Here is a 72,089-nt window from a genome sequence, read left to right as displayed (position 1 = left end):
TATGCAATTGGTCCCGCCGAGTTTGCTTGATCAAATCTCAGTTTCACTTATTACCCAAATCGGTCCCACCGAGTTTGAGTAATCGGTCAAACCGAGTTTTGGATTTACCCTAACCCTAGCACATCGGTCCCACCGAGTTGATCCAGTCGGTCCCACCGAAATCACTAACGGTCACTAGGTTTACATTTTTGGTCCGACCGAGCTTATTGATTCGGTCCCACCGAGATTGGAAAACTGTGTAACGGTTGGATTTTGTGTGGAGGCTATATATACCCCTCCACCTTCTTCTCATTCGATGAGAGAGCCATCAGAACACATACACCATTCCAACTCATATGTTCTGAGAGAGAACCACCTACTCATGTGTTGAGACCAAGACATTCCATTCTTACCATATGAATCTTGATCTCTAGCCTTCCCAAGTTGCTTTCCACTCAAACCTTCTTTCCACCAAATCCAAATCCTATGAGAGAGAGTTGAGTGTTGGGGAGACTATCATTTGAAGCACAAGAGCAAGGAGTTCATTACCTACACACCATTTGTTACTTCTTGGAGAGTGGTCTCTCCTAGATTGGCTAGGTGTCACTTGGGAGCCTCCGACAAGCTTGTGGAGTTGAACCAAGGAGTTTGTAAGGGAAAGGAGATCGCCTACTTCATGAAGATCTACCGCTAGTGAGGCAAGTCCTGTGTGGGCGATGGCCATGGTGGGATAGACAAGGTTGCTTCTCCGTGGACCCTTTGTGTGTGGTTGCTTCTTCGTGGACCCTTCGTGGGTGGAGCCTTGTGTGGACTCGCGCAACCGTTACCCTTGGGTGGAGCCCTATGTGGACTCGCGCAACCGTTACCCTTCGTGGGTTGAAGTCTCCATCAACGTGGATGTAGGATAGCACCACCTATCCGAACCACGGGAAAAACATCCGTGTCTCCAATAGCGTTTGAATTCTCCAAACCCTTCCCTTTACATTCTTGCAAGTTGCATGCTTTACATTCCACTGCTCATATACTCTTTGCATGCTTGCTTGATATGTATTGTGTGTGCTGAAATTGTGCCTAAACTCCACTTGAACCGAAGAAGTTTAAAAAATTGCAACTTTAGCACTAAGTGTCTAATCACCCCCCTCTAGACACATCTACTTCTAGATCCTACAAGTGGTATCAGAGCTTTGGTCTCCATTGCCTTGGTTTAATCACCATTGGAGGAAGATGGACGTGTCTACATTAGGGAGTCTTAGACATAGAGTGCCTATTCTTGAGGGAGAGTATTTTCATGAGTGAAAAAATGAGATGCTTGTAATCTTCAATCAATATCATTTGAACAAGTATATTGCTAGCCCTTGTGCACCCCATATTGATCCCTTGCATCCTACCCTAGATGAAGATATTGACATGATTCACAATCTTAGAACTATTGAGCTCATCATTAGAGGATTGCCCAAAAATTTGATTGCTAGTTTGCCTGCTCACAATTGTGCCTATACCATATGGAAATTTCTTGAGGAACGATTTCCCGATTATTCCTTGAAAACTTTGGATGAAATTCTCCATAAATCTATTGCCTTGAGTAAGATGAACTCTAGTGATCCTAGTTTTGGTAAATGTCTTTTTGAACTTGCCAATCTTAAGCATGCTAAAGGAGATGTTGGAATCATTAATGATATCATATTCAAAGCTATAAGAATTCATAAAAGTGACCACTTTGATGATCATTTATCTGATGAATTACCCTCTCTAGGAAATGATGAATCACAAGATCATGATGAACATGAATATTATGATGATGATGATAGTGAATTCGATCTTGATGATGCAATGAGACATTTTGGTCTTATGGCAAATCTTCGGGGATATGAATCAGGAGGAAAGGAATGGGTTCTTGATAGTGGATGTACTGATCATATGACCGGAGATGAAGAGATGTTTCGTGAGCTTGCTGAAAATGATGGCCCTCGAAAATATGTCACCTTTGGTGATAATTCAAAGGGTAAGGTGGACATCTCACATGATAGTTCCATTCAAAATGTCATGCTCGTTGAATCTCTTGGCTACAACTTACTTTCAGTATCTAGACTTGCTGATTTCGGTTTGAATGTCCTATTTACTGAGGTAGATTGCCAAGTATTTCGTCGAGACAATCATAAAATGGTCTTTATGGGTATGCGTAGAGGAGATCTTTACATTGTCGATTTCTCTAAAAAGGCACAACCTAAAACTTGCTTTGTTGCTAAATCCTCAAAAGGTTGGTTGTGGCATAGACGACTAGGTCACGTTGGCATGAGAAACCTTGACAAGCTTATTAAAGGAAATCGTATCCTCGGAGTTAACGATGTCATATTTGATAAGGATAGACTTTGCAGTGCTTGTCAAGCAGGTAAACAGGTTGGAGGAAGACATCCCGTGAAGAACATCATGACCACAAGGAGGCCACTCGAGCTACTTCACATGGATCTTTTTGGTCCCAACGCCTACAAGAGTCTCGGTGGAAATTCTTTTGGTCTAGTTATAGTTGATGACTTTTCAAGATTTACGTGGGTGTTCTTTCTTAATGACAAGTCGCAGGTCCAGAAGATCTTCAGAAACTTCGCTAGGAAAGCCCAAAATCAGTTTGATGTGAAGATCAAGAAGGTTCGGAGTGACAACGGAACGGAGTTCAAGAACGCAAATGTGGACACCTTTCTTGACGAAGAAGGGATTTCACACGAGTTCTCGGCTACGTACACACCTCAACAAAATGGAGTTGTTGAGAGGAAGAACCTGACGCTCATCGAAGTGGCAAGAACGATGCTTGATGAATACAAGACGCCAAAGCACTTTTGGGCAGAAGCGGTTGAGACAGCTTGTCACGCAACAAATCGCCTATATCTTCACAAGCTACTCGGCAAGACGGCATACGAGCTCCTCACCGGTAACAAGCCTCAAGTTGGATACTGTCGAGTGTTCGGCTCAAAGTGCTACATTCTTGATAAGCTTCGTCGTTCAAAGTTTGCTCCTAAATCTCATGAAGGTTTTCTACTTGGTTATGGCTCAAACTCTCACACTTACCGTGTCTACAACAATTTCACCCGAAAGGTTGAAGAGACGGTAGATGTGAAGTTTGATGAATCTAATGGCTCGCAAGTAGAGCAATTGCCAATTGATGTAGGAGACAAAGACCCTTCAGAAGCAATTCAAGACTTGTCCATTGGCAAAATTCGTCCAACGGAGGTGAAGGAGAGTACTTCATCCGTCCAAGTGGAAGCTTCTACTTCACGACAAGGTGAACCAAGAATCGACACGGAAGCATCCACAAGTGGGACACATCAAGATGAAGAAAACGAGGAAATACGTCAAGACGAACATCAACAACCTCCTTCTCCACCACGACAAGAGAACGACGACGTCAACAATGAAGAAGGACAAGAAGAAGAACAAGATGAAGAAGATGTTCAACGAAGACCCAAGCAAAAGCTCTCACGAGTTCGAGCAAGAATTTCCAAAGATCATCCCGTCGAGCAAATCCTCAATGATATAGAAACCGGGAGAATCACTCGCTCAAAAACTCGTTTAGCTAACTTTTGTGAAAACTATTCATTCATCTCTAGCATTGAACCTATGAAGGTTGAAGAAGCATTGGAAGATCCAGATTGGATAAACGCTATGCATGAAGAGCTACATAATTTTGAGAGAAACCAAGTTTGGACATTGGTCGAGAAGCCCGACAACAACCACAACATCATTGGTACCAAATGGGTGTTTCGCAACAAGCAAGATGAAGATGGACAAGTGGTTCGCAACAAAGCACGTCTCGTCACCCAAGGGTACACACAAGTCGAAGGTATGGACTATGGTGAGACGTATGCTCCCGTTGCTAGACTTGAGTCCATTCGCATCTTACTTGCCTATGCTAATCACCACAATATCACCTTGTACCAAATGGACATTAAAATGCTTTTCTAAATGGTGAAATAGAGGAGGAAGTGTATGTCAAACAACCTCCCGGCTTTGTCAATCCTAAGAAACCAAATCATGTTTACAAACTTCACAAAGCTCTTTATGGTCTTAAACAAGCTCCTAGAGCATGGTATAAATGCTTGACCAAGTTCCTTACTACAAGTGGTTTTGAAATTGGTAAAATTTATTCTACTCTTTTTACTAAAAGAGTTAATGGAGAACTATTTGTATGCCAAATTTATGTTGATGATATCATATTTGGTTCAACTAACCCTCTCTTTAGTGAAAAGTTTGGAAAGCTAATGTCAGAGAAGTTTGAGATGTCTATGATGAGTGAACTCAAATTCTTTCTTGGGTTGCAAATCGAGCAAACTAAGGAAGGTACATTTTTCTCTCAAACAAAGTACACCAAGGACTTATTCAAGAAGTTCAATATGCAAGAATGCAAAGGTATGTCTACACCCATGCCTACTAGTGGACATAATGATTTAACCAAAGATGGTGAACCGGTTGATCAAAAGGTTTATCGCTCTATGATTGGTTCATTTTTATACCTATGTGCTTCACGTCCCGATATTATGCTAAGTGTGTGCATGTGTGCACGATATCAAGCTGCTCCTAAAGATTGTCATCTTAAGGCTGTGAAAAGGATAGTGAGATATTTAATCCATACACCAAATTTTGGCATTTGGTATCCTAAGAGGTCTTCTGTTGATCTTGTTGGCTATTCCGACTCGGATTATGCCAGAGACAAGGTTGAAAGAAAGTCCACTTCGGGTACTTGTCAATTTCTTGGTAGATCTCTTGTGTCTTGGTCTTCCAAGAAACAAAACTCGGTATCCTTATCCACCGCCGAAGCGGAATACATTGCCGCTGGTTCATGTTGTGCTCAATTACTTTGGATGACCCAAACTCTTAAAGATTACGGGATTTATGTGAAACATGTTCCACTGCTTTGTGACAATGAAAGTGCTATCAAAATTGGTCATAATCCTGTACAACATTCTTGAACTAAGCATATTGAAGTTCGTCATCATTTCATTCGAGATCATGTTGCTAAGGGTGACATCAATCTTAAGCATGTTCGCACCGACAAGCAATTAGCGGATATATTCACTAAACCACTTGATGAAAAAGTGTTTTGCAGGTTGAGAGGAGAATTGAACCTCATTGATGCCTCGAACTTGGAGTAGAAACTCCATTCTATACATGCAAGACATGAGCTTATAACTAATCCATGATATATCTCTTATGATAACTATCTTATGTCTTGGATATATTTGCACCTTGCATGTTGCCTAACCCATGTAGGTGCTTGGTTGAATCCAATTCCATGAGATTGCGACTCACTCATATCTTGAGCAATCTCTACATCACCAAGACTCTACACAATAGTGGTTAAAGACAAGGAAGCACAAAACCACTCAAACATATCATTTGACAAATTCTATGTTAAGCTTCATGATTGTCATTTTTGGATACACAAGTGCTCTTCCTTGCAAGAACTAACCCATGTAGGTAGATGAACTCAAACTCCAAGTGGTGCTCCCAACTCCTGATGAACTACATCGACCTTGAGCACCCATACAAGTTCAACTACATGAGCAAGAACCACATCACCACCCAAGGTATGTTATTCCATCTTAGAGAAGCTTTACTCCAAGACGTGAGTCAAAGCAACTCAACAAGATGTGAATACATCAAGATGCTTGAACAAAAAATGGTAACCCCATTTTGAGCTTAAACGATGAGTATGACCTATGATCAAGTGTTCTCACTTGACTCCTAAGTCAATATACTCTAACATAGGTGACCATGTCACCCCCCAATTCTAGATGAAGTTCTCTTGTGTTCTTTTCTGAGTTATTGCATTTGTCCCTTGCATATTTGTTTCCTTCTCTTTCAAACAAAAAAAAACTTCATCTAGAAACTTTCACTCTTTTTCTTTTTGATTTTTGTTCTGCATATTTCTGCATCAAATTCCTTGCAAATCTTTCAGCTAATTCATTGCAAATCTTTGTGAGATCTTACTTGTCTAGTGAGCTCAAGTGACAAGTGTTTTTCTCTGTGTAAACTCGGTTTCACCGACTTGCAATTTTCGGTCCAACCGAATCTTTTCGGTACCACCGAAATATGCCACTCGGTGCCACCGACTTTGCAATCAGAAAAACAGTTTGCCACTTGTTCTACATTTCTTCTGATCCAGCTCCACTCAATGAATCTTGTCCTCCACAAGCATCACAATTTTATCCTCTACTTTGTGCTGAATCTCAAGGACCAAACCTATTCGACGGATTCCAGGAAAAACCTTCTTGGAAATTGATGTCAAAGGGGGAGAGAGAGATCACATCAAAGCTTCTAAGAGAGAGATCACATCAAGGGAGAGAAACAGTCTCAAGGACCAAACCTACAAGAGAGAAAGTATTAAGGGGGAGAGAGAGACCTCAAGGGGGAGAGAAAGTCTCAAGGATCCCAGATGTTGTTAAGGGGGAGAGAGAGATTTCCAAGGAGAGAAAATACTCAAGGATCCCAGATGCTTGATGTTCAAGAGGAGAGATGCCACATGTCTTTTTTGGGGGAAAGACATGTTCATATGAACTCAATTTAATTTAGTTCTATTCATATCCTACAGCTCTGATTTTCTGTTTCCTATCTTCTCCCAATATCCCATGTAAGATTCAGGGGGAGCAAGACACCTAAGGGAAAGAAATCAGTCAAATTCATTGCATATCTTTATTCTTGGGGACATGTTGAATTCTATTTGGTACCTTGTACTCACTCTCTACATGTCATCCCAGTCTTGGTATTCTTGTGGTTTCTTTTGTTTGCTCTGGCTAGTGGATGTACCTGTGTTATCTAACTTTGTTTGTGCAGGTTCATTCCATCCTAAGCCAACTCAAGACCACAAGGTAAGTATATGCATCAAAATCATGAGTATGAGGAGTTCTTGCTTATGTACATACTGTTTGCAAGAAGGACTCATGAGCATGAAGGTATTTTCCTTGATAATCTTTTACTTTGATGCATATGGCCAAGATGCATGTAACACATTGCCTACTCTGTCATGACTATGCTCTCACAGGTCTCTATATTTCATATTTACATGAGTGCATACATGTAGGGGGAGCCTATGCTTGTTACATGTCCTTCCAAAGCTTTACTTGCTGTTCTTTATATGTTTATCTAAAGCTTTGATGTATGTTGCCATCAATTACCAAAAAGGGGGAGATTGAAAGCACAAGTGCTCCCTAGGTGGTTTTGGTAATTGATGACAACATATCTCTTGTTGGACTAACACTTCTATCTAGCATGTTTCAGATAAGTTCAACAATGAAGTGGCATGGACTAAAGGTTGTGGGAACTCCTTCAAGATGCTAAGGACAAAGGATTGGCTAAAGCTTCAAGCTCAAGACTCTTCATTTTACATTTTAGTGATCCAAGATCACATTGAGTCCATAGGAAAAGCCAATACTATCAAGGAGGGATGAGGTGTTGCTTAATGAGCCTCTTGCTTCATGTGCTTAATGATATGCTCCAAAATCCTCAGCTACTTTCCCACTTCCACATATGACCTAAACCCTAAGCCAAACTCGGTCCTACCGATTCTTCCTATCCGGCGCCACCGAGTTTCACTTGTCATAAGCCACTGCCAAACCCTAATCAGTTCGGTCTCACCGATGGGATCTCGGTCTCACCGAGATGGGCTTGCAAACTCTCTGTTACCCATTGCAATATTCTCGGTCTCACCGAGATATGCAATCGGTCCCACCGAGTTTGCTTGATCAAATCTCAGTTTCACTTATTACCCAAATCGGTCCCACCGAGTTTGAGTAATCGGTCAAACCGAGTTTTGGATTTACCCTAACCCTAGCACATCGGTCCCACCGAGTTGATCCAGTCGGTCCCACCGAAATCACTAACGGTCACTAGGTTTACATTTTTGGTCCGACCGAGCTTATTGATTCGGTCCCACCGAGATTGGAAAACTGTGTAACGGTTGGATTTTGTGTGGAGGCTATATATACCCCTCCACCTTCTTCTCATTCGATGAGAGAGCCATCAGAACACATACACCATTCCAACTCGTATGTTCTGAGAGAGAACCACCTACTCATGTGTTGAGACCAAGACATTCCATTCTTACCATATGAATCTTGATCTCTAGCCTTCCCAAGTTGCTTTCCACTCAAACCTTCTTTCCACCAAATCCAAATCCTATGAGAGAGAGTTGAGTGTTGGGGAGACTATCATTTGAAGCACAAGAGCAAGGAGTTCATTACCTACACACCATTTGTTACTTCTTGGAGAGTGGTGTCTCCTAGATTGGCTAGGTGTCACTTGGGAGCCTCTGACAAGATTGTGGAGTTGAACCAAGGAGTTTGTAAGGGCAAGGAGATCGCCTACTTCGTGAAGATCTACCGCTAGTGAGGCAAGTCCTTCGTGGGCGATGGCCATGGTGGGATAGACAAGGTTGCTACTTCATGGACCCTTTGTGGGTGGTTGCTTCTTCGTGGACCCTTCGTGGGTGGAGCCCTGTGTGGACTTGCGCAACCGTTACCCTTGGGTGGAGCCCTATGTGGACTCGCGCAACCGTTACCCTTCGTGGGTTGAAGTCTCCATCAACGTGGATGTAGGATAGCACCACCTATCCGAACCACAGGAAAAACATCCGTGTCTCCAATTGCGTTTGATCTCTCCAAACCCTTCCCTTTACATTCTTGCAAGTTGCATGCTTTACATTCCGCTGCTCATATACTCTTTGCATGCTTGCTTGATATGTATTGTGTGTGTTGAAATTGTGCCTAAACTCCACTTAAACCGAAAAAGCTTAAAAAATTGCAACTTTAGCACTAAGTGTCTAATCACCCCCCTCTAGACACATCTACTTCTAGATCCTACAGTCAGAAACGACGGATGGCAGACACACCAACATCACCAACTTAGTCTTGTGTAGGAGTACTAGCAAGATCCGTGCATTGCACGGAACATCAAGATGCATTTTTTTATAAAACACTTGTTGTAATTGACCCTTGCGAGAGTAATCCCATGTGTAAAAACTAATGATATCTCGAGAAATATGAGATAAGGTGAAGAGGAGTGGGGTGTGGTGGTGGTTGGTGGTCGAACTAAGCGGAGGCATGGGGATTGACGACGCCGGCAGCGGCCACCAGGCCAGTTTGTTCCAGAGGCTTCCTTTCTTAGTTGCTCAACAATGAGGTTTGTTGGAGATAAGGATGAACGAGGGAAGGCCTTGTCTGCAAATGTGGAGAGGGGTGCGAGTATCTTTTAGTTTAATTTCCATCCGTTAGATATAGGTCAGACGGTCTATATTGCAAGATGGCACACGTACCATCATCACCAACTCGGTTTTTTATAAGAGAAGAAATATAAGTATGGAGATACAAACGTATTATCGATACTTGCTTCCGTAAACTAGCATCTACATTCTATTCAACACCTCGACATGTGGGGCCTTAGCACAATGACTTCTCGACTGTGTAAAACGAAGATTTTCCCGTCGCCGACAAGGAGGGGGTGACGGCAGCGCGCTTTTTTGCTTGCTCTAGTCCTAGTAGTCATACTAGGTGGTCTAAGCACGTGTATATTTATTCTTTTTCACGTCTCGTGTTTGCTGTACTGCCACGACTGTTCATGAATAGACGGTAAGTTATTCACGGGGAAACCCTTGTTGAGCGTGTTTGCGAGAGAGAGAGGGAGTGTGTGCGTGTGTGATATGTTAGAGAATGAGGCAATGATAACAGATTCTTTGTGTCTATGTGTGTGGAGGATAGAGAGAGACATGTACATGGGTCTTTGTGTTGTGTAACGTGGAGACACATATACATAATTAGAGAGTGAGTGTGTGAGATACACATGCAGACATGAGGAGAGATGAGGATCCAGGTAAATGGGTGTTTGTGCGTATCTGTGTGTGTTTGTCCACGCGTTTGTGTGTGACAGGGAGAGAGTGTATGTGGAGTAGAGAGACCACTGATGATGTAAACCTAGTATAAGGGAAGGGGGAATGGTGTGACATGTGTAGTAGCGAGATAGCACGGGTGCGGGCGGGGGGAGCAGACTATTTGGAAGAGACATCGAGTGTGTGTGTGGGAGAGGGGTGTGAGAGCGAGAGAAAGAGAGAGCTAGCGACGGAGAGAGAGAGAGAGAGGGAGGAAGATAGGGGGCGAGAGGGGTCGTTTGTGTCCATAAATGGCGTATAGATAGGGAGATAATGTTGATGTTGTCCGAAATTGGCCTATGAACGGAGACACAAGGGAAGCGAGTCATCGTGTGTGTGATAGGGACTTCATGAGAGAGCTAGATTAGATGGTGTAGAGAACAATGTGCGAAATCAAGAACGATTATATATTAGGGAGCTATGCAAAGAGTCACGACATATATGTATACAGGGAAGGAGTTGGGGCGGGTCCGCATGTGGGAGAGATAGAAAGAGGAGAGTGGTGCACAAGGAGACAAAGTGTGCTTGTTTGCAGTGGGGGTGGTGTGTGAGGTGAGTGTGCGAGAACCACATAACTAGGGAGATAGACGTTTGGGGGCGACGTTTTGTGTGTATGGGAAATATACACTCTACATAGTGCGTGTGCTTGGGTAAGAGAGCTAGCGGGAGACCTAGAGAGTGAGGGAAGAGATGTGTGCATGCCCGAGAGACAAAGTGATAGAGACCTATGTTGGGGTCCGGACTTTACAAGAGAGAGGGGTGTTAATGTGCTCGTGTGTTGGTGTTTGGGGGAGAGAACGACTTCTCTCTCTCTCTGTGTGTGTGTGTGTGTGTGTGTGTGTGTGTGGTGGGGGGGGGGTTGACTTCAGATAAAGAGTGAGGTGTCCATATTTGAGGGACTTTGGCGTAATTGAGATATTGTGCACTCATGGTTGATCAATTTGTTTCACAGTTTGTACTATGAGATAACGATACTTTTGAACATGCGTGATATACCTTTATGTACCAGAATTACAAACCTAAAATTGGAATTTTGGAATTCGACTCCATCATTAGCTTTTGTAATTCATTTAAACGGAGGTACATTTTTGAAGCCGGGATTTTGTGATTTCAAATTCATATATCAAACCTAGAGATATACACATACGGGCATGTTCAAACTTTATAATCATCCACTTTATTCATATACATACACATTTTTGATTTTGTCATCATATTTAGGATAAACACATTTGAAATTTCATTTGAATTGGATCGTATGATGGTATTTGCTTGTAGTAGCTCAATGATCCATATTTGAATTGAATGGACAATCTAAGTTTCGAGTTGGAGACATTGATTTTCAAAACTTGCACATTTTTTTGCGTGCAAAACAAACAAATTGTCGGCCATGATATCATAGTCGGCCATACGAGAGCAGAATACTTATAATTTTAGGCGCCAAAAGCTTTCAAACTTCCCGCTCACATCGAAATATCACGTGCCCGAAAGTTTAGCCCTGCGATATTCCTGTTTTACCCCTGCCACATGAACGGAAAAGGGCTGCTTTGGTAACTCCATTGTTTTCCCCTCTTTTCCCCCAACATTCTTCCACAGAGCCCCTCCCCTTCCCCTCCCCGACCCCCCCCAACCACGGCAAGCCGCCGAATCTAGTCCTCCGCCGCAGCGGTGGACCTCACACCCCGCCGGATCTACCTTCCGCACCTTGGAACCCCCAACTACCAACTCACCACTTCACCGGAGCCGCTTCAGCGACTGGCTTGTCCACCATTCTAGATCTCCTTGACCGCCATCATGGCCCACCACACCGGATCTGCTTAACCAGTGCCCTCGTCCACCACAGCGTAGGCCCTTCATTGACTCCCTCATCTGCCCCTTCGCTGGCCCTTCATACAAGCCCTCGTCCGCCGCAATAGATCTGCCTCACCGAAAGCACTGTACAACGCGCCCGCCGAAGCCTTCGTCCACTGCACCGGACCCGCTCCACGGACGCCATATTCAACTCCACCGGCCCTGCTTTACCGATGCCGCAGCCTCATCAGGTTATTTCCATTTGTACTCCTTCGGTTTTTCTCTTTATCGTGCAACTGTTCACTTACCACAGATGAGCTTTCTTGTATGTTGACAGGCGCCGCAACCGTAGCACCGGAGCCGCTTCAGTGACGGCGACAGCCAGCCCAAACTCAACCGCAACGCGAGCACCATCGACGATCCTTAGCTATCAAGTATGACAACGATACCCATACGCCATCGAGAATCAGGTACTATTATCCAACGGCCGGCGCCTATGTTCACTTTCCTAGCATAAGCACCGCACCTTTGAATTTCTTCAGGGCATCATTCAGTTTTTCATGAGACGCGTTATTCTGCTTGCACCTGTAGGGCCATACTTCTGGCAGTGAACATGTTACATGTGCTAAATTACATACAAGTGCACATATAGTTAATATGCTTTAGTTTTGTTCTGATGCCACCTGTTGGTTCCATCAGACCGCTTAATGTTCTCTATGCTTAATTACACATCAGCAAACTAGCATGTGGTTCCGCTGCTTTTTGTTCGTTTTACCCTACATTTTCTGATGCTAGCTATTACATCACTGCTCCGAGCCTCTGTTCATTACTTGTTTGTGTGTTCTTGATCTTCCCAAGTTGCATGACTAATTTGATGCTTCTATTAATTATGGAGCTAGCAACCCCGTCAAGCAAAATATTTGTTCTTTCGGGGCTGGCACCTCGAACAAGCATAAAAATGGAGGGAAATAGATATACTCCCTCCGATTCTAGTTACTCTGCGCATAACTCTTGACCCGCATACCAAGGAGGGCACTGGTTTAATTTTTCTGGACTAATTTGCCTATTAATTAGGGCAGAGGTGGATGGGGTGGGGCACAAAAGGAAACCAGCGCTAGGAATCGGCAACGCGCAGACTAATATGAGAAAACTGAGAAAAAGTTATACGCAAAGTAAAAAAGAATCATAGGGAGTATTGTCGTGTATGCACACACCCTTATTTAATTAGTTTAGATGAACCATTGATGATCAATTCGGACCAGTGCATGCGATTAAAATTAATTTTACCTAAATAGATGGTGCATAATAAACTACAACAACTAGATTTGCAACCACGGGATGCTGACGATATCTTCAAAGAACATTGCAACAGCATCTAGGCTTCACAGCAACATATGGTAAGCCAATGTGTTTTAGTACATGTGAAATGTAATGCGAGTGGGCTGCTTTATTGGCTTGTGCCCTCAACGTGTAATCCTACCGAATTACAAATAGTTCAGTTGTCTGCTTTGCTGTATTGCTTGATTTGAATGCTTATTTGTTGTTACGTTATACCTGAGTTGGCCAATATGTCAGCAGTGCCTGTTGTACTATCGTAAATAAATGCATGCCTATTTCATTTGAGTCCTTAACTTTTCCTCTCAACTTCATCACAAGACTGTCTTCGTAGTTTATATGAGGCCACACTGTTAAGTGCTTTCTCAGATTATTTCAACTGCTTAGATGCCTTGGCAACTTAAATATAGCGGTTGTACACTCTCTTTCAACTAGGGATGTAAACTAGGTCCGGTCTAATCCCGATTAAAGTCCACTAGTGGTATGATAGTTCAAAAGAGTTTTTGTTTTTTTGAGGAAAATGAACTAGGGAGGTAGCAAAAACTAACTAGATGGGACTGGCGGATTTCGTTTATTTGCCACTTACATCCCTAGTTTCATCTTACCATTTTAATTTCTTTTCGGCTGATGCTGCTTCGAACCATTTAAATATAGTTTGCCATGCTCGGCAATAATTCATTCGTCGTTTACCATGTAAGCTTACTGCCTATATCATACGATAACTATCTCTTACTGATGTCCAGCGGAAACCTTTCAAGATGCCGTTCACACTAGGACACAATGTACAACCCCAGAATCTATTTGTGGAAGCAGTGCGCCATCCATGTTACCAGATGGTAGCAGTTCAGAGGCAACACCGCTGGAGAGCAGTCTGAGCACAGATATTATAGTGCTTGAGGCTCTATTAGAGGCAGAAAGAGATGGTGTGGCTGCCATGAATGAGGTAATATTTATCTTGAGGCTGAAAATTACGGAATTAGCAGCACGCATTATGCAAGCAACCCAAGAGTTGGAGGAAGTAAGAATGTTGCATTTGAAGATGGAGGAGGTCCTGCTGTTTCTGCTATCTGAAGCCCAAGATAATCCCGGTTCTTCTTTAGATACCAGTTGATTCATTAGATTATTGTACTTGCATGTTGTGTCATGTCTCTGAATGGATTATGTTGCAAGACCCCCTATGTTGTCCATGTGTTGTAATGATCCAAATTTTTTAGGCGAGGTAATCCTCAGAATTTGTATGATTGACATAAGGTGAACTGTTTGTCATGTGAGCATATTGTATTGGATGAAATAACTGTTTGACTCAGAGTGTATCCAACCTACTGAATTCAAAGATCACGACATTTCTAAATCATAATCATATATAAAGGTGGAATAAATCTTTGTTGTGGTTTTGAAGAAATAAATAACAAAACGTATAATTATCTGTGGATATTCGTAATCGAATACAAATTGGATTTGAATTTAGTTTGCCAGGTCCCAGGGCAAATGTGAATGCTAATTCTCCCAAGTTTTGAACGAAGCAGCTAAACACCCACTATAATTTGTGGGCTGCTCGAAGCAAGTGTTTGCAAGATGGAAATTACTGTCTACCCCTGACACTTGACATCCTTATCAACAGGATTTACACTGTTGTCGATAGGGGTAGACTAGTAACTTCAATCAGATGTGACATGACGGCCTCTGAGCCCATTCAGACACGGTGGGCGCCAAACGTGGGCGGCAAAACACATTTGATTCAAGCTCATCCGAAAGACATCTGTCTCTTCCTCCATTTCCCCATTCATACACGGTGGGCGGCAAAACAAACTCTCCTCGTCCGAAATCGATGTAGGCTTATATTTTAAATAGGGGCAGATGTGTAACTTCCATCAGACTTGACACGACCGCCCTACCTGTCAGCCCCGTTCATACACCATGGGCGCCAACCATGGGCGGCAAAACACCCTCTCCTCGCTCGAAATCGATGTAGGCTAATATTTTAAATAGGGGCGGATGTGTAACTTCCATCAGACGTGACACAACCGCCCTACCTATCAGCCTCGTTCATACACCATGGGCGCCAACCGTGGGTGGCAAAACACCCTCTCCTCGCCTGAAATAGTTACCGGCAAAAATTTGGGAGATGCGAGATTACCGTCCTATCCCCAACTGACGCGATGTCCGAAATTTTAAACGGGGGATAAGTTCGTAACTTTCCCCCATTTCAGAGAAGCATGTCCCAAAGTTTGAGTTCCCTCCTCCCCTCCATTTCCCCATTCATACACCGTCGGTGGCACGACAACCTCCGCACTGTGGCCAGCCTCCTCCGTCCGCCACCCCATCCTCCACCTTGCCGAAGCCGCTACCCCTACCCCGTCGTCCACTACAAGAGATGGACGTCTCTCATCCACGGCGTAGGACCAGGATCCTTTCATCACCTCCTCTCTCTTCATCGGCACCGTCGTCGACCTTGCCGTTGCAGCTCCTACGACCGCCTCGTCCACGGCAACAGGATATATCCCCCGACCCAGCCGTCTGCCGTCTAAAGTCTTCTTCCCCGCCGCCGACAGCCATCGCACCTGCAGCACCCTCAACATATCAGCATAGGCCTACACGGCGTTGCAAGAGAGGTGGTACTCTTCCATATGTGCTTAAGTTATTGATCTCGCCCGGAAAATAGATCATAATTTGTTTACTGTACTTTTCTTGTCCGTACCAAATCGTAGTGGCTAGTTGAAAGCAAACATTGGTTGTGAAGTAGCTTTGTCCGGTTTGCACCTTCAGATCCGCCATGGCACGGGCACTATACTCATAAAGCTTATGGTTTCCCCCCTTTATATTCACTACCATCATCGTAGGTGCTTCGTGTCGTGCTAGCACTGCTCCTCAAGACCTCAACGCAAAGTTTACGTGTTGAAATACGAATCTGATATGATGCTCATATCACTAAAACAAAGAACTTTTAATTGGTCACCTAATGTTCCTATATTCGTTTCGAAAAGCATGTGCGCCACCCACTAGTCCAGCTAGTTCCACTTTCCTGATTTTTCTCTTGATGCTTAGGGTTTTCCCCTTTTATCTACTCTACTATGATATGCATAGGTGCTTTCTGTTATACTAGCATTACTCCACCCTTCAAGCTAAACAACACAACACTCAGAATTCGGAAGCTTAGTTGTTCAAATATGATTGTGATATGATACTGATATTAGTTAACTGACACATTTAATTGGTTAGCTAAAGGTCCCACTTGAGTTTCCAAATGCATGTCGCGACATATAGAGAGATAGCATAATTGCATTTCTTTGTCACTTGTTGACCGTACTTTCTTGTCCATACCAAATCTTAGTTGTTATTTCAAAGCAAACATCAGTTGCTAACTACCCTTTGCACGGTTTGCAGCTTCAGATCTGCCATCCCACTGCCACGGTCAAGACTGTACTCATCATGCTTATGTTTTCCCCATTTTATGATGACCACAATCAGCCTACGTGGTTCGTGTCGTAATAGCACTGCTCCACCCATCGAGCTAAACAAGCTTAGTTGTACAAATTCATATATGATATTATTGCTGATATTAGTAAAACCGAGAGATGTTTAATTGGTTAGCTAAATGTTCCTACTTTAGTTTCGAAATGCATGTGAGCCACATATGGAGAGACCGGAAAGAATAGTATTTCTCTGTGCGCTCTGGTTCATCATGGGTGGCCAACCGACATTGTATTAAAAGACTTGTAATATCTTCAATCTGCTTGCTCTTCTGCTCTTCTTTAAGATGATACTCTTCTCTTGCGGTCGACTGGTCAGGTCGAGTTGTTCTCCCTTAGTATATTTTGAATCTGTCAGGTCAGGTCGACTTGTTCTTCTTTACTATATGCTAAAGCTATCATCTGCGAAGTGTCATCACTTCTGGAGCTCTCATATTTTGAGTAGTAGGCCACATTATATTAATGCACACAACAAATTACAGCATGCATGGCATCTTTTAAAAGAATTGCAGAGATAGCACAAAGGGGTTTACAGGGAGGCAGTATTGGATTAGAATCACTTCTGCATTACAAAGAAAATCTCACTTGTTTTTATGTTTTCATGCATGTCAGATATTGAACATTATCAAAATGAATATGAGAATGGGCGCACGAGAGGAATATTGTGGAATGATCCACTGCCTAACAAACTTGGCATGGTGGAGGATGGCCTATCTTATTCACCCATCAAGGTGCTTGCTCTAACTTTGCAAAGCTGTATTGGTCGCACATATTTTGCTTCTGACCTCTTGCATTACTTCTACTTTGTTACACCATCTGCTTAGTTTAAGCATCATATATGAGTATATGCCATACCTATCCATTTTTTGTACCTATTCCATGTGTCGTCACACTATGTTTTTCCAATCAAATGTTGTTCTTTCATAATAGGTGTCCAAAAGGAAGAGGGTGAGTGCAGGTCGTCAAGCAGTACAAACTAGGTATTTGGAAAAGGTAGTGATACCTATTAAATCAGATAGATCAGCAGCCACAGAAAACACAGGCCCAACTGTACCACACTTTACCCCTACTCCAGTGGCCAAACCCATATTAGAACTGCTGGGAGCCCAGCGTCAGGTACTGTCTACGATATCAATTCAAATTTTGAACTCCTAAATTTCTGCTTGTGCCTTACCTTCTCTCTTGTATGAAAACTAATTTCAGATGAATCTCCTTACTCAAAGGATCATACAATCTCAAAAAAATAATGGGCTCTGCATTGCTCTTGTCAGTACCTCTCTCCCTTTTGCCTTGTAATGCTGTACTTAATTAATTGCTATTTGATTATGTATCATCAGTCTGCACCTGAGCTTCATTATCCTCTGTTTCTTCCAATATTATTTGATCTATATTGTGGAATAATGGCAATTCTTATAAAGAATTTTCTTTGGGGAATTTATTGAATTATCCTTCCATCAACATGGAGAAGGGCTTTATCCAGCCCGTGTTAACATGTAATGTAAGTTCATCCTTCTGAAGCCTTCAAACTTTGTTCTAGTATAGATTTGGATAGGCATCATTTCCTCCACTGTTGTTTGCTTTGCTGTTTACATCTGATTGGATGTTTGCAACAACTACCAGTTTCAAATTGTAGTTGTAAAAACATGTTCCTTATGCAGAACAGATCCATTTATTTGCTTATATAATTGTGAAACCTGTTACGTGTCTCCTTGTTTCTCTTTCAGACTCGTATCTCTTACTCCAGGCAGAACTTTAGGGAAGATAGTGAGCCAAACCATCTTGAGGACAGCGAGATGACCCCAAGGTCCTATCTTGATGAAGACAGTGAGTTGAAGCTACTCACCAGCAGGTGTGATACAACCTCTGTGCAGTCACTGCCTCAATCAGTTCGACTTCTTCAGTCTCAACTTAAAGCAGAAAGGCTTGCTTCAGCTCAGCTCCGACTTGAAGTCAAAGATACAATGAAGATGTCAGAGGACTGTCGTGCGCACCATCATGCCTTAAATCTAGTGCTGATGCATCTATTGTTGACACAACTGAGGTCTACTCAGCTTCTTCAGCTGTTTGGGGGGGGGGCGACCTGGCCAGGCCTAGTGCCTTCTGAAGTGCTCTCAGTTTTGTATATTATTTTGTCGGCGCGTTTATTTGCACTCGTGGCGAACTTTGATGGCCAGTGGATGTAATATGTGTGATAGCCGTGATAGCCTAGCATAAGTTGCTTGCTTATTTATTTCCTTGTTGTCTTGTTTATTTGTTTGCTTCTAGTCATTGCAGTTCTTTGTCCGCGGTTTGCTAGTGGCTGCAATAACCTATTTTTTAAAACTAGGCCACAATAACCATGGGCTAATATTTACTGTAGTGACACTGGGCCTCCTACGAGCCGTAGAAACAATGGGCCTTCTACGGGCCGTAGAAACAATGGGCCTTCTACGGGCCGTAGAAACAATGGGCCTTCTACGGGCCGTATCATCAATGGGCCTTATACGGGCAGTATGATCGATGGCCAAACATGGGCCAATAACAGGCCGCATTATGGCCGTAAACGGGCTAGAGTTGGAATCGTCCATTCATGGGCCGACCATAATTAATGGGCCATCGTTAATAGGCCGTATTTGATGACACTATGAAAATGGCCCAACGTATTAACGGACCACAAATGGGCTGACTGTAACCACGGGCTGAATTTGGCCCACAAGCAGAAAATGACAGTAACGGGCCGTAAGTAAATGAATGCTGGAAATGAGCCCAAGAATAAATGGGCTCTGAGAAGGCCGAAAGATAACATGGGCTGGAAATGGCCCAACGGAATAACGGGCCATTAATGGGTATAAAGTGATACACTGTTCATTACGGGCCAGTTTCACCACGGGCCGTTAATGGGTGTAAAGTGATACACTGTTCATTACGGGACAGTTTCACCACGGGCCGTTAATAGGCCAAGAGTTAATAGGGTCTCATATGGTCCGAAAGACGTCAAATGCCATACATGGGCCAGAAGTGAAAACGGGCTGGAATCATATTGGGTGGCCCAGATGACGCTACTGGGCCTAATTCGGATAGGGCGTAACGGGCCTTGGGTTAGCGGGCTATAAATGGGCTATATGCGAACATGCCGTCAATAGGCTTTACATGGGCCGGCCCGCCACCTTTTCACCAAGTCAAACGGGCTGGCCTTTTCATAGGAATGGGCCTCTGTTGGGCCGTGCCACGTGTCTACGTATCATAGGCACCTATCTGACCCACTGACGAGCTGACACGTGTTTCGTCCAGCCAATAAGAATTTTACACGTGGAAATTTCCCATTGGTCGGGGTTGTTAACGGGTTATCGGATCCAAAACCCGACCTGATAGCTTAACGGCGTTCCATTACGGTGGATGCCACATGTCGGTCACCCTTGACGAAAGCACTTCTGTGATGCGCGATTTATCATCATGGAAGTGGACACTTCCGTGATGATAATTTTGGTAATGTCGTGGAACACTTCTACGACAGCACAGGTATGACTATCTTGATTCTGTCATAAATTTGTCATGGATGTACATGCATGACAAAAAACGCGACCTACTGTGACAAACACGTATCATCACAGAAGTGTATTTTTTTGTAGTGAAGGTGTGAAGTTGAGTAAGACTCAAAAACCCGACCACAACATAATATATAGAGAGAATGAAATTCATTCCCTATGCCTCATCCATAGGTTCTATAAATTATGCTATGTTGTGTACCGGACCTATTGTGTACCTTACCATGAGTTTGGCAAGGCGGTACGATAGTGATCCAGGAGAGGATCACTGGACAACGGTCAAAGTTATCCTTAGTTACCTAAGAGGACTAAGGAAACATTTCTCGGTAATGGAGATGATAAAGAGTTCATCGTAAAGAGTTACGTCAATGCAAGCTTTAACACTAATCCAGATGACTCTAAGTCTCGATTTGGATACATATTGAAAGTGGGAGCAATTAGCTAGAGTAGCTCCGTCCAGAGCATTGTAGACATAGAGAATTTGCAAAATACATACGGATCTGAATGTGGCAGATCCGTTGACTAAACTTCTCTCACAAGCAAAACATGATCACACCTTAGTACTCTTTGGGTGTTAATCACATAGCGATGTGAACTAGATTATTGACTCTAGTAAACCCTTTGGGTATTGCTCACATGGCGATGTGAACTATGGATATTAATCACATAAAGATGTGAACTATTGGTGTTAAATCACATGGCGATGTGAACTAGATTATTGACTCTAGTGCAAGTGGGAGGCTGAAGGAAATATGCCCTAGAGGCAATAATAAAGTAGTTATTTATATTTCCTTATATCATGACAAGTGTTTATTATTCATGCTAGAATTGTATTAACCAGAAACTTGATACATGTGTGGATACATAGACAAAACTCAGTGTCCCTAGTAAGCCTCTACTAGACTAGCTTGTTAATCAAAGATGGTTAAGTTTCCTAACCATAGATATGTGTTGTTATTTGATAAATGGGATCACATCATTAGGAGAATGATATGATGGACAAGACCCATCCGTTAGCTTAGCATTATGATCGTTCGGTTTGATTGCTATTGCTTTCTTCATGACTTATACATATTCCTTTCACTATGAGATTATGAAACTCCCGGATATCGGAGGAATACCTTGTGTGCTATCAAACATCACAATGTAACTGGGTGATTATAAAGATTCTCTATAGGTATCTCCGAAGGTGTTTGTTGGGTTCGCATAGATCGAGATTAGGATTTGTCACTCCGAGTATCGGAGAGGTATCTCTGGGTCCGCTCGGTAATGCACAACATGATGAGCCTTGCAAGCAATGTGACTAATGAGTTAGTCGCGGGATGATGCATTACAGAACGAGTAAAGAGACTTGCCGGTAACGAGATTGAACTAGGTATGAAGATACCGACGATCAAATCTTGGGCAAGTAACATACTGATGACAAAGGGAATAACGTATGTTGTCATTACGGTTTGACCAATAAAGATCTTTGCAGAATACGTAGGAACCAATATGAGCATCCAGGTTCCGCTATTGGTTATTGACCAGAGAGGTGTCTTAGTAATGTCTACATAGTTCTCGAACCCATAGGGTCCACACGCTTAATGTTCGATGTCGATTTTGTATTATATGAGTTATGTGATTTGGTGACCGAATGTTGCTCGGAATCCCAGATGAGACCATGGACATGACGAGGAGTCTCTAAATGGCCGAGAGGTAAAGATTCATATATAGGAAGATAGTATTCGGACAACGGAAGTGTTCTGGGGGTACCGAGTACGTATCGGGTGACCGGAAGGGGTTCCAGGCAACCGCCGGCATGCTATATGGGCCTAATGGGCCAAGAGGGGAAACACACCAGCCACTAAGGGGCTGGTGCCCCCCATATGGGCTGGCCAAATTGGAGAAGGAAAGGGGAAGAAGGAAAGGAAAAAGTGAATAGGATTTCCCCTTCCCCCTCTTCCCTTCCTACTCCGAATATGAATAGGAAAGTGGGGAGGCCGCATTGGGAGAACCCCAAGTAGGATTCCTCCTACTTGGGGCGCCCCCGTGGCTGCCTATCCTCCCCTCCAACCTATATATATGTGGGGGGGCACCGCTAGAACACACTACAAACATTGTTAGCCATGTGCGGCGCCCCCCTCCACAGTTTATGGCTCCGGTCATATTCACGTAGTGCTTAGGCGAAGCCCTACGCGGATCACTTCACCATCACCGTCACCACGCCGTCGTGCTGACGGAACTCTCCCTCGAGACTTTGCTGGATAAAGAGTTCAAGGGACGTCATCGAGATGAACATGTGCAGAACTCGGAGGTGCCGTACGTTCGGTGCTTGATCGGTCGGAACGAGAAGAAGTTCGACTACATCAACCGCGTTGTCAAACGCTTCTGCTTTCGGTCTACGAGGGTACGTGGACACACTCTCCTCTTCTCGTGGCTATGCATCTCCTAGATAGATCTTGCATGAGCGTAGGTGATGACCCACAAGTATAGGGGATCTATCGTAGTCCTTTCGATAAGTAAGAGTGTCGAACCCAACGAGGAGCAGAAATAAATGATAAGCGGTTTCGGGCAAGGTATTCTCTGCAAGTACTGAAATAAGTGGTAACAAATAGTTTTGTGATAGGATAATTTGTAATGAGCAATAAGTAACAAAATTAAATAAGGTGCAGCAAGGTGGCCCAATCCTTTTATAGCAAAGGACAAGCCTGGACAAACTCTTATATGATGTAAAGCGCTCCCGAGGACACATGGGAATATCGTTAAGCTAGTTTTCATCACGTTCATATGATTCGCGTTCGGTACTTTGATAATTTGGTATGTGGGTGGACCGGTGCTTGGGTGCTGCCCTTACATGGACAAGCATCCCACTTATGATTAACCTCTATTGCAAGCAGCCGCAAATACAACAAAAGTATTAAGGTAAACCTAACCATAGCATGAAACATATGGATCCAAATCAGCCCCTTACGAAGCAACGCATAAACTAGGGTTTAAGCTTTTGTCACTATAGCAACCCATCATCTACTTATTACTCCCCAATGCCTTCCTCTAGGCCCAAACAATGGTGAAGTGTCATGTAGTCGCCGTTCACATAACACCACTAGAGGAGAGGCAACATACATCTCATCAAAATATCGAACGAATACCAAATTCACATGACTACTAATAGCAAGACTTCTCCCATGTCCCCAGGAACAAAAGTAACTACTCACAAAGCATAAACATGTTCATAATCAGAGGGGTATTAATGTGCATATAGGATCTAAACATATGATCTTCCACCAATTAAACCAACTAGCATCAACTACAAGGAGTAATTAACACTACTAGCACCCTACTAGCACCAATCCCGGACTTAGAGACAAGAATTGGATACAAGAGATGAACTAGGTTTTTGAGATGAGTGTGTGCTGATGAAGATGTTGATGGAGATTGCCCTCTCCCGATGAGACGAGCGTTGGTGATGACGATGGCGATGATTTCCCCCTCCGGGAGGGAAGTTTCCCTGGTAGAACAACCCCGCCAGAACCCTAGATTGGTTCCGCCAAGGTTCCGCCTCGTGGCGGCGCCGAGAAGATGGCTTATGATTATTTTCCGATCGAAAGAGTCCATATAGCAGACGATGGTCACCGGAGGGCCACCAAGGGGCCCACGAGGTAGGGGGGTGCGCCCTGGTGAAGTTCTTGCGCTCAATGTTCTTTATATATTTGGAAAACATCATCCGTGAAGTTTCAGGACTTTTGGAGCTGTGCAAAATAGGTCTCTAATATTTGTTCCTTTTCCAGCCAGAATCCCAGCTGCCGGCATTCTCCCTCTTTATGCAAACCTTGTAAAATAAGAGAGAATAGGCATAAGTATTGTGACATAATGTGTAATAACAACCCATAATGCAACAAATATTGATATAAAAGCATGATGCAAAATGGACGTATCAACTCCCCCAAGCTTAGACCTCGCTTGTCCTCAAGCGAAAAGCCGAAATCGAAAAATATGTCCGCATGTTTAGAGATGAAGGTGTCGATAAAAATAAAATATGGACATGAGGGAATCATGATCATTCTTAGAGCAGCAACTTATATAATTCTTGTCATATGATATCTTATGCTAGAGTAATAATTCAATCACAATATCAAGTATGAATCGTAAACTTCATTGAGAATTGACAAACTACAATCTCAGTCATTGAAGCAATCGCAATTTATCATAACATAGGAAAGAGTCAATATATAAGAGCTTTTCAGCAAGTCCACATACTCAACTATGATATAGTCTTTCACAATTGCTGACACTCATGCAATACTTATGGGTATGGAGTTTTAATCGGACACAGAGAAAGATAGGGGCTTATAGTTTTGCCTCCCAACGTTTTACCTCAAGGGTAATGTCAACAGTAATAGTTCATGAAAACCCACATCCAATTAGCCATATATACCAGGATCTTTCCAACATATTTTGCTTGCCAAAGGATAAAATGTAAAAAGGAAGGGTGAAGATCACCTTGACTCTTTTGCAGTATAGGAGATAAAAGTAAAAGATAGGTCCTTCGTAGAGGGAAGCAGAGGTTGTCATGCGCTTTTATGGTTGGATGCACAAAATCCTAATGCGAAAGAACGTCACTTTATATTGCCACTTGTGATATGGACCTTTATTATGCAGTCTGTCGCTTTTATTATTTCCATATCACACGATTGTATAAAGCTTATTTCTTCCACACCAATCAATCATACATATTTAGAGAGCAATTTTTATTGCTTGCACCGATGACAACTTACTTGATGGATCTTACTCAATCCATAGGTAGTTATGGTGGACTCTCATGGCAAAACTGGTTTAAGGGTATTTGGAAGCACAAGTAGTATCTCTACTTGGTGCAATGAATTTGGCTAGCATGAGGGAGAAAGGCAAGCTCAACATGTTGGAGGATCCAAGACAATATAATTTATCTCAGATGTAAGAAAGCATAACCCATTACGTTGTCTTGCTTGTCCAATGTCAACTCTTAGCATGTCATATTTTAATGAGTGCTCACAATCATAAAAGATGTCCAAGATAGTATATTTATATGTGAAGACCTCTCTTTCTTTATTACTTCCTATTAATTGCGACGATGACCAAAACTATGTTTGTCAACCCTCAATAACTTTTATTCATCGTACTCTTTCTATGTGAGCTCATTTCTCTCCATAAGAGTCACATGATGTCTTTGTTTCTTTTTATTTCTTTCTCTTTTCTTTTATTCACTTATGATCAAAATAATCAAGCCCTTAACTCAACACTAATCTTTATTATATAGCTCATAGACTCGATTACATAGAAGGATAATAAAGCAAAACTCACAGCTAGATCATACTAAGAACTTTTATTCTACAAATCAAGATATTACCAAAAGGATCGAACTAAGAAAAACGGTAAAGATAAAAGTGATGGTGATACGATACCAGGGCACTCCCCCAGGCTTGGCAGTTGCCAAGTGGAGTGCCCATACCTATGTGATTATGTCTCTTTTTTCGGGGATGGTGATGTGATGTTCTTGGCGATGATGCCCCTCAAGATACAATTCTCCTCCTCAAGCTTGTTGACTTGCTACTTGAGGTCCATTATTTCCTTTTGGAGTTTTCCTGTAACAGCCAAAGCTCCCTGCACCCAAGGGTGCTGCATAGCTGCGGGAGAACCAGTGGCACTCTTTTTCATATTCTCATAAGAAAGAAATCTAACATTGGAAGGGATAACCGAGTTTGGAATAGTTGAGCTTTGTAGTTCTCCCATTGTGAATCCAGCTTGGAGGCGGGAAGTGGCTTCTTGATCCTCTTCCATGGCATCTATCCTCTTCAAATCAGCCTCCATCTCTTCCTCTGTTGCTGGCCCAAAGGGGTCGACATGATCGTCTGTCGTTGATCTCGGTGCCGGATGAGACACCCGGCTCTCCCCGACTGAATCTTGCAAAGACATCCTGCTCTAATCTGCAACAGCAACAACTTGAAACACAAACAGGAGGTTTTTGTGTGATACGGGAGTCAAAACCCCCGGGAGGTTATATAATGAATTTTTACCGACCAAAATACGTGTCCAGTAAGAAAACGGAGTCCAGAGAGCACACGAGGTGCCCATGAGGTAGGGGGCGCGCCTAGGGGGGTAGGGCGCCCCCTACACCCTCGTGGAGCCCTCATGTCCTTTCCGGACTGCTGCTTATTTTTCTATTTTTCTAAATATTCCAAAATGGAGAAATATTGCCTTAAAAACTGGTTTGGAGTCGGTTTACTTAGCGTACCACATACCTATTCCTTTTTGGAGTCTGAAACGTTTCGAAAAGTGTCCCTTATGTATTCCTCCAGGGTTACGGTTTCAATAACATTGGTTTCAACATTTATGGGATTACCTGAGATATAGTGTTTGATTCTTTGACCGTTCACAACCTTCGGATTTGTGCCTTCGAAGTTGTTGATTTTTATGGCACCGAAACGGTAGACATCCTCGATAACGTAAGGGCCTTCCCATTTAGAGAGAAGTTTTCCTGCAAAAAATCTTAAACGAGAGTTGTATAGAAATACATAATCACCTACATTAAACTCACGCTTTTGTATCCTTTTATCATGCCACCTTTTAACTTTTTCTTTAAACAACTTGGCATTTTCGTAGGCTTGGGTTCTCCATTCATCAAGTGAGCTAATATCAAATAACCTCTTCTCACCGACAAGTTTAAAATCATAATTAAGTTCTTTAATAGCCCAATAAGCCTTGTATTCTAGTTCAAGAGGTAAATGACATGCTTTTCCATAGACCATTTTATACGGAGACATACCCATAGGATTTTTATATGTAGTTCTATAGGCCCATAATGCATCGTCAAGTTTCTTGGACCATTTCTTTCTGGACCTATTAACAGTCTTTTGCAAAATTAATTTGAGTTCTCTATTACTCCATTCTACTTGATCACTGGACTGAGGGTGATAAGGGGATGCAATTCTATGATTAACATCATATTTAGCAAGCATTTTACGGAAAGCACCATGAATACAATGTGAACCACCATCAGTGATTAATATCTAGGGACTCCAAACCTTGGAAAAAATAACTTCTTTAAGAATTTTAATAGAATTGTTATGATCAGCACTACTAGTTGGAATAGCTTCTACCCACTTAGTAACGTAATCAACAACAACTAAAATATGTGTATAACCATTAGAGGAAGGAAAAGGTCCCATATAGTCAAAGCCCCAAACATCAAATGGTTCAATAACAAGTGAATAATTCATAGTCATTTCTTGACGTCTACTAATATTACCAATTCTTTGACATTCATCACAAGATAAGACAAACTTACGGGCATCCTTGAAGAGAGTAGGCCAGTAAAAACCAGATTGCAGTACCTTATGTCCAGTCCTATCTCCAGCATGGTGTCCTCCATAAGCTTCGGAGTGACACTTGCATAGGATCTGTTCCTGTTCATGCTCAGGTACACAACGTCTAATAACACCATCTACTCCTTCTTTATAAAGATGTGGGTCATCCCAAAAGTAGTGCCTCAAATCATAGAAGAACTTTTTCTTTTGCTGGTATGTGAAACTAGGTGGTATAAACTTAGCAACAATGTAATTAGCATAGTCAGCATACCATGTAGCAGTATGAGAAGTATTTATGACATTTAGTTGCTCATCAGGAAAGCTATCATCAATAGGTAGTGGGTCATCAAGCACATTTTCTAACCTAGACAAGTTGTCTGCAACGGGGTTCTGAGCTCCTTTTCTATCAACAATATGTAAATCAAATTCTTGTAGCAAGAACCCATCTAATAAGTCTAGGTTTAGCATCTTTCTTTTCCATGAGATATTTAATAGTGGCATGATCAGTGTGAATAGTTACTTTAGAATCAACGATATAAGGTCTAAACTTATCACAAGCAAATAGAACTGCTAAGAATTCTTTTTCAGTAGTAGCATAATTTTTTTGAGCATTGTCTAGAGTTTTACTAGCATATTGAATAACATTTAGTTTCTTATCAACTCTTTGTCCTAGAACAGCACCTACAGCATAATCACTAGCATCACACATAATTTCAAAGGGTAAATTCCAATCAGGTGGCTGAACAATAGGTGCAGAGATCAATGCTTTCTTAAGTATTTCAAATGCTTCTACACAATCATCATCAAAGACAAATGGTATATCTTTTTGTAATAAATTAGTCAGAGGCCGATAGATTTTTGAGAAGTCCTTAATGAACCTCCTATAAAAACCGGCATGACTAAGGAAACTTCTTATACCTTTGATGTCCTTGGGACATGGCATCTTTTCAATAGCATCAACCTTGGCTTTATCAACTTCAATACCTCTTTCAGAAAATTTATGACCCAAGACAATACCTTCATTAACCATAAAGTGGCACTTTTCCCAATTCAAGACAAGATTAGTTTCTTCACATCTCTGCAAAACTCGATCAAGGTTGCTCAAGCAATCATCAAAAGAAGATCCATAGATGGAAAAGTCGTCCATGAAAACCTCACAAATCGTTTCACAAAAGTCAGGGAATATAGCCATCATGCATCTTTGAAAGGTAGCAGGTGCATTACATAAACCAAAAGGCATACGTCTATAAGCAAAAGTACCAAAAGGGCATGTAAAAGTAGTCTCTGATTGATCTTTGGCTGACACAGGTATTTGAGAAAAAACAGAATAACCATCTAGAAAGCAAAAATGTGTATGTTTGGATAATCTTTCTAGCATTTGATTGATAAAAGGTAAGGGATAATGATCCTTTTTAGTAGCCTTATTCAATTTGCGGAAATCAATTACCATCCTATAACCAGTAATAATTCTTTGAGGGATCAATTCATCTTTATCATTAGGAATAACAGTAATACCTCCCTTCTTAGGGACACAATGGACAGGACTTACCCACTTACTATCAGCAACGGGATAAATTATACCTGCCTCAAGGAGCTTTAATATCTCCTTTCTTACCACTTCTTTCATTTTAGGATTCAGACGGCGTTGATGATCATGAACTGGTTTAGCATCTTCTTCCAAATTAATTTTATGTTGACATAGAGTGGGACTAATGCGCTTAAGATCATCAAGAGTGTACCCAATAGCAGCATGGTGCTTCTTCAGAGTTTTTAATAATCTCTCTTCTTCATGTTCTGAAAGGTTAGCACTAATAATAACAGGGTATATCTTTTTCTCATCAAGATAAGCATATTTAAGAGTATCAGGTAGCGATTTAAGCTCAAACACGGGATCACCCTTGGGTGGAGGAGGATCCCCTAGGATTTCAACAGGTAATTTTTTTTAGAATAGGTTCCTGTTTAAAGAATACTTCATCTAATTCCCTTATTTCATTCATAAACATATCATTTTCATGGTCTAGCAAATATTGTTCTAAAGGATCACTAGGAGGTACGGCAATAGAAGCAAGACCAATAATTTCATCTTTACTAGATTATTCTTCTTCACGGTGTTGTCTACTAAATTTAGAAAAATTAAATTCATGAGTCATATCATCTAAACCGATAGTAACAACATCCCTTTTGCTAGCATTAATAGTATTTAAGAAGGGTCTACCAAATATAATGGGACAAAAACTATCTTGTGGGGAACCAAGAACAAGAAAATCAGTAGGATATTTAGTTTTCCCACACAAGACTTCAACATCTCTAACAATTCCCATTGGTGAAATAGTATCTCTATTAGCAAGTTTAGTTGTGACATCAATATCTTCTAATTCAGCGGGTGCAATGTCATGCATAATTTCTTTGTATAAGTCAATAGGTATTGCACTAGCACTAGCACCCATATCACATAAGCCATGATAACAATGATCTCCTATTTTAACAGAAATAACAGGCATGCCTACCACAGGTCTAGGCTTATCTGTATCACAGGGTTTAGCAATTCTAGCAATTTCATTATAGAAATAAATAACATACCCATCTATATTATCAGACAAGAGATCTTTAACAATAGCAATATTAGGTTCAACTTTAACTTGCTCATGAGGTGTATATGTTTTAATATTGCTTTTACGAAACACATTTGAAGCTTTAGCATGATCCTTTATCCTAACAGGGAAATGTGGTTTCTCAACACAAGAAGTAGGAACAATAGGATCATTATAAGTAATAGTCTTTTCTTTAACTTTAATACGTGCAGCTACTTTTACTTCTATGGGAGGATGATATTTAAACCACTTTTCCTTGGGGAGATCAACATAAGCATCAAACGATTCACAGAAAGAAGCTACTATCTCAGAGTCAAGTCCATATTTAGTGCTAAATTTACGAAAAATATCGGTATCCATAAAAGATTTAACACAATCAAAACTAGGTGTCATACCTGACTCCTTACCATTTTCGAGGTCCCAATCTTCGGAGTTGCGTTTAATTCTTTCCAATAAATCCCATTTGAATTCAATAGTCTTTGTCATAAAAGAGCCAGCACAAGAAGTATCAAGCATGGTGCGATTGTTACCATAAAGTCGAGCATAAATTTTTTGAATAATCATTTCTCTTGAGAGCTCATGATTGGGGCATGAATATAACATTGATTTAAGCCTCCCCCAAGCTTGAGCGATGCTTTCTCCTTCGCAGGGCCAAAAATTATATATATATATATATAATTGCGATCACGATGAACAAGATGCATAGGATAAACACTTTTGATGAAATTCCCATTTCAATCGTTTGTAGTTCCAAGACTCCATATCATGACATAGCCTATACCATGTCGATGCATCTCCCCTCAAAGATAAAGGGACGACCTTCTTCTTAACAACATCTCTGGGTACACCTGCAAGCTTAAATAATCCACAAACTTCATCCACATATATTAGATGATCATCAGGATGTTTTGTTCCATCTCCTAAAAAAGGATTATCTAGTAGTTTTTCTACCATACCCAAAGGAATTTCAAAGCAAGCATTTTCATTTTTAGTAGGTTCAGTAGGTTTAGGAGCAACTCTTTGCTCTACTGGTCGGGGTGAAGATACCCCGAACAAGCCCCTCAGAGGATTACTTTCCATAGTAACAAGTGACAGTAAATTTCAGCACACTATTTAAATTTTTCCTTACCAAATTCCACCTACCAAAGGCGCTTCACTCCCCGGCAAAGGCGCCAGAAAAGAGTCTTGGTGACCCACAAGTATAGGGGATCTATCGTAGTCCTTTCGATAAGTAAGAGTGTCGAACCCAACGAGGAGCAGAAAGAAATGATAAGCGGTTTCCAGCAAGGTATTCTCTACAAGTACTGAAATAAGTGGTAACACATAGTTTTGTGATAGGATAATTTGTAACGAGCAATAAGTAACAAAAGTAAATAAGGTGCAACAAGGTGGCCCAATCCTTTTGTAGCAAAAGACAAGCCTGGACAAACTCTTATATGATGTAAAGCGCTCCCGAGGACACATGGGAATATCGTCAAGCTAGTTTTCATCACGTTCATATGATTCGCGTTCGGTACTTTGATAATTTGGTATGTGGGTGGACCGGTGCTTGGGTGCTGCCCTTACTTGGACAAGCATCCCACTTATGATTAACCTCTATTGCAAGCAGCCGCAAATACAACAAAAGTATTAAGGTAAACCTAACCATAGCATGAAACATATGGATCCAAATCAGCCCCTTACGAAGCAACGCATAAACTAGGTTTAAGCTTCTGTCACTCTAGCAACCCATCATCTACTTATTAATCCCCAATGCCTTCCTCCAGGCCAAAACAATGGTGAAGTTTCATGTAGTCGACGTTCACATAACACCACAAGAGGAGAGGCAACTTACATCTCATCAAAATATCGAACGAATACCAAATTCACATGACTACTAATAGCAAGACTTCTCCCATGTCCTCAGTAACAAAAGTAACTACTCACAAAGCATAAACATGTTCATAATTAGAGGGGTATTAATGTGCATATAGGATCTGAACATATGATCTTCCACCAATTAAACCAACTAGCATCAACTACAAGGAGTAATTAACACTACTAGCACCCTACTAGCACCAATCTCGGACTTAGAAACAAGAATTGGATACAAGAGATGAACTAGGGTTTTGAGATGAGATGGTGCCGATGAAGATGTTGATGGAGATTGCCCTCTCCTGATGAGAGGAGCGTTGGTGATGACGATGGCGATGATTTCCCCCTCCGGGAGGGAAGTTTCCCCGACAGAACAACCCGCCAGAACGCAAGATTGGTTCCGCCAAGGTTCCGCCTCGTGGCGGCGGAGTTTCGTCCGAGAAGATGGCTTATGATTATTTTCCGATCGAAAGAGTCCATATAGAAGAAGATGGTCACCGGAGGGCCACCAGGGGGCCCACGAGGTAGGGGGCGCGCCCAGGGGGTAGGGCGCGCCCCCCACCCTCGTGGGCAGGGTGTGCCCCCCCTGGTGAAGTTCTTGCGCTCAATGTTTTTTATATATTTGGAAAACATCATCCATGAAGTTTCTGGACTTTTGGAGCTGTGCAGAATAGGTCTCTAATATTTGCTCCTTTTCCAGCCAGAATCCCAGCTGCCGGCATTCTCCCTCTTTATGTAAACCTTGTAAAATAAGAGAGAATAGGCATAAGTATTGTGACATAATGTGTAATAACAACCCATAATGCAATAAATATTGATATAAAAGCATGATGCAAAATTGACGTATCAGTAGGATTTTTTTTGAAATTGCATGCTACGTTTCCCAACATACGTTATTTCATCATTGCTAGTAAGCGCACCTTAGCTACCAGCCTACACCCCAATTGGTCTGCTGCCACCGTCACACCGCTCAGACTCTACACCATCACCGCTCTGCCGAGGATCGATAGCAACTAATACCAATTTTTTCAGATACCACTATGGAACGAACAAACAAGAACAAGAGGCACACAAATTTAAAACAATGATAAGCTCCCGACCTGGACACTCCTCTATTAATTGGGGAATTTTTGCTACAGTGGCTACTAGAAAATAGGAACATGGTGTCCTGCATCGGCTCACCACTAGGCATGTTGCGCCTGGTATCTCTCTCTTCACTGAAGACGTCATGGTTTTTTTTATCATATCGACGCGTCAGAGCTCCTCACCATTCACAAGCTTCTTAGCACCTTTGGCAAGGCCTCGGGTCTTCGCACCAATTTTGCTACATGCTCCGCGACTCCCATCCGCTGCTCAGCGTTGGAGAGCACCGATATTGGGGACACGCTTTCCTGCCCAATCAAGGACTTCCCCATTAAGTACCTTCGATTGCCGTTATCAGTTCGCAAAGCCTCCTCTATCAAGCTCATGCCACTTGCCAAAAAGCTCATCCTCAAGCTAGCCACCTAGAAGGCCTCTCTACTCAACCACGGTGAGCCTGTCGCCCTAGTGCGTCATGTCCTCACTACCATGCCAATGCACATCCTGCTGACCATAGCGACCCCCATCGCGAAGAATATCAGTAGGATCATTCGCGACTTCGTATGGCAAGGGTGCAAGGATGCACGCGTTGGTTGTTGCCTGATCAACTGGGCTAAAGTCTGTCGCCCGCTCGAGTACGAGGGCCTTGGGGTTCATGATCTTCAGTGTGTCAGCATCTCCCTACACACCCGATGGTTGTGGTTCCAGGCCACGGATCCTAGCCAGCCTTGGTAACATCTCCAGTTGCCCCACGAGCTCGAGGTTCAGCAACTCTTTAGGGCATCTACGATATGGACTCTAGGCGGCGGGTGCACTTGTCAGTTCTGGTTGGAACACTGGCTAGAGGGTAATTCCACCACTGAGATTGCGCCTACTCTAGCTACCCTTGTCTCGCGATGACGGCGCTGCACATGCCTTGTTTGCGATGCTTTGGTGCAGTGCACCTGGATCTTAGACATTGGTGGCAGCCTTGGCCCCTTAGCCACCATCGATTATATGGACCTGTGGTGGCACATCTAGAGAGTCTCCCCCTCCATGGCTCCAGACACTCTCACTTGGCGATGGTCTGCTAAAGGGGCATACTCTGCGAGCTCCTGTAACAGTCTGATGTTTCAAGGATCTATGACGGTGCCATTCTGGAAGATTATCTGGCAAAGCTACCCCCCCCCTAAATGTCAAGTTCTTCCTTTGGCTTGTGTCACAAAATCACTGCTTGACGGCGGATCGCTTGGCTCAGTGGTACCTGCAGACCAAACATGGTAGTGTAGCACTTTCGCAGAAGTATCCCAATGAGTATTCGTCCCAACAAAGAGCGAAGGATAGTATTTACGGAGGCATTTCTGTCACACACAAGGTGTCACAGTTCTTGTGTGAAGCACTGCTTGAGCTTCTAAAAATACTATTACTGTCCTGGGTAAACGATAAACTAAATATGCTAGTAAAAAGGAAAAGGTATCTATTAAATAACTAAATTAAGTAAATAACAAGAGCTTAAAATGTAAATGGTGTTTCCTGCAATGAAGAGATTAGGTACGGAGAGATTTGAGTTCATGGTAGCCAATGTGACGGTAATACCAGTTACCTTGTAGTGTACTCATAGTATTTGATATAAACATTCTGTAGGCAGTTTTCCCTAGAGTCATGAACCTCCTCCACTGGGGGTTACATTTCACTCTATGGTCCCGCTTCTCCATTCCCACAGAGTGGTCATTTCCACAATTAAAGTCATAAGACCGAAACCAAGCAATAAGTTCAATGGATAACTATTATCTCATATTGTCTTCAGTTCTCATAGATATCTCCACCTATCACTTCAGAGATCACAGAGTTCCTTAAAAATATGTGTCACCTATGTAGGTCTTGAGATCATGTTGCCTGGGCCTTAAACTGGAAAACATGCATAGAGTTCACCACAATATAACAACTTACTAAATAGATCATACTACTATGAATTCAAATGATGACACATAGGATAGGCACTTATCAATCTAACCACTAACCTACATCTCCCACACCTAGGGGAATTACTCACACATCATAAGAGGGGAATCAATCACAATAGAGAGAAAACCATGAAAACCATATCGATAATATTGAGGGGATCCACAATGGGATGAAATGGTGCTCAAATAGTCTTGATCTCAGATGACATGGAGTAGAGATTACAAGTTCCAATCCATATTACAATAGTGAATGAGGTAATGATGATGATGGATAATGAAAGGACCAAAAACTATGATGATCTTCTTGAGTCCTTCAGATCCTCTCTTCTCCTATTCTGGATGGTGTGGCGACGGCTAGGGTTCTCCTTTTTCTCGTGGTCCCTTCATGAAAGTAGCTTGTATAGATGAGGAGGGGCTATGGGCACTCCAAATGACTGCTCAAACAAGTGTGTGTGTGGTCGCATGGAACGCTGTCTTTCACTCTGGTGCGTCTGTTGACAATGCTCTCTTCAGGAAAGTTACTCTAATTGGCTTGATTTGCAGCAATCTCCTTTGGTTTCCTTCCAAATATGATATTTCCTACCATCTAAAGGACAAAGTAGATTTTCCTCTCTTGTGTTGGATTAGCATTAGAAGTATCTAAAGAATAACAAAAATCCAATGAAACCAAATGGAAATCACTATGAAAAACATCGCAAATTCTCGAGCCATCAACTCCCCCAAGCTTAAGATTTGCTCGTCCCTAGTTAAACATGAAATCAAGAGAGTGAAAACAAGCTTGGTTGAATTGAAAGAACTGTACCGACTCGAGAAAATACATCACATCCATCCTCTCTTATCCTGCAAGACCATTCAAGAAAGTATTTGCAATTGAATAGCTGCACCTAAACTTGTTTCCTAACCACGTATAGTTCCATACCCTTAGTTATAATTTCTCAAAACAAATTTTCTTCGTTAACCAAGTGTTTAGGAAAATGAAGGTGTTCATCTATTAGATGGATATTCAACTTAAGCTCAATCATCAAAATGCATTTAGAAGGTTTGGAGATCAAAGATAGCAAAGTACTCAAGTTTTTTATTAACACCCACTCATGCCTCTTAGGCATTGCTCTCAAACACTTCTCTTAGTTATTGTTCTTTGGGATTTCAACTCTAGGTGATGGGGTTATGCCAAAATTCACTATATGCAATTGGGTTCCAGTGTGGCTTAATTTCTTGCACTATGGATCAAGAATGGTTGTATCTTTCGAGCTCAGCGATCAGTGCTTTTATTTACCACTTACACACTCCCTCGAGGAAGGTCGATCGTTTACTACACAACCCCCAGGTTCATGACAGAGTTGCAGTTACGCAAATTATCTCAACATATAGCAACAAGACGTAAAGCCAGCCTAGGGCTGGAGCTCCACGATTTAAGTATTGCGAATAAATTTTGGCATAACCTCAACCACTTCAAATATTCATCCCTCTAATCAACTCCATCAGTAGGTGTCATCAAGTCAATCAAAATTAGCATGTGGGGTTTAATTGCTTAAGTATACTCGTTCTCTTCGGAAGTTCCTATCCTCTGAAATTTTCAGATTTTCATTAAAACAAAAACATGCTTTCCCACAAGGTTTGACTAGCAAAATCTGGAATTGGGAGTTATGACTAGATGATATTCAACTAATGTGGGGAACTAATTCAAGTGCAGCCAGTCGACTGAAAATTCTTCCTCGAATAATATTGCGAGACAAGGAATTATGTATATGTTATACCTTCTCACGCTGGCTCATTCTTCCCCTCTATCGGTGTCAAAACCGGCGGATCTCGGGTAGTGGGTCTCGGACTGTGCGTCTAGGCCGGATGGTAACAGGAGGCAGGGAACACGATGTTTTACCCAGGTTCGGGCCCTCTTGATGGAGGTAAAACCCTACGTCCTGCTTGATTAATATTAATGATATGGGTAGTACAAGAGTAGATCTACCACGAGATCAAGGAGACTAAACCCTAGAAGCTAGCCTATGGTATGATTGTTGTATATGGAGTTGATTGTCTACGGACTACAACCCTCCGGTTTATATAGACACCGGATAGGGTTAGGGTTACATAGAGTCGGTTACAATGGTAGGAGATCTTGAATATCCGCATCGCCAAGCTTGCCTTCCACGCCAAGGAAAGTCCCATCCGGACACGGGACGAAGTCTTCAATCTTGTATCTTCATAGTCCAAGAGTCCGGCTGAAGGTATAGTCCGGCTACCCGAACACCCCCTAATCCAGGACTCCCTCAGTAGCCCCTGAACCAGGCTTCAATGACGACGAGTCTGGCGTGCAAATTGTCTTCGGCATTGCAAGGCGGGTTCCTCCTCCAAGTCCTTCGTAGAAGATTGTAAACACCAAGAGTAGTGTCCGGCTCTGCAAAATAAGTTTCCACATATTGCCATAGAGAGAATAATATTGACACAAATCAAGTCTGCCGACGTATTCCGTAGTGCGTCATCACACTACGGCCAAGTCCTTTACTCGAATCGTTTTCACTTTTCCACCTCAGCGTGTTTTGCGAGGCGGTTTCCTTGGCACGTCTTGTCAAAGCAGAGATCGTGTGCCCCCCTTTTACGGGATTCTCATCAATACGGACATGGGTAACCCAATCGTGCCCGTTAGCATGTTTTCTCGATTAAAGGCGAGTCCCAAACGGTTACGGGGAGGGCTCCTGGTATTCAACCTCTTATAAAGAGACCAAGGCCTTACTCCTTTTTCCAATCTCAAACGAGTTCGCCCGTAGCCTCGAGTTCCAACACCCTAGGCTCCAAATTCCAGGCGCTTCGGACCTTTGACAATGTCCGGTTCCGACCTTCAAGGCCAATGGATGCCCTCCTCCGTCATGAGGAGGACGTGCTAAAGTTGAGAGAGGCTAAGTTCTTAACCGCCGAAATTTCGCATAGGTTGCCTGCTCAAAGGCAGGCTATTCCCAGTCCCCAGCCCGGTGAGAGCGTAGTGTTCATGTCTCACTTCCTTCGGGGGTTAGGCTTCCCGATGGATCCCTTCGTGAGGGGGCTGCTATTTTATTACGGGCTGGAATTTCATGACTTAGCTCCGGAGTCCATCCTCCACATTTCCTCATTCATCGTTGTGTGCGAAGCGTTCCTCCGTGTTACTCCTCACTTCGGATTATGGCTCAAGACTTTTGGAGTGGAGCCGAAGATGATCGAGGGACGACACGCAGAGTGCGGAGGCGCTGTCATAAGTAAGAATGCTGATGCTCCATGGCCCGAGGGCTCCTTTCAAGAGGAGCTCGGCTTGTGGCAACGAGAATGGTTCTATATCACCGCTCCCACGAGCGCCAAGTGGGCGGCGCCTCCTGCCTTTCGCTCGGGTCCCCCATCACGGCTAGCGTCATGGGTCAACAAAGGATTAGATTGGGGGTTATCCAAAGACGTGGCCTTGTTGCAGGGCCGCATCAGGGATCTCTTAGAAAGAGACCTCAACCTGGTCAAGGTGACGCAGGTCATGCTGATTCGCCGAACACTGCCCGACAGACGTCGCTCCCTTCGTCTGTGGGAGTTTAATCCGGAGGGACCACGAGCTCTCCATCATTTTATGGGCGCAACGCCCGTGGAGATGTATAAACTGTTCTTCGGATCACAAATGATGTGTCCGGATTTGACCGAGGACGCAGGCCTAAGCTGCAATCGCCCGGATACCCAAGCAAGTAACCTTGTGCCCGGACCTACTATCCATATAATCGTCATAAACTTGCCCCTAAAAGAGTTGTCCTTTTAAACAGGAGTGGATAGCGAAGGCAAAGCTGATCAGGTGTCCGGCTCCCCTTCCTGAAACTAGGCCGGATCCCGTGCTTGTTAGGATGTTGAAGATAATGCCTTTGGAGGGAACTAAGGGGAAGGACAAGGGAACTATGGCCTCCTCAAAGGAGGCTGCTCTGGAGGGAGGAACCGACAATTCCTCTCCCAAGGGGAAGAAGAGGGCCGCCTCTAACGACCCGGAGACCATGGCCCCAAAGCGGGGGAGAAAATCCTCGTCAGAGGGTCTGACGCCGGGGAGTTCCTTGGCCGAACTGTGCCCTCAAAGGGATCAGCCCTCCAGCGAGCCGTAAGTAGAGAGAGGTTTTCCTTTTGAGGGATGAGAGAAATCCTTGATTTATATCTGAGAAGATTAACCGAAATTTTACCTTGTAGCTCAGACCTCAGCCCTTCTCAGCAGAGCTCGTCTTCGGGGGATCTTCTTCCAGAGATGATGGAGAGCGGGACGCCTCCCCTTGCCGTACCGCCTAGCGAGGCGGGCGACCCTGAGGTGTCGTCGCGGAGGGTTTCTCTGAATCCGGCAGGGGCGGAAGATAGCTATGTGCCCCCCAAGGCTCTCCGCGTCCGGCCTTCGAAAGAGGCCATAGGACAAGTCCGGCACCGTCTGGTGCTCGGCCGGAGGAGCTAAAGATTCTGCTGGGGCGAGCTTCTATCTTAGAGGAGCACCGTGCATTGATGGGCACGGTGATTGAAAGGATTTCATCCGCAGAAAGCGGATTGCATGAGGCCGTCAAAAGTTTACTGACGGGTTTTGAGGTACGTTAGATAATGTACACTTTTGTCAGTTGCGCATAAGTAAGATGCGCCCTGTGTAGATAGTAGCCCCTGAGACTCTGCGCGTTGTCAAGAAATGACGGCACGCAGAGGATCATAATCCCAGGTCTAAGATGTCGCCTTTGAATGTAGGTGGCGAGGTGTCCGGAATCAAGCCGAACTGATGATGTGGCCGAACTAAAGCGGCAACTGGACGTGGTAGATGCCGACATCGTGCTTGTCAACAAGCGGCTTGATGAGGCTCAAGGTATGTAATACTTCGGGCGGCATCAGGTAAGAGGAGCTTCATGCCAGTGTCTTACAATGTGTGTGCTTGACGCAGATGGTACGGCCGCCGTGGAGAATCTTAGGGCAGAACTTGCCCGAGCTAAGGAACAAGCCAGAAAAAGCGATGCGGCTGCCGATGAGGCCCTTGAAGAGCTGAGAGCCAAACAGGCTGCTCACTGCCGAAGCAAATAAGAGATGGCCGAGGTGGCTGAGAAGTTAAAGAGCGTTGCAGACCGTCGCAAACTTCTTGAGAAAGAAGACCGGGCGAGACAGACGAACTTAGAGAAGGCCGTTGCCGATGCCAAGGACGCTCGCTCTGTGATGAGAGCTGCGAAGGAGGAGCTACGTCAGGCCGAACAGATTGCGGCTGGAAAGCCCTTTATGCTGCAGAGGAAGTTTTGTGATCCGAAGTTTGCTCCGTTGGACTGGATGTGGAGTGTGGAGGACACCTATCTGGATTTGGCAGCAAGTGCTGCTGATGCGACCGAACACTTTCGAGATCTAAAAGATCGCGAAGTGGAAAAGCTTTTCTGGTCACAGTTCCACAATCCAGAGCGTCCACTGGCAGTGGATGATCGTTTGGCTCAATGGGCCGAACTGAATAGGTTGTCTAGACTCGCCATGAAGTACGTCATGGGTCACTTGTGGCCGGGGAGATCGGAGCCGAAGAGTTATTTCAGCTTGGTGCAGCAGTTCCTTCACGCGGTGCCGCGTATAAATGCAATGAAGAGGTCAGCATGCATAGAGGGCGCTAGGATGGCTCTTGCCCGTGTTAAGACATACTGGGCAGAGATGGAGACCACCGTTGTTGCGTCCCGAGATTCGGACAAAAGCCGAGTACCCTCCGAGCACTATTTTCAGGAAGTTCTTGAAGGCACTCGTGTAATAGAGACGCAGTGCCCGAAAGATGCTATGTTATGATAGCATATGTAATTATAAAGTAATATTTTGATAAACTGTAGTGGCCTTTTTTATACTTGTGCCTCCAAGTATTCGGAACACCTCCTGTGCGGCCGTTTTAAGATATATATATATATATAATCTGAAAGATGGCAGTCGTTGGCTTCAGCCCCCACGCACATAGTGCGGGGGTGCTCGCAGAAGATGCATTTTCACACTTAACCCAACGTCTTGGTCCTACAAAGGAGGTGATAGCGCAGCGGGCCAGGCAACCAGACTATATTGCTTTAACACTTTCACTTAGCCAGAGGAGTTTGACAGTGAGACTATTTAGGTAGCTCCTTGGTGGCAACTGCGCTCGTCCGAGTTCGGGACGCATATGTGCCTGACCGGGAAGCGGCCCTTCGTTAAAGCGGAGGAATCCGATAGATTCCGGTAGGTCATCGAGTGGCTGACCAGTCTCACGCTACATCATGACAGTCAGTTTTTGGCTTTCTCTACTGAGGTGCTCGCCCGGCCGAACCGGGGCACAATCGCAGTAGTTCTCCTGGTGCTACCTTAGCCGATAGAGCGGAACGTAAGGTAGCCGAACTCAGGAGCCGGGCAACCCAACATTTGACCAAAGACATGATTCGGAGCTGATGCATATAATGCCAAAACTCACGACGCCGAACACTCCCTAAGGTGTTTGGTCTTTATGAGTGCGGGCGAAACAACACTCTTTATTAAAAAAAGCCCCTAGTGTCCAGGTACGTGCAAAAAGTCTGACGTGGCCACATGCCAAGACGCCAGCCTCCTCCTTGGTTATATCAGAAAGAAAAAACCAGGGGATGTGTAGCAACAAGAGACAGTAAAAAAGGTTTACGCAGGGTCTTAATCTAAAAAGAATCCTTTAGGACGGGTCCCTACTGCACGTCTGCGCCTGTGTCTCCGTTGTGCCGTATCCTGGACGGGCGCCGCACGATGTTCATCTGTAAAAGAGAGGAACTGAGTTGAAAACGGGTCGTGCCGAAAAATTTAAAATAAGCAAAGTATAAAGTAAGATATATAAGATTGAGCTTTATTGTCTCTTATTGTATATGCGTCGAGCCCCTAGTGCGGGGGTATATGGCTTCTAGGCTTGAATCAATGATGATTTTGCACCGAACTCATCTATCCGCATTCGTGGTCTTGAATGACCTATTTTGAAGTTTTTTGGCCGGTGAGGCCATTTTGCTGTGGGGCTGTCAAAGTGGCCACACAGTCCTCCGCTTGGGGAGGCGCACTTTAGTGCTTCCCCTTCAAAGAGATGATGCCTCGTGGACCGGGCATCTTAAGCGTAAGAGATGCATAATGCGGTATTGCATTAAAGCGAGCGAAAGCTTCGCGTCCCAGTAGTGCTTGATAGCGACTTGAGAACGGGACGATATGGAAGGTCAGCTTTTCGCGGCAGAGGTTATCGGCAGAGCCGAATATGACTTCGAGCCGGAGAAAACCCATAGAATGGGTGTCCGGACCAGGTATTACCCCTTGAAAGGAGGTTTTGCTGCGGCGGATTCTTGCTGGGTTTATCCCCATGTGCTGGATTGTATCCTGATATATCAGGTTTAGTCCACTGCCGCCGTCCATAAGGACATTTGAAAACTGGAGTCCGCCAATTATTGGATCGAGTATCAAGGCATTCCAGCCTACATTCTTGATATTCCTAGAATAATCTAGCTGATCGAAGATGATCGGTTTTGACAACCAGTGGCAGGACCCTTTGGGGATGGGCCGTGTGGTGCGTACCTTTACGGGCGCCGCACGTTTTGTTATGTGAAGTGAGTTCACTGTTTTTACTTCTTGCGGGAAGTTCTTTTGTTTCCTGGTGCTCTACTTTTGGGGTTCGTCCTCGTCTTCGCTTGGTGTGTCGAGCCCCTTGTGTTCGGCGTTGAGTCTGCCGGATTGTTTGAAAACCCAACAGTCTCTGTGGGTATGGTTAGCAGGCTTCCCAGGAGTACTGTGTATCTGACATATCCTGTCCAGGATTTTATTTAGGTTGGATGGATCGTCCCTGTTGTCCTGGGGGGGGGGCGATTTTTCCTGATTTTGTCGTGAGCCTTTGAATCCGGCATTGACTGCCGTGCTCTTCGGACTTTTGTCCTTAGTCCAGCGACGGTCCTTGTTGCGTCGCGGTTTTCCATTTCCATCCCTAGTTTCGGATGTACTTGGGTCGCTGGGGCTGCACCTTGCCAACCAGCTGTCCTCCCCTGCACAAAAGCGGGTCATGAGGCTTGTTAGTGCGGCCATTGTTCTTGGCTTTTCTTGGCCGAGGTGTCTGGCGAGCCATTCGTCTCGGACGTTATGCCTGAAAGCTGCTAAGGCTTCGGCGTTCGGACAGTCGACTATCTGATTCTTTTTAATGAGGAATCTATTCCAGAACTGCCGAGCTGATTCTCCGGGTTGTTGAGTTATGTGACTAAGATCGTCTGCGTCCGGAGGGCGGACATAGGTCCCTTGAAAGTTTGCTCGGAAAGCATCCTCGAGCTCTTCCCAGCTTCCAATTGTGTCTTCGGGAAGGCTTTTAAGCCAATGCCGGGCTGGCCCTTTAAGCTTAAGGGGTAGATATTTTATGGCGTGGAGATCATCTCCTCTAGCCATATGTATGTGGAGGATATAACCCTCGATCCAAACTCCAGGGTCTGTTGTTCCATCATATGCCTCTATGTTTACGGGTTTGAATCCCTCTGGGAATTCATAGTCCAGGACCTCATCGGTGAAACATAGGGGGTGTGCGGCGCCCCTGTATATGGGTGTGCCGGATTCTCATGATGGCTTCATAGCGTTGCTTACGAGAGCTTGCTTTCTTGGCCCATAAATGGACCTGACTGGGCCATGATGCGAATCCTTAAGTGGGTCGCATGCCGATTAAGGTGCGACGCCGCTTGCCGCTTTATGGGGTCGTCTATCCGATCGTGTGTCTTTTCATTTTTTGAGTGCGAGGGCTCTAGGGCCTCTTCGTCGAATTCAGGCAGTAGCTTTCTTTTTGGATAGCTTTTAGTGCGGCGACTGTCGCCGTACTTATCTGTGGTATTGATTACTTTGCTCCATCTAATCCGGAGTGCATCTTCCGTTGTTTTTAGCTTCCGCTTCTGCTTTTTTAGGCTGCGTGCAGTTGCAACGAGCCTCTCGTGGAGATTCTTCTGCTCCATAGGTTTATTCGGCGTGAGGTCGTCCGGAATGCCGTTTTCGCCGGAGGAGGGATGTTCGGTTTCTCTATCCGTGTTGCCCTGTTCGGACGGTTGCTCTAAGGCCTGCTCGTTGTCTACCGGCTCATCCTGCTCTATGGCTGGGTTTTTGTCGAGGCGAGGCTTGGGTCGGCGTTTACGCCGACGCTTTGATTGCTTTTCGGGGGGTCGATCTCCCGTCCCATCCCCTTTTTCCTCATTGTCGCTTCCTTTAGGGGTATCCACCATGTACACATCGTGAGATGAGGTGGCTGTCCAATGCCCTATGGGCGTTGGTTCGTCGGTATCTCCTGCATCGTCATCCATGCTGTCGATGTCTCCGGAGTCGAACTTGAGCACGTCGTTTAAATTGTCGATAGTGGCTACCAAGTGGGTGGTGGGTGGGCTTTGAATTTCCTCATCGTCTACATCCCACCCTCGCTGACCGTAGTCTGGCCAGGGCTCTCCTGATAAAGAGAGAGACTTAAGAGAATTCAGGATGTCGCCAAAAGGTGAATGTTGAAAGATGTCTGCGGCGGTGAACTCCATTATGGGCGCCCAATCGGATTCGATCGGCAGGGGCACGGGGGGTTCGGAGTTCGGAAAGGAGTCCGGATCCTCGGAGTCACGGGTCATGCAGAGTGTGGGGCTAGCGTTCGGCTCGATCGCCTTTGGGATCGCAGCCCCCGAGGTGACGTCCAACCGTTCATCCTCGATTGGCGCAATAGGCTCCGAGTTAGGGGTCGGAACCGATGCGTGTGCGGCCTCCAGGACACTGTCCGGAGGCAGAGCTAGATCATGCCCCTCGAGATAGTGCGGCGCGCTTGGCCGTGGCTCGAACCCGTCGAAGATCAAGTCTCCACGGATGTCAGCCGTGTAGTTTAAACTTCCAAACCTGACTTGATGGCCAGGGGCGTAGCTTTCGATCTGCTCCAGGTGGCCGAGCGGATTGGCCCGCAGAGCGAAGCCGCCGAAGACGAAGATCTGTCCGGGGAGAAAAGTCTCACCCTGGACCGCATCGTTGTTGATGATCAAAGGAGCCATCGGGCCTAAAGGCGACGACACAGAGGAACTCTCAATGAAAGCACCAATGTCGATGTCAAAACCGGCGGATCTCGGGTAGTGGGTCCCGAACTGTGCATCTAGGCCGGATGGTAACAGGAGGCAGGGAACACGATGTTTTACCCAGGTTCGGGCCCTCTTGATGGAGGTAAAACCCTACGTCCTGCTTGATTAATATTAATGATATGGGTAGTACAAGAGTAGATCTACCACGAGATCAAGGAGACTAAACCCTAGAAGCTAGCCTATGGTATGATTGTTGTATATGCAGTTGATTGTCTACGGACTAGAACCCTCCGGTTTATATAGACACCGGATAGGGTTAGGGTTACATAGAGTCGGTTACAATGGTAGGAGATCTTGAATATCCGCATCGCCAAGCTTGCCTTCCACGCCAAGGAAAGTCCCATCCGGACACGGGACGAAGTCTTCAATCTTGTATCTTCATAGTCCAAGAGTCCGGCTGAAGGTATAGTCCGGCTACCCGAACACCCCCTAATCCAGGACTCCCTCACCCTCCATCAAGTCCCAATTCATTTTCTTCATTTCCTCTTGCTAGCTGAGAGCAAACCTGTAGGCTCAAAGAAAACAAATGAAAAGAACTATAACAAGGCAAGACCAAAGTGTGCTCCTCATTTTATTATGCAAATTGAAAATAAACATGCAAAATACAAGAAATAAATACAAGAAAAATAAATATGCATGATGGATACCTAGGGGATGAGCTACCCCAAGCTTAGGCTCTTGGTCTACTCTCTAGTCCATGTTCGTCATCATTACCCCCTTGGCCAAACTGTGGCCACTGGTTGGATGGGCCACTAGAGGATGGACCTCCCGCTCGAGGATGTGGCTGCTAGAAAGAAGAGAGGGACTGCATGTTCCCACTCAGCAGATTAATGTTGTTGTTGGCCTCATGGAGGTCCGTATGGATCCCTCCTACAGTCCTACCTGCTGCTGCAGTTGCTGAAACTCAAACCTGGGTACAAAATCTTGAGGCTACCCATATTAGACATGTGGGGCAGCCTGTGGTGGAAAGTTGGGTGTGTGCTGAGGGGCAATGCCCCGTGCGTTCCAACCATGGGCCGCACCTGCTGCTATAGCATCCCACTGTGGAGCGGGTTTGGGTTGAGCGATGTTCTAGAAACCAGGCTCGTGGCGGTACTCGTTGATCTTGTCAACAGAGAGTACCCACATATCACGCATAGAAACAGTCAGCAAGGGCAAGCAAACATCAACAATGTGCGTATTAGGTAGGGGGCAGGAATGCTCCCCTTGCATGGGCCTAATGAAGTGAGTGTTGATCATAATCCTATGGTTGAGTGCTGTAGGACCCGGGACGTGTTGCATAGAAACAATATCGAGGTCGAAGTGCTCAGCAAGCCGAGTCACTACGCCTCCCACAACTATAGTTCCCCTCAGCTACTTGTGCTACCTACCAACGTGATGAATAAGAAAATATCCCAAGATAGGCTTGGGGGTGTAATCAAGGTGGAGTGTTGCATGGAGCACACGCATGTCATAGCTCGACATGCCCCCGAGGTTCTCCCTACCAAAAATAGTGTTGGCCATGAAAATCATGAAGTAGCGAATGGTGGGTTTTGGATGCTCGATGCCTTCTTCTCGGAGTGGTTATGTCCATCCTTGACGGAGATGAGTTCCCAAAAACCCAAAGCATCAGCAACCGGCATGCCCTAGTGTCGACAACTCCTCGGTTCTCAAAATCGAAGACACTGTAGAACTGCTCCAGCGTCATGGTGTGCTAGACTCCTCCGAGCGTGAATGAGCAGTTGATATGTCTCCGTTGTATCAACTTTTCCAAACTCTTTTGCCCTTATTTTGGACTCTAATTTGCACGATTTAAATGGAATTAACCCGGACTGACGCTATTTAAAGCAGAATTGCCATGGTGTTATTTTTTTGCAGAAATAAAAGTTCTCGAAATGACCTGAAACTTCACGGAGATTATTTTTGGAATATATAAAAAATATTGGCGAAAAAATCAACCAGAGGGGACCCACACCCTGTCCACAAGGGTGGGGGCGCCCTACCCCTGGGCGTGCCCCCCTGTCTTGTGGGTCCCACGAAGCTCCACCGACCTCAACTCCAACTCCATATATTCACGTTCGAGGAGAAAAAAAAACAGAGAGAAGGATTCATCGTGTTTTGCGACCCGGAGCCGCCGCCACCTCCTGTTCTTCCTCGGGAGGGCAGATCTGGAGTCCGTTTTGGGCTCCGTAGAGGGGAAATTGTCGCCATCATCATCATCAACCATACTCCATCACCAATTTCATGATGCTCACCGCCGTGCGTGAGTAATCTCATCATAGGCTTGCTGGACGGTGATGGGTTGGATGAGATTTACCATGCAATTGAGTTAGTTTTGTTAGGGTTTGATCCCTAGTATCTACTATGTTCTAAGATTGATGTTGCTACGACTTTCCTATGCCTAATGCTTGTCACTAGGGCCCGAGTGCCATGATTTCAGATCAGAACCTATTATGTTTTCATGAATATATTTGTGTTCTTGATCCTATCTTGCAAGTTATAGTCACCTTCTACGTGTTATGATCCGGCAACCCCGGAGTGACAATAGTAGGGACACTTTCCGGTGATGATCGTAGTTAGAGGAGTTCATGTATTCACTAAGTGGTAATGCTTTGGTCCGGTTCTCTATTAAAAGGATGCCTTAATATCCCTTAGTTTCCAATAGTACCCCGCTGCCAGGGGAGTGTAGGACAAAATACGTCATGCAAGTTCTTTTCCATAAGCACATATGACTATATACGGAATACATGCCTACATTATATTGATGAATTGGAGCTAGTCTGTGTTACCCTAGGTTATGACTGCTACATGATGAATGCCATCCAACATAGTTATCCATCATTGATCCATTGCCTACGAGCTTTTCACATATTGATCTTTGCTCAGTTACTTTTCCATTGCCACCGTTACAATTGCTACAAAACTACTACTGTTACTTTTGCCACCATTACCATTACTTCCATACTACTCTGCTACTAAATACTTTGTTGCAGATATTAAGTCTTTCAAGTGTGGTTGAATTGACAAGTCAGCTTCTAATACTTGAGAATATTATTTGGCTCCCCTTGTGTCGAATCAATAAATTTGGGTTGAATGCTCTACCCTGGAGAACTGTTGTGATCCCCTATACTCACTAGTAGGAAAAGGGATATAGATGGAAATGACACTAATGGCGCGCCATTAGTATATACTAATGGCGCACCATGTGTTGGTGCGCCATTAGTGTCCAAATACTAATGGCGCACCACATCCACGGTGCGCCATTAGTAACAAATTTTTTTTCGTTTTTTTTCAAAACTAGTAATGGCGCACCGTGGGAGTGGTGCGCCATTACTAGTTAAACTAGTAATGGCGCACCACATCCACGGTGCGCCACTAGTAAATTATTTTCAAATTTTTTTCCCAATTTTTTTTATTTTTTCAAAACTAGTAATGGCGCACCACTGGACAGTGCGCCATTACTAGTTAAAACTAGTAATGGCGCACTGTCAACTAGTGCGCCATTACTAAGTTTTTTTAAAAAAAAATTCAGAATTTGTTTTATTGTTTTTTCAAAACTAGTAATGGCACACCATGGGTGTGGTGCGCCATTACTAGTTTAACTAGTAATGGCGCACCACCCCCACGGTGCGCCATTACTAACTTGGCCCAAAATGTACCGAATGCACACCCCCCCCACCCCCGTGGACCGCCTTTTCAGTTTTAAAAAAATAAAAGAAAATGATGGAAATGTCCAAAAAATAAAAGAAAATAAGTTTCCTATGTGATATGTGGTCTAGTTGTTGGGAAAATTTACAAATATGAATTTCGACTTTATTTGGAAGATCTCTCTGAAATTTGTAAAATGGGCATAACTTTTGCATACGAACTCGGATTAAGAAGTTTTTTATATGAAAAATCATCTACTCGAAAAGTTACATCCAAATTTAACCGAGGAAACCCCGTTAAACATTTTCAAAATCCCCAAAAACCTAACAGAAAAAAAGTTACGGGGCTTTTAAGATCCGAAGGGAAAAAAATTCAAACTTACTAGTGGCGCACCGTATGCTAGGTGCGCCACTAGTAACAGAAAAAAAATTGGTTTCGAAAAAAAAATTGAATTATTTTTCAAAATATGATACGTAATATGACCGGGAAGTTTGAAATATTTTTTTCAAAATTTCATCATACTCATGAACATGAACAAAGTCCTAGACATCAGCAAGGTTTAATAGGATTGATATGATAGCTATATCAACAAGTGCCTGTGAAGTGAGGTGGTGCTGGGGTTGGATAGAACTATGAAGTTAAGCATGCTTGGGTTGGAGTAGTGTGAGGATGGGTGACCTTCCGGGAAGTTTGACCACAGAGTGCAATTTGACCTAAGATTAAGCATATTGTCTCGAGATTAAGCCATAGTGACCCGAGATTAAGAAAAAAAATAAAAAAATTGAATTTTTTTAAAAAAATTTAAAAAAATTTAAAAAATTTGAAAAATTTTGAAAAAAAATTATTACTAATGGCACACTTCTATGTGGTGCGCCATTACTAAGTCAGATAGTAATGGCGCACCTCTAGGCATACTAATGGCGCACTACTGGTGCGCCATTAGTAGGCCTTTTCCTAGTAGTGACTTATGGGTTATCAAGACCTTTTTCTAGCACCGTTGCCGGGGAGCATAGATCTATTCTTTGAGTCACTTGGGATTTATATCTTTTGATCACTATGAGGAATTTGAAAGATACTAGAACCAAGATTTTCCCCTCTAATACGAGGGGAGGTAAGAAACTGCCATCTAGCTCTTCACTTGATTCACCTTCTGTTTTGAGTAAGCTTGCGACATCTACACCTGCTATTGATTATGATATGTGACATGTTATTGATGATGCTACTTCTGCTATGAATGATGCTTATGATGAATTACTTGATGAACATCTTGCTAGAGTTAGAACTTTTGATTATCCTGAAGATGATGATATTTCTGAAACTAATGAAATTATTAAAACTGAAAACTTTGAGGCACCTGCTATAACTAGCTCTCCTAGATATGAACTTCTTGTTATACCTGAGGGTTATGTTATGGATGGAGAGGTAGCTAGGGACTTTCTTGCTTGTAAGGATAGAGATGATCTTAAGAAATTATTATGCAAGTGGAAAGAAAAGTCTTTGAATGCTAGAATGCAATATGATCCTAAGTTTGCTACTTCACCTATCTTTGTTACTGATAAGGATTATGAATTCTCTGTCGATCCTGAGTTAATTACTTTGGTTGAATCTGATCCTTTCTATGGTTATGAATCTGAAATTGTTGTGGCACAACTTACTAAATTGAATGATATAGCCACCCTATTTGCTCATGAGGAAAAAATTCGCTATTACTATATTCTTAAATTGTTTCGTTTCTCATTAAAGGGTGATGCTAAGATATGGTTTAATTCTCTTGCTCCTAGTTGTGTGCGTGGTCCCCAGGATATGATTTACTACTTCTCTAAAAAATATTTCCCTGCTCATAAGAAACAAGCTGCTTTAAAGGAAATATTTAACTTTGTGCAAATTGAAGAAGAGAGTCTCCCACAAGCTTGTGGGAGGCTTGTCCAATTAGTTAATGATTTCCCTGTCATCCTCTCAAGAAAAATGAAATACTTGATATCTTTTATAATAGACTAACCGATGCTTCCAGAGACCACCTGGATAGTTGTGCTGGTTGTGTTTTCAGGGAACGAACTGTTGAGCAAGCTGAATTGCTATTGAATAATATATTGAGTAATGATAATGATCAGGCACTTCCTAAACCAACTCCTAAGCCAACTCTGAAGAAAAGAGGTATTATATTTCTCAGTCCTGAAGATATGCAATAGGCAAAAAAATCTATAAAAAAGGTATTAAAGCTGAAGATGTTAAGAATTTACCGCGTATTGAAGAAATACATGGTCTTGATAACCCGACATAGGTAGTAGAGGTAAACTCTCTTTATAGATCTGATGAAAGTGATATTCCTCACAATAAGTCTCCTAGTCAATGCTTAGATGAGTTTGATAAATTTATTGTTAAACAAGAAAACTTTAATGCTTATGTTAGTAGACAACTGAAACATAATGCTTACATGCTTGACTACCTGGGTGATTATATGAGTAGAACTGTTAATGATCTTAATCTTATTAGTAAACATGCTTCCATGGTTACAACTCAAGTAGAACAAGTACTTAAGGCACATGATGAATTGTTTAATGAGTTGAATAGTAAGAATAATGAAAATGTTGTTAGGGTTATGACTAGAGGTGGTAAAATGACCCAGGAACCTTTGTATCCTAAGGGCCATCCAAAAAGAGTTGACCAAGATTCTTAGAGAATTAATACTGATGCACCTAGTCCTAGTAATAAAAAGAAAAAGAAAACTGATAGGACTTTGCATGCTCCTAGTGAACCTGTTATAGATACACCTGAGAATCCCAATGATATTTCTATTTCTGATGCTGAGACACAATCTGGTGATGAACATGAACCTAGTGATAATCTATACCTATACTAATCACGGACTCCCTAGAAAATCCCACTTAATTAGTAATTATGGGCCGCTAATCTGGTGGGACCAAGTTATTATGGTCTAGATTTACTAAACTAATCTGGCGGGACCAAGTTATTACGGTCTAGATTAACTCATCTAATTCCCAGTTGAAATTTCGTGAAAAAAGCTAAATATGGGCTATTTATCTGATGGGACCGAATTATTACGATGTAGATTGACTGGTGTAATTCTAATCTGTAGGTCAACGTAGTTAGGCCAACGCAGTTATGCTCAGTTCGGCCAAAAAATGTCCAGTAGGCCCACGTACATTAGAAATAGAGGTATACTAATCACGGGCTCCCTAGAAAATCCCACGTTAATCAGTAATTGTGGGCCGCTAATCTGGTGGGACCAAGTTATTATGGTCTAGATTTACTAAACTAATCTGGTGGGACCAAGTTATTACGGTCTAGATTAACTCATCTAATTTCCAGTTGAAATTTCATGAAAAAAGCTAAATATGGGCTATTTATCTGATGGGACCGAATTATTACGATGTAGATTGACTGGTGTAATTCTAATCTGTAGGTCAACGTAGTTAGGCCAACACAGTTATGCTCAGTTCGGCCAAAAAATGTCCAGCAGGCCCACGTACATTAGAAATAGAGGATGTAGGAGAAGGCGCACAATGCTTCCAAGGTTATCTCACCCCTTAAATAAAAAAAGCTACTGGACGTCTCTTGCTAAAATAAAAAAGGATTGCTTGATGTCTCTTGCCCTCTCTATTAAAAAAATCAACAATGAAGCAATCTTTTCCCGAAGAAAAACCAACGAAGCAAATCTTACGCCTTTAAATATCTATACTGTCTTTCTTCCTCCCCAAGGAAAACAAGTCCATGTCCCATCAAATTGGATCACGCAACTTGAGGTATGGATCTGATGTGCTCACGAGATGACAACAAGTTGAAGTCACAGCCAACCTGACTTTGGCGAACCCTAATCACCAGCCCTTGTGTGATGCCGCACAGCGCCCTCGGATTTGTCGTAAAAAAGCGAGGTAAGGTATGCAATGACAGGCCCGTGGGAAGAGATGGAAGCGGTCTGCAGCTGAAAAAACCAGGTACGTGCTGAGCAGAAGGATGATCTCCAATTCATGCATATCCAACCCTCTTGATCCATATTATATTAATCTATTTTTTCCAGAATGATCTCGCAGCTGATCTGATATTACTCCTGGGTGTCTGATTTTTGCCTTTTTGGCGTCATATGATTTCATCCCTGAAGGAAAGACTTCACGTGAGTATTATTTTCCTACCTAGGTTTCAATACAGTTTTCTTTTGTACATAGCTCCGGTTGGAAGCCAAATCAGCTACCCTACACGGCTTCCGCAAGGCCGCCATACAGGTCCCCCCTTCTCCTCAGCGGTAGCAGCAACACAAAGGTTCTGTTTGTTCTGCTGCAGCAATGCCTCGGTCTTCCTCACTTAGATTTATCTAATGTCTGCCTTAATCGTTAGAAAGCTGATTTGTTATGCTATGCATGCATTGGTTTTGCTGACTCGAGTTCCTGCACCGGCACAAAGTGCATATCGATTATGCATGCAGTCTAATGTGATGTTTCTTCTTTTGTGCTCTTTCTTATATTTCCAGTGCTTATTTGGATCGTGGGCCTATAGCAGATTGAGATTGCTATTCCACCCACTCTATGTAACTGCCTATGGTGCTGAAAGTAGCTACTATTGTTCTTCATGCAAGTTTGTAGTAATCTCTACCACTAACTTATATGTCGAAATCTAATACATTTACATATAATGTTTCAGTTTTGCACAAAAAAGTTGGTATTGGTCTTTCAAGGGGTTGTTTTTTATAAATTATAGGAGATCTTATTAATATATATACTAAACTTCGAATATATTCTACCCAGAGACCTCAACTTGGTTTTTTTACTGCAGCATGTGTTGATCAGTGTCCGACTTTGAAATTGTTCGAAGGCAGTGCCATATATTTTTTTATAGAAAAGGGGAAGGGTCTCAGTTGGTGTAGCTATGGAGGTGATCCTTGGATGGAAGCAACATTTGTGTAAGTCTGAGAGGCTTACTATTTATAATTGATGGGGCATAATGCTATATATCCAGGGATTCAGTTCCAAATTTTATCAGGTATCGAGACCTCACTTAGATTGGGTCGAACTTGGAGCAGAACTGTGGTTGATGCTGCTCGCATGTCTCAGCGAGCCTCTCTCCATTGGCGGCGACGGCTATGCTCTGCTCAGTTAAAGGCTTAAAGCTAGCAACTACGCATGCAACTCCTCGATCTGTCTCACAGTTCAGGTAACCGCTTCCTACCTGCTTGTGTTGCATAGTGACTAGATACATTTGACTGTGTTTTATTTGACTCGATGATTGGTTTGTCTTCACTGCAATGGATGTGTTCGCTCAATCAAAATGATCAAATAGCTTCAGAGATTAGTTAATTGCCTGACACGTATAAAACTGTGAATCTAAACAGGACGCAGCTACAGCACCACACCAATATGGTGCACCATACCATGGTCTTTCCTAACATATGATGGCACGTGCAGGGTTTGCATGGTGGATCAAAGATGCGCGTTAGGACAAGAAGCCGCAAGTTCACGCATTACCTTTGTCGTTTAACAGTGTAGTATTTTTTCTGTGAAGTTTCTGGTATATATTTGAAAAATGTAGTTTTATTTACCAGTGTAGTATTATATTAATTATCTGATCAAAACTTCTACAATCACATTACTAATTAAGGTGTGGACAAATATGCTCTGATATTTCACTTTGAGCGACAAAATCTTACTATTTGGCATTCCGTAAGGACCAAGTTAACAAGAGTAGGGATTATTATGAGTTGATCCAGTGCTATAAAATTTTGGTATTACCATAGTTGATATGAAATCAGTTTATGTAGTATAAACTTGGATAGTGCTAAGATTTATTAGCATGAAAAGTCACAAACTGCAGAAAGATTTGCATTAATCGATGAAGACATTGATCTCATTGTGCAGCTGTAAGCCTCCTCAGAAGGATAGCTGCCTCTGCTTCCCCATTCCATTTAAGTTTCTATTATACATGTACGCATTCACATTGAAATTGACACCATGCTATATATTAACATTTATGCTTATTTTAGGATATGAATTCATATTTATTGGACATGAGCCTTACATAAGTAGGTGTGATAATTTTTTTTACCTATAAGCATGAAATTCCACACTATCGGCAATCCAATTCAAAATTTGAAGTAGCTAAAATTTGAAGAAGAAAGAGTATTTGTCAGAATTTGAAAACAACCTATGAATTTGTTGATCCCAGCTAAGCTAACTTCATTTTGAATTCTACACCAACGAGATGTCACATGGTTTGAATTTGAACTAATTTTCATTGTTGTATCATTCTAAGCAATTAGTACTAGCATGTAAGGGTTAGTGTATCATTCAGTTTTTGTTACATGTAAAATGCATATATTCAATTTTTTTGTTGTGAAGTATTTCTCTCCCTAACATTTGTGTTATCCATGTAAACGGATTAAGTAAAAATAGAAATGGCTACTGTTGGACGTTATATATGTCTGTATCACGGTTGTGGTATAAAATTCACACTGATGATTACTTTATACCAAGTCATAATGGTACAAAAGCATAGAGGTAGCAAGCCCATTTTCTCAATTCCCACAACTATTCTTTGGTTGGTGCAACGCATGCTTGCAGAACATCAATAACCAAATAGAAGCTAATTGTACCGTATCTAATCCGCGCCAAGAGTTTCGAAAAAAAAGTTTTAGACCTGGCCGCCAATAAGCAGGACAAGAAGTCACCTAAAAATGTGAACTAAAAACATGACTAAGGTTAACGGAAAGAACAACTGGATATAAACAGAAATACAAGTACTAATTTTAACCCCGAAAAGAATGTGGTTGTTAATGAAGAAACTTAGCATTCTTTATATCCATCATGGCCATTTAAAATTATACAGTAAACCTAAGTGTTTCAAGTAAGATACACCGATGTTGAGTAAGTTAAGACACCAATTTGATAAACTGGAAGGCATACTTTTACAATAGATCAAAATCCATTATAACGGTTGGTGACACAAACATGTAACCATTTCATGCCTTCTACGGAAAGTCAGGTTTATCCATGTAATAAATATGCTAGCTCGTGCGAATGCACGGGTTGGCGACTAGTGTTGATAATGATGTTCATGTTCATGTTCAACCTAGTAATAATAATGATGTAGAGATTGAACCTGCTGTTGATCTTGATAACCCACAATCAAAGAATCAACATTATGATAAGAGAGACATGTCGCTAGGAAACATGGTAAAGAAAGAGAACCACCGGTTTATAAACCCATGCCCTTTCCTCCTAAGCCATCCAAGAAAAAGTATGATGAAGATTTTGAGCGCTTTGCTGAAATGATTAGACCTATCTTTTTGCGTATGCGTTTGACTGATATGCTAAAAATGCCTCCTTATGCTAAGTATATGAAAGATATTGTTACTAATAAAAGAGAGATACCAGAAGCTGAAATTTACACCATACTTGCTAATGACACTTTTAAGGATGGAATACCAAAGAAACTTGGAAATCCAGGAGTACCAACTATACCATGCTCCATTAAAAGAAACTATGTTAAAACTTCTTTATGTGATCTTGGAGTCGGTGTTAGTTTTATGTCTTTCTCTTTATATCATAGACTTGAATTAAATAAGTTGACACCTACTGAAATCTCTTTGCAAATGGATGATAAATCAACTGCTATACCCATTGGTATTTGTGAGTATGTGCCTATTGTGGTTGCAAACGTTACTATCTTAACGGACTTTGTTATTCTTGATATTCCTGGGGACGACAGTATGTCGGTCATCCTTGGTAGACCCTTTTTGAATACTGCCGGGGCTGTTATTGATTGCAACAAAGGCAATGACACTTTTCATGTTAATGGTAATGAGCATACAATACACTTTTTGAAGCAACAACCTCAAGTTCATAGTATCAACTCTATTGGAAAAATTTCAACTATTACTATTAGAGGTTTTGAGTTCCCTCTTCCTACTGTCAAAAAGAAATTTGATATTCTTATTGTTGGGGACATGCATATCCCCGTTGAGGTAACCTAGTGTTATTCGAAAGTTCTCCGGTTTCATGTCATTCAGAAAAAGTTTGTTAATAAGACTTGATCGACCTTGTTAATGTATTCCTTTTGATGGGCATGAGATGAATGAATTTAGAAGGCACAACTTTCTGTACCCACTTTTTACTTTCTTTTATTTAGAATAAATAAAGCAAAAATAGTATTTTATGTCTGTTTTGTGAATTATCCGTGCAATAAAATATGTCCCGAAAATAAAAGTTCTCCAAATGTGTCACACCCACAATGCAGCTATATCTCCCACATGTCGAGGCACGACTTGTAGGCATAACCGCATGGTGGTTTAGTTGCAAGTGGGGTAATCTTCACACAATCCCATGTACTGAATAAGAAAGGGACAAAGAGTTGGCTTACAATTACCACTTCACACAAATAACAAGTTAAACATAGATCATCCTGAGTATAATCAAAGGTCCGACTACGGAACAAAAATAAAGGAAGACAACCCCAAATGCTAGATCCCCGATTGTCCCAACTGGGCTCCCCTACTGATCAACCGGAAAAGACACATAACAATGATCAAGATCTTCATCGAGCTCCCACTTGAGCTTGATTGCACCACCTGCACTGGTATCATCGGCACCTGCAACTATTTGGAAGTATCCGTGAGTCACGAGGACTCAGCAATCTCACACCCATGAGATCAAGACTATTTAAGCTTATGGGTAGGATAAGGTAATGAGGTGGAGCTGCAGCAAGCACTAAGCATATATGGTGGCTAACATACGCAAATAAGAGCGAGAAGAGGAGCAACGCCATGGTCGTGAAGCTAGAAGTGATCAAGAAGTGATCCTGAGACTACTTACACACAACCATAACACAAGAACCGTGTTCACTTCCCGGACTCCGACGAAAAGAGACCATCACGGTTACACACGCGGTTGATGCATTTTAATTAAGCCAAGTGTCAATTTCTCTACAACCGGACATCAACAAATTCCCATCTACCACATAACCGCGGGCATGGCTCTCGAAAGTTTATACCCTGCAGGGGTGTCCCAACTTAGCCCATCACAAGCTCTCACGGTCAACGAAGAATATTCCGTCTCCCGGGAAGACCCAATCAGTCTCAGAATCCCGGTTACAAGACATTTCGACAATGGTAAAACAAGACCAGCAAGACCGCCCGTTGTGCCGACAAATCCTGATAGGAGCTGCGCATATATCGTTCTCAGGGCACACCGGATGGGCCAGACGTCGGGTTGGCATAGACCTTGGTTGCCCAGGGGGCCCCGGACATCGCCCAGGTTGGACCAACACTCAGAGGAGCACTGGCCGGGGGGGGGGGGGGGGGGGGGGGTAAATAAAGATGACCCTCGGGCTTCGGAAACCCAAGGGAAAAAGGCTTAGGTTGTTAGGAAAATGTAAAACCAAGGTTGGGCCTTGCTGGAGGAATTTTATTCAAAGCGAACTGTCAAGGGGTTCCCATAACACCCAACCGCGTAAGGAACACAAAATCAAGGAACATAACACCGGTATGACGGAAACTAGGGCGGCAAGAGTGGAACAAAACACCAGGCATAAGGCCGAGCCTTCCACCCTTTACCAAGTATATATATGCATTAATTAAATAAGATATATTGTGATATCCCAACATATCCATGTTCCAACATGGAACAAACTTCAACTTCACCTGCAACTAACAATGCTATAAGAGGGGTTGAGCAAAAGCGGTAACATAGCCAAACAACGGTTTGCTAGGAAGGTGGGTTAGAGGCTTGACATGGCAATATGGGAGGCATGATATAACAAGTGGTACGTAGCGCGACATCGCGATAGAGCGAACAACTAGCAAGCAAAGATAGAAGTGATTTCGAGGGTATGATCATCTTGCCTGAAATCCTGCAAGGAAGAAGAACGAGTCCATGAAGAAGTCAAACCGACGTAGTCGAACGGATCCTCACAAATGCGACATTACCGGAACTATCAAGAAGAAGCACAGCCGGAAAGGAGCAAGCAACATGGTAAACAACCATCACATAAACATGGCATGATGCACAATCAAGTATGATGCATGTTCGGTTTAATGAAATATGGCATGGCAAAGTGCACAAACAACAGTACACGTTAAGTGGAGCTCAATATGCAACGAGTTGCATATTGACGAAACACCACATGACTAATTTAATTCTCTCCCGTTTATGTACCCAACAATATTAAATGTTGTTAACCATGGCAAGAGGTGAAGCATAAGTAAACTACACATTTTATCATGTTTAAATGAGCCCAGAAACAACAACAACAATTCCGGTAAATCCCCATATGCATTTAGCAATTTAAGAAACAACAATTTAAACATTCTTGGTGTTGTTATCATGATGCGGATGACATTTGCAAGTTTTATGCAATTTCTATGAAAATGTTGATAAGAGCATGTTATGAAGCATTTGTCATCGTGGCAGAAACGATAGGGGTGCCACGGAAACGAATCCGAAAATGATGCCACGGCAACATATCGGTTCCGGTAGCTCATTGAGATAGCAGTGCAAAAGGAAGTGTGGCGGGAGCGTGCAAAAGATGGTGGGGTGATCCCGGTTACCAGGTTCCCAAGGGTGGACGACATGGCAACGAGGAGTAACAACTAACGTTCACGGGTGATAATAGAACATCTAACCATGCATCTCATACAACACACATGCAGGGGGGGCTGGACGGCGACGGGGATGGACGTTGGAGGCGGGCTCGCTGGCTAGAACAGCGGCACGACGGCAGAGAAAGGGGTCGCCGGAGGCGCTGTTGCGCAGCACGGCTAGAGATGCGGGCGCCATGGCAGGGAGGCGACGTGGCTCCGGTGCAGAAGCACGGAGCGGCCACATCGATGGTGGTCGATGCAGAAGGCGGGGCCACGGGCATCCATGGCCTCGACGAGAGGGTCGGGTGCAAGGCTCCCGCGACGGAGGCGATGAACGGGCGGCGGACATGGCAAACGAGGAGGTAGGACGGCGAGGTCTTCGGCGACCTGCTGCTGGTCGGGACGACGAGGGATGGCGACGGTGCGGCTTGGCGCGGCGACGATGGGAGGAACCGGGCAGAGGCGACCTGATCCGGTGGCGGGGACCTCCTGCGGGGCTGGCGGCGCTAGGGGATCGGGCGTGGGGGCTCCTCCCGTGCGTGCTGACGGGAGGAGGTAGGGGATCGAGGGCGTCGACGGCGCTAAGGGGGAGCGCGAGGGAGAGATCGAGAGGAGGGGGTCGGCTCCCTGGAGGCTAGGGTTAGGAGGGCACAGGCTAGGCCTTGGGCCAAATAGCTGCGGTGAAGTAGGCCGGCCTGGCTGGGCTGTTGCACCACTCCTCTCCTTCCCTCTGAATTTATCTTTTCAGCAAATAGAGAGAGGCCAAATAGAATTAAGAGAAGAGGCCATGGAGAAGAAAAAAATGATGGGACATTTTTGTATGGCTTTATGGATTATTTCCACCCCAACAAAATTGGTTCCAACAAATTAGGATAAGTTAATCCCAAACATGTTGACTTGAGCCAAGGAGTTCGAATGGAGGCTAGGCTTTACGAGAGTTTAAAGATGTTGAGAATTATCATGGAGCTTGGGAAAATAATAAAAGAATTCAGGGTAAAGTTTGGGAACGAACTTGAAATAGAAAAGACAGGAGATTATTTTGCAAGTGTGTTCTGGTGATTCCAAAGTTAATGGAATATTTTAATATAGCTCCCTAACAATATTGGGAGACTTTTATATGTTGTAATGAGAAATCACCATGTGCATTTCCCTCGATTTAAATAGATCAACGATCTATGCAATTTATTTGGTTGAGTTTTAAAAAGGGGTGCATGATGACATGATGAAATGCACATGATGTAAAGATTAGTGCAACGAACAAAACAAATCACACGACGAATCTCAGAATCCATGGAAGGCATCTGGAGCGCCGGTCTTGGGGCGTCACAACACTCCACCACTACGAGAGGATCTCGTCCCGAGATCTAGGATGGCACTGGAGAGAAGCAGAAAAGGAAGAGGAGAGGTAAACTAAGTTGCTTCTTAGACAAACGAGTGAAACCACGAACCTTGAGAGGTTGAACAAATTGATAGAAAGAGTACAATGAAGATGAACAAAGTTGTAAACACTCCGTTAGAACAGAGGAACAAGGAACATTACGAGAACCTTGTAGGTTGAAAGACATAAGAAAAATGTTACAATGGACAAGAAGTACATGCAAGCACTCCGGTTGAAAAGAGATGCAAGACTTGATAAGATGAAAAGAACTTGAGTAGAGGACACAACACTCCGGTTAAATGGATAAGCATGAAAAGAACACGATCCTCACAATTCGAGATGATGAGTGAAAAGAGCAACATCATAAAGCCTCTGGGAGAAAGAATAGAAGATCGATCATTGGAATAAGAATGGAGAAGAAAATGCCAACTTCTGCCACAAATGAGCTTGGAAAGCACCCTTCCAAGAAGGTTATAACGGAGTTGGAAAAACCCAACAACGAAACAAATAAGCTTGTAGTGGGCTTATGGAAAACTACTCAAAATTATGAGGTGAAATTATGTCACTAATAGAAACGATAGATTGGATTGACATGAACAAGGAAACGAGAAACTTATTTCACTGGGAGGATAATGAAGAAGTTGGGTCATTTATAAGCACCATAAATAGCAACAATCTTTAGGGAAAGCTTTAGGTGAAATATAACCCAATATAGCTCCAATGAAGAGATTGATGGATTGAAAAGATCTCGTGAACGAAGAGAAAAATACGGATTTAAATATCTCATTCCTGACAACTTGTGAATCATGAAACACTAAGGGAAAATTATCAAGAATGGTATAACACCACCTCAACAGATTAGATAGAAAGAATTGCACTTTGGAATGCAAGATGAAGAATACTTGAACTCCTCAAAACAAAACATGTGTTGAGCCCCATGTTTATTTGAGAGTATCGCTTGGCGGATCTTAACTTCAAGAGAGATCTTGAAGAACAAATGAAGAATGAAAGGAATCCTTGACAGACCACCATGTAGAGCCTCCATGAAGAACTCCGGTAACAAAAGGAAAGAGAAGTTGAGAACACAAGGTGAAGCCTTGCGATGATTTAGCTGGAGCTTCGCGATAAGATAGTGCGAAAAAATTGGAACTCCGGAAAAGAAAAGATGAATCATCTTGAACTGAGAATTTACTCATAGTGAACAAACTCCGAAAGAATGAATCCATCATTTTGATGAAAGAATAAGAATTGCATTATGCATATCCTTCACCAATTTAAATTGATGACAAGCAACGGATTTGGCATACTACTTATTCTCGTAGGAAGGATTAAGAGAGATATAGCATAAACTTGAGAAAGGTCTTCAACGAACCACCGGTGGGATTTGGGAAGAACGAATGAATAGATCCGGTAACAAGGAAGAAGAATCTCGAACAAACCACCGTAAGAATTGGAAATGAACGAAGAAAGATAAAGAAGCACTAAGAAGAATTAGAAAACAAATGAAGATACTTGAGGGAATTGAGATACAAGTGAACGAAGAGATCGCGAGCTGATTAGAGAATACTTGAATGATGCACCGGTAAGATTTGGAGAACGAGAGCTGAAAGCTGGAATGAATAATTCTGAGATGATGGGCTCCAGAGAATCAAACTAAAAAGACTCCTGAATTGCTCCAGATGGGTGAAAAGAATTACTCACAATCACAAACAATTATGAGAGGATGGCACCAAGCTTGAACTACACATCTTCAAGAGAATGGAGCAAGATTGAAGAGAAACTCTTCTTCGATCTTCAAATCCGAGAATGACCATGAGAAACACCACCAAAATGTTGAGATACTCCGGGAGAATGAAAAGCGAAGAGGTTGAACCAACAATGAGAATAATTTGGAATCAATCTTGGAAAGTCATATTACTGATGGAATCCATTCTTACGTCATACTTGAAAGAATTCGATAATAACTCCGGGAAAATTAGAAGAGTCAGGTAAGATCCTGGAAAAGACCTGTGGGTTAGGGCCCACTCGAAAGAAATACCGATGAAATGATTTGAAGAGATATTGCACCGATTAAATTAAATGGCTTGAATGATATAACAACCTCGAGATATCTTGAACGAATTAGGAATGGAAACGCAAATCTTCTGAGATATCTTCAGCACTCTGGAACAAATGAATAGCGAGAGGTGGATGATTAATATATGCACCGACATGAGAAGGCATTTCAAACGAGGAAAGGATATGGTCAACACCAAAAGCTTGAATTGAATCCACCGAAGAAGAAACAACAACGAAGGATGATGAACTTGAAGCTTCGTTAGTATCATCCTGAGAATCACTGGATAAGAGCATTGACGGAAAAGAATGGAGAGACTTCCCATCAATAAAATGATACTTGGTTAAGAAATCTGAGTCCTTGAAAAAAAGGGGGGGGGGGGGGGAAAAATAAAGACAACTTGGGACGGATGAAAGAAACACCGTTGAGAAGATTTGATAATTGATATTACGGATGGGAAGAATGATGGGATCATGTCGAAGAGAAGCATGCCGGTTGGTGTCAGCATTCTGGGAACGGGGGTCCCCAGACTTGCCTGCCTAGGGCCCATGGCATGGCTCTACAAGCGGGCCCGTATGGCCCATCTTCACCAACAAGCATTCAATACCCTCGTGAGGGGCCAAGCCTCGCGAGGCGGACGACACAAGACCTCCTCAGGAGCGGCCTCACCAGGCTGGCTCGCGAGGGGCGGAGAAATCAAGGCAAGGCAAACCTCGCGAGGTTCCAATGACATGAGCCATGATGATCGAGGGCAGGCGGGCGCCAGCGCACAGTGTCCTTGTTTCCTCTTTGGTGCTAAGGAGGCTAGCGCAGACGAAGAGTACCGAGGTGTCAAGCAAAGGTTTCCATATCGGTGCAACGATACCAAGACCAGCAGAACAACAAGATGGAGGTCACCGTGGAGCCCAACATGGCGTCACCACCAGAGCCTTTGGCAGGCGAAGACCACCTTTTGTCAGGATAACTTGTACTAGTTGTCTCCCATCGAATTTGGCCGTTGTTGGCTCCCTTCCTCCTCAATATTTGGGGAGAGGACCAGGGCCTCTATAAGTAGGACTAGCCACCACCATAGCTAGGGGCGATCTCATCTGATTCCGATCCTCAACCACACAAGCACACCAAACACAAGAACACCTCACCTCGCGAGGCTGCTCTTCCTTTATAATTGTTCATCCTCAGCCCAAGAGGCAATCCACCACACCACACTCGAGTAGGGTATTACACCACAACGGTGGCCTGAACCAGTATAAATCTTGTATCTCATGTTCTTTCGGTTCATCGAGCTAGGCCGTGAGATCGTGGAGTGCGTGAGATAGAGAGAGGGAGAATGTCTTCATGCGCACCCTAGTGTTCGAACCTTAAGGGTTTTGCCAGAACCCAAAATCCGACATTTGGCGCGCCAGGTAGGGGTGCGGTGAAGCTTTCTTCTTCGTTGACCCACGCTTCGTCACTCCACCAAGCCCATGGCGGACGCTCGCTGATACGTCCATTTTGCATCATGCTTTTATATCGATATTTATTGCATTATGGGCTGTTATTACACATTATGCCACAATACTTATGCCTATTCTCTCTTATTTTACAAGGTTTACATAAAGAGGGAGAATGCCGGCATCTAGGATTCTGGGCTGAGAAAGGAGCAAATATTAGAGACCTATTCTGCACAGCTCCAAAAGTCCTGAAACTCCACGGAAGACGTTTTCCAAATATATAAAAAATACTGAGAGCAAGAACTTCACCAGGGGGCCACACCCTGACCACGAGGGTGGGGGGCGCGCCCTACCCCCTGGGCGTGCCCCTACATCATGGGCCGCCTGGTGGCCCTCCGGTGACCATCTTCTACTATATGAAGTCTTTCGATGGGAAAAAAATCATAAGCCATCTTCTCGGACAAAACTCCGCCGCCACGTGGCGGAACCTTGGCGGAACCAATCTAGGGCTCTGGCGGAGCTGTTCTGCCGGGGAAACTTCCCTCCCGGAGGGGGAAATCATCGCCATCGTCATCACCAACGCTCCTCTCATCGCAAGAGGGCAATCTCCATCAACATCTTCATCAGCACCATCTCATCTCAAAACCCTAGTTCATCTCTTGTACCCATTTCTTGTCCCCAAGTCCGGGATTGGTGCTAGTAGGTTGCTAGTAGTGTTAATTACTCCTTGTAGTTGATGCTAGTTGGTTCAATTGGTGGAAGATCATATGTTCAGGTCCTATATGCATATTAATACCCCTCTGATTATGAGCATGTTTATGCTTTGTGAGTAGTTACTTTTGTTCCTGAGGACATGGGAGAAGTCTTGCTATTAGTAGTCATGTGAATTTGGTATTCGTTCGATATTTTGATGAGATGTATGTTGTGTCTCCTCTAGTGGTGTTATGTGAATGTCGACTACATGGCACTTCACCATTATTTGGGCCTAGAGGAAGGCATTGGGAAGTAATAAGTAGATGATGGGTTGCTAGAGTGGCAGAAGCTTACACTACAAAAAATACAGTTCCGTGATGATACGTGTTTGTCACAGTAGGTCGCTTTTTTGTCATGCATGTACATCCATGACAAATTTATGACAGAATCAAGATAGTCATACCTGTGCTGTCATAGAAGTGTTGCATGACATTACCAAAATTATCATCACGGAAGTGTCCACTTCCATGACGATAAATCGCGCGTCATAGAAGTGCTTTCGTCAAGGGTGACCGACATGTGGCATCCACCTTAACGGAATGCCGTTAAGCTATCAGGTCGGGTTTTGGATCTGATAACCCATTAACAGCCCCGACCAATGGGAATTTTCCTTGTGTAAAATCATCATTGGCTAGAGGAAACACGTGTTGACTCATCGTCGGGACATATGTCATCCACTCACTGGACAGAAGGCGCCTATGGTACGTTGACACGTGGCACGGCCCAACAAGTTTAAATGGGCCGACCCAACTAGAGGCCCACAAGATTTTGCGGACCATAATGGGCCGGCCTAGCTAAAGGCCCATGAAATTTTGCGGACCATAATGGGATGGCCCAGCTAAAGGCCCACAAGATTTTGTGGGCCATAATGGGCCGTCCCAGGTAAACGCCCACAAGATTTTTTTTGTGCCATAATGGGCCGGCCCAGGTAAAGGCCCACAAGATTCTTGCGGGTCATAATGGCCCGGCCCAACTAAAGGCCCACGAGATTTCGCCAACATTAATGGGCCAGCCCAGCTGTAGGCCCACAAGATTTTGAGGACCCTAGTAGGCTGGCCCATTAACTGGCTGCCATGCTTTGGGCCAAATGCCGGCCCATATTTGATCCGGTCCATTAATGGCCTGCCACGCTCCGGGCCTAATAGTGGCCCATATGAGATCCGGCCCGTTAAAAGCCTACCATGTTCTAGGCCAAATTACGGCCCAGATCAGGTCCGGCCCTTTAAGAGGCTTTGGGCTCAATTATGGCCCATATCAGATTCGGCCCGTCAACTGGACACTATGCTTTTGGGCCCACTTGCTAAAGGCCCACTTAGTAATTTGGCCTGATATTAGTTTTGGCCTGTTAAGGCCCCGTTTAACATTTCAGCCCTATATTAATTTCGGCCTGTTAAAAGCCTGTCATATAGTTGGGCCTAACTACGACCCGGTTTGCATCCGGCCTGCTCGCAGCCGATATCTGATTCGGCCAAACAAGGACCCAGACAATTTTGGCCTGTTAAAAGCCCGTGATTTGATTCGCACAATCATGGGCCGGGGTTCATTCCGGGCTGCTGCCGGCCCGTGAGCTGATCGGAACGTTTCAGGCCCAACCTACATCGTGATTGCATGACGACCCGATTATGTATAGTAATTTTACGGTTTGGCCGGTTTATTGCGAAGAGAGGATATATATACAGTAAAATAACTGCAGCATCGTGAATAAGAAAAAACCTATAGTATACAATAAAGAAATTACGACATATTACATCCACTGGGCATCAAAGTTCGCCACTATGATAATAAAGCACAAGCAGACAACAGATTACATACACTGGGCATCAAAGATCGCCACCAGTGCAAATAAACACACCGACAAAATAATATACAAAACCGACAGCACTTCAATAGAGTTCAAGAAAGGTTAGCCCTGCTGGGGAGTTGCAGCGCAAGCAGCTAAGCAAGATGATGAGACTGCGCTTGTTCAACACTTATATCTTCCTCACTCTGAAACATAAACAAGCAGACAGATGACAGGTTTTACACATAAAATTATCAGTGCTGACAATTCATCACATTTCTTACTGACGAATAAAGTGACACAGTTTAAATTTGCATTAACACAATATGGTATTGTTCAGGTCAAGACATGGCAGGAAATGACATTGTGAAGGAGTTGGCAGCTTCACGACACCACTGGATTACAGATCAAGAACTCATAATTATCAATGGTTAGTGTGCTGTCAATTTATACCATTTCAGATTGGTAAATAAAGAGATGGTTTAAATAATAGTAGAATGATATGACATTTTTCATAGTTAAGACATTGCAGAATATGACATTGTGCTGTAGTGGGTAGGTTCACCACACCACTGGATTACAGATGAAGAACATAAGCATACATGCAGTGCAAAAGAAGATCACTTGCTCTGTATAGTTTAATTTACATGGTATGAAGAAGGAACTTGGTTGTACAACTGAAAACTTAAATTGAGAAAGGACGAACTTTTGTTTATGAACTACATATAATAAACTTTAAACAAGAAATTTCATGCAAACACCAAAAATAAATAGCTGTTGCAGTCATGCCTAACCAAATATATAAAACAAAGTTTGAAGGCTTGAGATGGACAAACTTACATTATTGGTGAAGACAGGCTCTATAAAGGCCTTGTCCATGCTGATGGGGGGCAATTCAAGAAGTTTACCACAGAATCTTCTTCAAAAGCATTGCCTTTATTCTACATTTTGTTAAGAGTAAATATAGATGTGATAATATACGAAAAATGGAGAATATTTAAGATAAGATGAAGAGTGATGCTACATAACCAAGTAGCTATAAATGTAAGTGCAGCGATACAGGCAAAAGGTACAGCCAAGAGCAATGCACAGCTAAACTTCTTCAGTACCAACCTTATGGTAAGAGTAAATATAGATCTGATGTGTAGAAAATGGAGGGCAAAGGAAAATAAGCTGCAGAGTGATGGTACATGAACAACTACCTATCATTATAAGTACACTGATAAAGGACAGCATGTACTTACAAGAACAATGCAGAGCTAGAAAAACATTGGCATTGGATATATTCTACACTAATGTAACCATTCATACAGATCAGCTAATTTGTTGCGAACAATTGATAAGCAAGCTATCATGCATACTGCTGTCACATAATGAACCAGATATGTATGCAAGTACAATGATACAGGACAATAGGTACTAACAAGAGCAAAGCAGCGGGCAGCATATTTGAGATATCATGTCGTTCTTGTCAAACCGGAATTCTTCTTCGAGCAGATTTCCTGCAAAAAAGATCCGTAAGGCACATGCGGAAGAGTAGAAGTTCAAATTGTCATGTGATTTCATAGACAGTACCTCATCCTGGGAATGAGAACAGTGCATAACAAGGTTTTTCCATTCAATGTCTTCTAAATTTAGCACAGGAGACTTCACCAGAAATTCGTTTATAGACTTGCCATCAAAGTGTGATTTCCTCAGGTAACACCGATACTGCTGCAATGCTTCCTTGAAAAGCACAAGCAAGCTTTGCTCATCATGACTATCTAGATTGACCCTCGCCTAGTTACAACAATGTAATGTAAATCATTGATGTGTTCAATCAGCAGATAACAGGAAAATAATAGCCATGAATAATAGCACTTACACGTAAATTGGACATGAAGATGTGAAAATGGTGTTTGTCTTTACAATAATCTTCCCATGATGGGAATATATGCACGTAGTCCCTATCAACATTGAAAGCATTGTCTTTTAAACTGGGAATAAATGGAATGGGGTTCCAATCTGTAGGAATTGTCCATCTTTACAGTTGGGATAAGTCTTCGGCCGGTGGACTTGCTGTACTTTTTGCTGGAGCGGGATTTTTCTGTGGTACAACTGGTGCTATGGCAAATGAAATCAGTATACCTTTTGCTGGAGTGCAGGTCCTATGTGGTGGGGCTAGTGGTGTGGCCAATGAAGTATGGGTACAGTCTGCTGGAGTCGGTCCTACATTTTGTGTCACTGGTTGTACAGCCAATATAAGTGGGGTGCTGTCTGATTTCTCTGGCACCACCACGTTTTTCAAGGACTTTGCTGGTGCTCCTTCAGGTTCGGCAATCACCCTCTTCCTTTTTTATGTCTGATGCACAAGAACAGCATTTGAGTGGAAAAACATGGTATGATGACAGATGGAATATGTGTTGATAATGGATGGGCATGGAATCTCGACATATATGATGAGTAAACTAAGCAGATGGCGGTGCAACAAAGTAGAAGAAATGCAAGACAACATATGCAAGATACTCGCACTCAATAAAACATTGCCAAATTAGAACAGGCACCTTGATGGGTGAACAGGACATGCCATCTGCCTTTAACTCCCCGAGGTTAGAATAGTCATTAGGATGATATTCTGAACACGAATCAACAGGTGGGGAGCGTATGAGTTTCATTGCATCCAGAATGGCACGCAATGCCTTGGTGCCAATTTTCTAAGTCATTGCAGTGTTTAGCTTCAAGAGTGGACTGCTGCTAGTGCGACACAAAGCAGCTACACAGATCATAGTGTAGATATAACGGGAAAACCTTAAGCATCAGAGTAAAATCAGCAAAGTGGAACTTGCTGGAATATATGTGCTAGTATTGCCGGTACGGCTAGAAAGGCTTCGGATACCAGCTCTCTTCAAGTGAAGGCGCGGTACTGTTAATATCAATGTAACTCTCAAAGGCGACACAAGTCCCCGCATTTCCTTGCTATTCTTATAGGATTCAAGTGGGAGGCCACTACAAATCCTATTCCTATGTTTACAAGATCCTACGAATCAAAGAGGCTCAAAGTGTCCATCACAACCGACCGTATAGACCTCTACACTGCAGATGTCCCTGCTCATCTTCAGTACAAGGAACATACTGTACTACTATCATACTCCCTCCGTTCCAAAATATAAGTCTTGGTAGAGATTTCCACTATGGATCACATACAGATGTATCCAGGTACATTTTAGAGTGTAGATTCACTCATTTTGCTCCATATGTAGTCCATGGTGGAATCTATACAAAGACTTGTATTTAGGAACCGAGATAGTACATATTAAAGAAGAACGGAAGATGAACATGGTAAAGAAGAGCAAGCAGATTTTGGATAATAAAATGTTGGTTGCGTAGTGCCCACACATGATGAACCAGAGCGCATTAAGAATGCAACTCCTAGCTGTCTCTCAACCATTTCAGGCGGTTGGATGAAGGTCCGGCGTCTCCTAACCCTTCTTCTTCCTCGTCTCAGATTCTTCCCATACAGAACACCGCGCGGGCCGCCGGCCGGACCACCGGCCCCCACCGCCTGTGTTCCTCCGCCCCCCCCCCCCCCCCCCCCCCCCCCCCCCCCCCCCCCCCCCAGTTTTCTTCGTTCGGCGAGGCCCCAAAACCTCCCGAGCCCCTTCGGTCGCACCGGCGAACTCCGGCGAGCTCTGAAAATCGACTGACCCAATTTTGAAATTTAGTCTACTGTGATTTAACTAGTGTGGAATATAAAAAGGGAAAAACATAAGCATTGCGAGTATGGTGTTGAGCGTGCCATGGCGGATCTGAAGGTGCAAACCAGACAAAGGCAACTTCGCAACCAAGACAAGAAATTAGAGTAAAGCAGTGGCGATCTATTTTCTTGCTGCGATAAATAAGTTGAGCAGATACAAAAGAGTACCGCCTCTGGTGCGTCGCCGTGTAGGCATCTGCTGAGAATTTGACGGTGCTGCGGTAGCGATGGCTGTCGGCGGCGTGGAAGCAGATCTAGGAGGGTAGACGGTGGCGGCGGGGCGCGGTGGACGAGACGGTCGTAGGAGCGGTGCCGACAAGGTGGACGACGGCGGGGATGAAGCGAGAGGACGGGATGCAAGGATCCCGGTCCGAAGACGTGGATGAGAGAGGTCGATCTCTTGTAATGGACGGCGGTGTTGGGGTATCAACTCCGGCATGGTGGAGGAGGACGGCGGTGGATGGGGTGGCAGACGGCGGCGAACGGAGGAGGGTGGGGTTGAGAGGGTGTTTTCGCGCCCACGGAGTACGAATGGGGAAAAGGGAGGTAGAGAGGAAGGGGGGAACCATGTATTCAGGGCGCGCTTGTCTCAAATGCGAGGAAATTTACAAACTTAGCCCCCGTTTCAAATTTATACTACATCACAGCAACACTAGTCGATCGGGGATAGGACGGTAATCTCGCATACACAGAATATTTGCCGACGACAGTTTTTTTGGCACCCACCATGTATGAATATGAATCGGGGAGGGAGTCGATTTCGGCCGAGGACACACTGTGTTTTGGCGCCCATCGTGTATGAATCTGGGTGAGAGGAGGTTACGTCACGTTTGGGTGAAATTACAAACCTACCCCTATCGAAACCTATAGAAATCCAGCATATAGGCTTTGCGTGGCAGGGATAGACACCCGTGATTTCCATCTCACAGATTTTGGTTCCGGGCGGTTACTGCGACTTTCCCCGCTTCGTTCAAGTTTTGCAGAGTGCACATTTACTGTGCCAACTCAATTCGAATCCCGTTTGTATTCTATTTTTTTCGGGCGGGATCCATTTTCAATTGGAATTACATTCTATATACATCATTTTTTTATATATACTTTCAAAAGCACAACACCATTTATACATAAATATGGTTTACAAATGGCATGATCTCAGATTCATAAGGTTGTATCCATCAATTTGGATTTTCAAATATTTGAAACCACTTTATGTTGAAATCCAATGTATGCATTCCTCGCTAACTGTCTCCAATTAATGTGTGTTTCATGCGGTTTTTTTACTTCTCAAACATGTATAATGTGTTTCACACACGCAACATATAGTGTAATCCCGTTTAGACATTAATTGCATATAAACCATGCATTGTTTGTAATTGAAGAATCTATGGATCACCAATATTGATAAACTATATAACATTACACGTGTGCCCAAATTCAAATGAATATGCATGTTTGATACACCAATTTGCGTTATGATATTATCGATGTCGTGATCTCTACTTTAAATATTTGAATCCCCTTTAATCCAGATATTCGTCTCATATAGCTACCACTCATGCTTATATAGGACTATCTCTCTGGACCTAAACGCGTTCATCGTGTCTCAGGTATCTTTCGTGCTACCTTTATGTCGACAATGATCTTTTATCTTCGTAACACACTAACGGTACTCTCTCCCTCGACCTTCATCACTCTATCTCTCTCTAAGTATATCTCGTTCCCTGCTATGTGTCTCTAACTATGATTCTCCATGTGGAATCTCTTTCTCCCACACAAACACAAAACTTTGTCTCCCGGGGTCTCATTTCTCACTACTATTCCCATGTGTGCCACTCGCACACCCCTCATACAGAGATGTCTTTCGCTCCTTAGATATGAGAACCTACGACTCTT

Source organism: Triticum urartu, chromosome 3 (genome assembly GCF_003073215.2).
Source record: "Triticum urartu cultivar G1812 chromosome 3, Tu2.1, whole genome shotgun sequence".
NCBI lineage: Eukaryota > Viridiplantae > Streptophyta > Magnoliopsida > Poales > Poaceae > Triticum > Triticum urartu.
Note: the sequence above shows the minus strand (reverse complement) of the source record.